General features: G+C 30.2%; 1 protein-coding gene across 1 annotated transcript; it reads right to left on the bottom strand.

Moving 5' to 3' along the window:
* Nucleotides 1-26290: 26290 nt before the first annotated feature.
* Nucleotides 26291-57179, bottom strand: LOC135963400 (acyl-CoA Delta-9 desaturase). The gene is made up of 5 exons (XM_065515231.1): nucleotides 57030-57179; nucleotides 56300-56731; nucleotides 32745-32875; nucleotides 27382-27773; nucleotides 26291-27316 (listed from the first exon to the last, which is right to left on the bottom strand). The coding sequence occupies exons 2-5, from the start codon at nucleotides 56670-56672 to the stop codon at nucleotides 26896-26898; spliced, it is 1317 nt and encodes a 438-aa protein (XP_065371303.1). The 5' UTR covers nucleotides 56673-56731; nucleotides 57030-57179; the 3' UTR covers nucleotides 26291-26895.
* Nucleotides 57180-72089: the final 14910 nt, after the last annotated feature.

Genomic DNA, 72089 nt, shown 5'->3' with positions numbered 1-72089 from the left:
AACGCGAATACCAATAACAAGATCATACAAAATTTTATAAACTCAAATAAGATCAGAATTATGAAGTCCATCAACAACGTTTGAATTGGGGCTGATATTTGTTTAAACATCTTCCAAATGCAGCGAAAAGTTGATGAAGACATTTTTAAGTGATCACTGATCATATAGTAAATAGTTCCAGAATTTAAGATCATGTATTTCCCAAAATGTATGCCAAAATAATATTTTGAAAACAAATTTCAGTGTTCTAAAACGTTCTTAATTTAATAGTAGATAATGCAGGTTTTCAAGCGGAGTTGCTTTGAAGATTCATAAGTACTGTTCTATACTCGAGATTCAAGCGAAGAAGCATGAACTTCTTCTTAGAGCACGTGTGATTTTTGAAGAATGAAAATAAATCAGAAATACTTATACATATACAAAATTTAGTTTTTATCTAATTTATAGTTTTTCTAAAAAATGCTAAAAGGTTATTTTTAAAGTCTATTTCATATAATCAATACAATCGAAATAGGCCGTATTTAACATTAATATAGCTAATTTAAGATCATCGATATTTTAACGAACGTTCTGATATTCAACACCTTTACTTTGTTAAATGTTTGATTGTTTATTAATAAGTGGTTGGTTGCTTGATCACATTGATATTCAAACTTCATTTAAATATTATAAGAAAGTTAAATAGTTTTATTTAATTAATTAATGTTTGACTTGGGCGAATTCTTTTTTTTTAACTGCCGTTTTTTGTAGTTATATGAAATGTTTGCATAAATTCATTTAAATATTTATTTATTCAAGGAATTCTTTTATTTAATGAGTAGAACACACTTATCTATGTATAAATATTTCTTAACTTAGTTAAATGGGATTATATAAAGATCTATGATTGAAGCTTAAATGAGACCATATAATGATCTACGATTAAAGCTTAAATGGGACTAAATAAATAAAGATCAACGATTAAAGCTTAAATGGGACTATATAAAGATCTACGATTGAAGCTTAAATGGGACTATATAAAGATCTATGATTGAACCTTATATATAAAGATCTACAGGTGAATGTTTGAGTAGCTGCTTGGAACTAGTATACGAGTTCAAGTAGATCTGCCATCTAAATGTAATGGGTAGCCCAACCATAATGCACGATGTTAATTGTGAGTCACACCTTAAAGTCAAGCTTTTTGCCCAACTTGACAAATTCAACCATGAAGAGGTACACAATTCAGATTGTTGAAACCTTTTACGAAAATGGGTTTTCAAATCAAAATGCATTTCTTGCACTTCGTGATTTTTATTTGGTCTGCATAATCGACCAAATGTGTCCACAATCGGAAGAATTGTTCTTAAATTTCAGCTAATGAGTATCCACGAGTGATTGTTCAATAATGAGGTGGGACAAGCAGTTAACGTGAATGGTGTTCGCTATCGTGAGATGATAACGGACTTCTTGTGGTCAGAAGTTGGGGATAGGGACCTGGACGATATGTGGTTTCAACAGGATGGTACCTCACAGCCAACGAAACAATGACTCTTTTGCGCGAGAAATTCAATGGTCTCACGTCGTGGCGATGTTAATTGGCCGTCATGATCATGTGATTTGTTACCGCCACAATCATGTGATTTCTTTTGAGATATTTAAAAGAAATAAGCCAAGAACAATTCAAGAGCTAAATGATTAGAATTCAGCACATTAACCTCTATTATGTCTCAGAGTCATTGAAAATATGGACTATCGGATAGAGGTATGCCACGGAAGCCGTGGCTAGCATTAGGCCGATATTTTGTTTCACACATGTGATCATTAAAATCAATCATATTTGCACGGCATTCAGCAAAGATTGTTACAAGAGATGAAGGTTATTCATGGCTTCCCAGCAATTTAGAAATTCGGCAATTAGAAATTCCGCAAATATTGTTATTTATAAAAATATGGAATATAGTAGGATGACTTAATTTTTAAGGTTGGATTCTGAATGAAACTTCTAAAATTGTTGGTCTAAATATTGGAAAATATTCTTTTAGAAAGAGATAACTTCTGCAATCTAATTTATGCACTACAAACTAAACACAACCATTAAAACTCATCAATGGGAATTGTCATAAAAAAATTTAAATAACGTCTAATTAATAAAATGAACAAAATGAAATCAGTTTAAAGATTTTTCTCTTTCGCCAAGTGACAGCTGAAACGCGCAAAGCATAAATTGGCAAAACAAGTTTTAAATGCGTTTAATTTCAGTTTCGAATCCAAATCTGGCTATTGATCAATGAAGTAAATTTATGCAATACTTTGTCTTCTTCATTTAAGAGTTTTTTGATTGTTTTTTTATTTTATGTACTCTCAGACAGATCACTTAAGGGTTTGTCTATTTATTTCGTTGTAATACAAGACATTAAAACAAATAAACTTTAAATGTAGACTTACATACATATTAACTTATATACATTTATGTGTATGAATGTATGTATGTATATTGGCATAATTTAATAGTAAATTAAGTTTATTAGTTATGCTAATTTCATGACAAAATTATGCAGATCAATATTTGACTATATATGGACAAAATGTTTGTTTGAAACTCTATTATAGCTAAATAAAGAAAAGTCAAGCTGAAGACAAAAAATTAAGATTGCGATAAAATATAATAGAATAATGTAAATCATAAATTATTGACCCCTAAACAAGTTATCGTCTATTTTTAGTCTCAACATAAAAATAGAACATATCCATTAGTAATAAAGAAATTTTTATTGGGCACATGGCAACCAAAATTTGTAAAAGAAATTTTCTTAAGTTCAGCCATTTAACACGTGATATTTTACAAGTTGAATATTATAATTTAAAAGGGTTTTACAATATGATAGAAAAGTGTTTGTAATGTTGAAATGTATGTATATTTTATTAGAGTTCTAGTTAAACTTATAATTAAGCTTAAAGTAAAATGTTATTAACACCCAAAATCATATATTTACAATAAACTTTATCTTATGAAGTAGCAAATACAATTATTGCAATTAACCAGGCGCGGTTTCAGGTCAACCATTTACGAATAAATTAAAATTTTCATATTTAAACTTTTCGGTTTTGGGGTGATTTCCTTTTTTCACCCCCTGGATGGAACCGCGCCTGCAATAAACGCTATATAAAGTCATACGATTGAAGCTTAAATTTGTGTTCACTATTTCATTCAGATACTCATTACATTCCATAGCAATCAATGACCTGTTCAGACCATCGGATTGCAGGTCGTACACTTTGATAGTTGTCCTTCATTGATCAGCATCCTTAACACATCATTATTTTCCGACCATTGGATTGATATTGATTGAAAACCTGATTCGGTTTCAGTTAAGCAACCTGCAGCATCCTTCATATATACGAAAAAGCATTTATTGATGACTTTTTCTGGAAGTTTATTTTTGATTGGATACATCAATTATTCCAAAGACACGGTAAGAAGCCTCCAGATTCATTAAATTTATTGACAGGGTCAAATTGAATATTATGTGATCTTCATTTCTCATGTTTGGTCTAGACAAATTTTAAATGTTGCGCATCCGAACCTCAACACCAATCTTCATATATAAACAAAAATAGAAAACAGTTTCTACTACACCTATTTTTGATCTTCTCGATCACGATCGTAACACAGGGTAGAGACAAATGCGTCCGCTATTGTATGAACTTGCAAGGAACACACGACTGGCAACTCTTCGTACATGGTTGCAAGGATCAAAGTACAAGCTCCTTGAAGAGCCAGAGCTATATAATTTCTGTCATTCATAGCTTAGGGCTGGTCTGAGATACTACTTGATCATGGGATCGCCGACCACAAACAGCCAAGTCGATATAAGTCAAGGTGTTGTACGTCACACACAAATTATCAAGAGTCAAACCCAAAACATCATACCATGAACACCGCACAATCCAATACATTTTCCAAACACCAAACTAATTGTCATCACTACTTTCAATGACTCTGTTGTTTCGGCAACATTACCTAGATATATTTGGTTGTACAAATATTAACAACAATCTCTTCCGGCTTTGGGTTTTAATCACAGCCATTATCTCTCCCCCAAAGGGACCTTTCCAATAACTGGGATCATTGATTACCCTTAGTTCCAGATAAGACTCTGACCAACTGCGAGTTTAAAAAGAGTTTTCGGCTTTAGGCTCCGCAATAAAACCAAGGTGTAGAAAGATCACCACATGCTTTTAAATGACAGTAAATATTTTTCCAATAAGTTCGAATCCAGTCTGCTGTTTACTATTTAATCATTGATGTCAAAAAGTAACAGAATTGAGCAATACGTCCATATAATAAAACTTTATTATCATAATTAGTGTAAACGTCATCATTATCATATTAATATTCATCTATTTTTGACGACGAAAATCTATGAGAGGGAATATTATATTGGTGAAATGTAAACGGCAAGCGATGTAGATCAATGGTAACCAATTAATTATGTCCCGTATTGAACGATAGGGACGACATTGTGATTTCAGTAGGGTAAGACTACCTGCCATAAAGCAAAACATGAGCTGATCTTCATAAAATTAGGTGCTTGTGTACAAGAGGATTATTGATGTTGAATTTAAAACTTATTATGATATTTATAAGAGATTTATGCATATTTAAGTTATTTTTGGAAGTGGACATAATATACAGGATATAATCAAATATAGATCGATATACACCAATTTCTATATATATGAGGATTATTTAACCCATTTCGTTCCGAGATAAAATTTTATTTATTTAAAAAAAAATTGCAAATATCTGGTCAAAAAAAATTTTCCGATTTTTCGTTTTTCCAGAAAATCCAGTTCAAAATTCCAGCATTTGCATGTAAATCATGGTTTTTATATTTTACTAGCTGAACTCGGTCCGCGTTGCTGGCCCTTAGAAAACATCTGTTTTATATTGCATCTTGATTTTAATATACAGTTTCGGACAAAGTCGGTGATCCAATGAATTCAAAAATTCATTAGGATAATCGACGGCTTGTTCTTCGTTCATTACTGTGTCAATCTATTTGTATTTTATTGTTTTGCCAGGCAGTTTCAATTGTATTTGCTTATTGATCTTGTTAACATCATTATTTGTTGGTGCCAAAAATGCATGTTCCCACAGACAATCCGAATTGTTGTAGTTCGTTATAAGACTTGGGAATACTTTGTCGACAACGTCTTGAGTATTCATTTGCATTTGGCAGAAGTCCGGAAATGAAATCTCATTTGTGGAGGGATCAATTGGAATTTTTCGTATCGTCATTGGGAAGCGTGAGCAATGATCCAAGTCTGTGGTACATTTGGCCTTTAACTTTAAAGGTGGACACGAAGCCGACGTCATTTGAAAGCATGTGTTGTACTTTTGGATATTTTGAAGGAAGTGTTTGGAAATAGGATTGGCGCCGGAAATGTAACTTAGTAGCAGCTCAGACGGCTCAATAACTGGTGGCAGAATAACTTTACCGTTCGAACAGCACATTCCCGGGGATTCCTTAGGGAACTTCAAAATGCTGCAATGTAAGTAATGTTTGTTCATTGCGCCAATTAGTACATCCTTGTGATTTCTGTATTCATCATACTTATTGTAATAAAATCCGGGCAACTTTAAATCGATTCTTTCTCTTGATCGAGCCATCAATGAAGATGCACTGCGACGTATTTGCTGAAGCCGTGATTCTCGTTCTCTTCCCGTTTCTGCGACTCTAGACGTAGATGCCCTTTCGAAAACAAATTTTATTTGAATAAAATCGTTATTTTTTATTAAAAGTGGAATGAGCTACTCAAAATATTATTTTTTTAATAGATTTCATATGGAAATTTTTTAATCATGCACCTAATTTGCAAGAGTAAACAAAATTGTTTATCATCGATTGATAATATAAAAGAACTTCTATAGTACCGGACATGTGTTGGAATGTATTCCTTTTTTCGCTTACACCAAATCATTAATTTTTAGAATGATGTTAAGCAACAAAATGAAAATTGTCATTGTTTGAACGTTGGAAATAAAAAAAGTATTTATGTATATGACTTTACAGTGTTAACCGCTATGCTTTTCTGAAGATTCCGTGAAAATTTTATCAAAATCGGTCCAGCCGTTTTTGAGTCCATATGGAACATACATACACACATCTGTTTTTTATATATAATGGCATTAACGGTATAATGTAAAAATTAGATTTTTACACACCTCTCCGCCCACAGACCGAATATTTTGAAGATTCCCTGAAAATTTCATCAAAATCGGTCCAGAAGTTTTTTATATATATAGATGGTATTAGCGGTATAATGTAAAAAATTGATAATGCCACGCCCCTCCGCCCACAGACCGAAAATCAAAAATCTGACTTTACAGTGTTACCCGCCAGGCTATTCTGAAGATTCACTGAAAATTTTTTTAATTTAATGTAATTGTAGAAATTTGCCCCTAGCAACGAGGGGGAGGGGGATGGTCACGTCGGGATATAGTTATTTATTAGCTAAAAGATGAGACTTAAATTTCATACCAACATTTTTCAGAAATTCCACCTTTTTCACATATAAACATTTTTTTGAAAAATTTTATTTTACTGTTCGAAAAATCGAACAGCGGAGCGAAATGGGTTAAGTCTAATTTTTTAGGATTGAGGCGTAATTAAGTGATATTTTAAAGTGGACCATATATGGGAGCTATGGTAAAATATGGACCGATCCAAAAAAAAAAATCATTTGTGATTTCTTTAGACATGGAGACAACAGATAACAGAGCATGTATTTTTATCAAAAGAACAAAGTGTGCAAAATTTCAAAATTTCAGAAAATGGCAAAACATTTTAAAAAAATACTCGACCGATTTTGAAAATTGAATCCCCCAAAGTCCATGTTACCCTATTGTGCCTTCAACATACAGACGGACAGACATTTCTAGATCGTCTTAGAATTGTATAAGGTCCCAGAATGTATATACTTTTACGTTCTACGACCAATATTTCGAAAATGAACACATTTTTTTATTATTTCCCGAGAATGAAAAAATTTCCAGTAACTACGAACCCTAATTTGGTGAAATTTCAGTAGAACAATATCACCAAGTTGGCAATAAATCGGAAATGTTATATGGTTTAGTATTTTGAATGTCTAAGAAAAAAGGTTATTAGTTTATCACAGATCACTTTTTGTGGAACCCGTTTAAAATCTTCAATGTTTAATAGTTTGTTCCCTTAAATGCACTTGTTGAGATCTAGTCTAACATATTTGGTTATTGGTCTTTGAAAAACTATGTATTTAACCTTGTAACTAAAAAGCCTGCTTTTAATTTAACTTAAAACTCCAAACTTAATATTATTGTTATAAGTTTCTGTATATGTTTATTTATCCCACGCATATTTAAATTATTGTATCAATAAGCCCCCATTTGTTTTATAAAAAATTTAGTTTAGTTAAAGCAAAAAACTAAAATAGCTTTGCAAAATTAAAATTTTCAAATTTGAAAAGTTAAAGTAGCTGAACAACTATATTTTATTTAGTTACTATTTAGTAATTATGTACAGGCCCTCTTTTATTTTTGCAGTTTTTCGCATAAGTATTTCTCTAAAACTCTCAATAATTATCGCCAATATTAACTGTTTGGCATTTTTTTTAAGACATTAACCTAAATTTATTAAAAATCTAAATATAAAACAATTTAATTGAAGTCATTGTTACGAAATTTGTGTTTTATTTTTAGCTTCAATATTTTGTTTTGATCTTCATTGAAACCTGCAAGCCAAAAAATTCAATTGAACTTCAAATTTCATTATTACAGGTTTGTCTCTGTTGTTGGGCTGTTTGTCGGGCCTATATAGTAGCGGCGGATGTTTAAATTGTTTATTTTATTTTTATTTTAGTGGCATAATCAAATGTTTGTTTGTACATTACCTGCAGTTCTTGGAGACTGTCCCGCGAACTAGTGATTTTACCTATAACTAGCTAAAGTAAGGAATTATTTTAACACGTGTATGTCCTAAGGAAAAAAAATAGTCAAAAATGGTCCACTGATCAACACAGTAACCACTGATCAAGTGGTTACTTGATCAGCTTCATAACTAGTTATTTTAACATATACGGCTATTAATTGACTTCAAATAGTCAGTTAAAAACATCTCATAGATGGCCCAAAAATAACTACTTGGGTAAAATAACTACTTTCTAAAGCGCAGTACAAAAAAACCAATTGACTTCTCTTTGCACTATTGACTTCTACTGAGCACATATTTGTCAAATGACCCAAAATATATATGAAATTGGAATCAGCCAAGGGATCAGACAATAAAATGCAGTGCACAGTTAACGTTTAAAGTGACTACACTCTAGATTACTTAGAGACCCATAAGTGACAATTGTCTTCTCCCTAGATTACATGGAAATTGTATGTAAATTGGAATCAGCCAAGTGATCAGACATTAATGACAATCACTGTCACAACAAGGGACACATTGACTACTTGCTTAACTGCTGGGTTATTTTATTGATTTTTTTGGGGTGCAGTTCAAAAAAAAAAACGATGAAACGTTTTGCTTTCAACATACGTTTGTCTGTTTATCTCTACAGATTGTCGAAATAATACAAAATAAATAAATTATGATGAAAGTCAACAAAATGTAGCTGTAAATACACAGTTTAATTAGAAACGTTGATAATGTGTTTAAATGAATATTAATAAATCTGCATAAAAATGCGTACATTAAGTAAATTTTCAATGTCAAGTGTTGTTAAGTAATTACTTGTTTTAATTTCGAATCTTTAATGATTTTTTAGAAATATATGTATAAAGAAATTTTTTAATGTGACGCTTTAATTATTTAATATTTTAATGATTTGTTTTTCACTTCACATAATTAAATGTTATGAGTATAGTGCTTTTTTAGGTCCGTTGAAAATATAACATTACTGAATCTTAGAGTTCGGACTAGGGATGCTAATCGGAAAAATTTTGCCCGGAATTCCCGGGTATATTTCCTGGGAAAATTATTTCTGTACAGATAATTTCCTGCTAATTAGGGTTCCTAAGGAATTTCGTTAATTTCTTCTGTGCAGATAAAACAGATTCGTAGTAATTTGTTGCCAATCGCATGATTCGACTAGATTTTGTTTTTAATTTTTCGATACTAGAAAGAAAATCAGTTGACCTTTTAATTAACCTAATTTTTATACCCCTCACCTTCGTGAGAAGGGTATATATAAGTTTGTCATTCCGTTTGTAATTTCCACAAAATAATTTTCCGACCCTATAAAGTATATATGTATACTCTGGATCATTATAGATATTGGAGTCGATTAAGCCATGTCCCTGTGTCTGTCTGTTGAAATCAACTTTCCGAAGCAAATAACTTACACACACGATTCATACATCAATATCTCCGGAATTCTTTCGGCTCGTTTGCTATTTAAAATCGAGAAAATCGGTCCACAAATTGCTGAGATACAAGGAAAAAACCAGGACAAACTCGTTTCTTCGGGATCCAAATCTTTAATAATTCTGTCGGACATGCTTTCGAGAAGTTTGCTATGTAAAATCAGCAAAATCGGTCCATAAATAACGGAGATATGAGCAAAAAACCGGGACAACCTCGATTTTTTACCTATTTTTGATCTATATCTGGATTACTAAGTCATTAATATAGACACTATGGATATCTAATGATAGATATTTCAAAGACCTTTGCAACGACGTATATAAGACCATAGTAAGTTGGACCTACAATTTTTTTTCGCTAAATATTAAAAAAAAAAAAATTTAAATTTAAAAAAAAATGTTTAAAATTTAAATTTTTTTTTTAAAATTTTAAAAGAAAAATAAAAATTAAAAGAAATAAAAAAGAGTTCCAATTTATTTATAACTAGCTGACCCGACATACGTTGTCCTGTCCAAGTTAAAAAATGCTTGCATTCAATTTGTGAGAAGCGAATCTTATATACCCTTCACCAAATTATACTTTAAAATTAATTTTTTTAAATATTTTTAGGTAAACAAAATTATTTTTTTAATTGTTTTTCAATTTTTTTTTTTTAATTTTTTTTTGTATGTATGACAAAAAAATTTTTTGATGAAAAAAAATTCGGGTTAAAAAATATTTTTCCCGATTTTGACCCATTGTAGGTCCAACTTACTATAGCCTTATCTACATCGTTGCAATGGACTTTGAAATATCTATCATTAGATATCCATATTGTCTATATTAATGACTTAGTAATCCAGATATAGATCAAAAATAGGTAAAAAATCGAGGTTGTCCCGGTTTTTTGCTCATATCTCCGTTATTTATGGACCGATTTTGCTGATTTTAAATAGCAAACTTCTCGAAAGCATGTCAGACAGAATTATTAAAGATTTGGATCCCGAAGATATCTGGGGTCTTCAGAAAATTGATTTCAACAGACAGACAGACAGACGGACATGGCTTAATCGACTCCGCTATCTATAAGGATCCAGAATATATATATTTTGTGGAAATTACAAACGGAATGACAAACTTATATATTACCTACTCACGAAGGTGAAGGGTATAAAAACGTATTATTGAATGATAATTGTTATTCATATAGGACATAGAATAAAAGAACCTAAGTTTGTTGTCAAAAACCTAAGTCTTGCAACAACAGAATACATGTAAATCAATGTACATTAGAGTGCTCCAAGATTGTATGGACGAAAAAAACTTTCTAGGTACAGGCCGTCCCCCCCTCTAGAATTGTTCTATGTATTGTAGAAACACGTTGTGTAAAATATTAGGATGATAGGATAACGCTAACTGGTGGCGCAACGACGCTGAAGTTTTGAGGTGCATTTACAAGGGGAAAATATGCAATTTTTTCAGTTTTTGTAAAAATTTTGTCATTAAATACTGACTTTTACAATTTAATTTAAAAGAATCGAAATGTGTACGTAATTGTCGTTATAATAAGATATAAAAAACAAAAATTGGTAAAAAAATGTTAAAGTTATTAAAAAATCGCCAAGCCATTAACGTGTCTCAGGCCACTAGAACAAGAAATTTATGAACAAAATTAACATATTTTGAGAAATATTAAAATAAAAGCTTATTTTTACTTAAAATATATCCATATTTACTTGTATATGAGTTTTTGTCCTCGTAGGATACCGTTAACCTATTCGCAGGTATGACCAAAAAAATTAAATTTTTTTAACGGCAGTTTCAAGACTCCAATTTCAAATTTTAAAAAATTTTGTTAAACAAATTTCAGAATTTTTTGATCATCACATGGGGATTTATTCACAACATAATAGGGAATAAAAATGTGAAAAAAGTATGTCAATACCTCCTATAGTTTTTCCGTACCTGCGATATAAATTTTGCGATTTTCGAGAAAAACTAATTTTTTGGCCATATTTTGGGGAATGACCAGAATTTCATTACTGTAATGATTTTTAAGTAAAAGCTATTCAGAATAATATAGTCCAGGTAATTTTAAATATAGTCTGAAAGTTTTACTGAAATCGGAAAACTTTAACCCTTAAATCGTGAAGATCAAAGGTCAATTTTTTCAATATTTGGAATTTCTCATGGAAAGATAGCGAAATATTATATGTTTTTGGGCCGATTTTGATGAAACTTAAGAAAAATATAAAATGAAGTCTAGTATTCACAATAACAGTACAAAAATGGAAATTAACCCTTAAGAGTACTTGGGGTCAAAATTAATGTGTTTTTCGTGATTTTAAAAGTTGAGGGTCATTTGGACCCCAAGTGATATTAAGGGTTAATTTCCATTTTTGTACTGTTATTGTGAATACTAGACTTCATTTTATATTTTTCTTAAGCTTCATCAAAATCGGCCCAAAAATGTATAATATTTCGCTATCTTTCCATTAGAAATTCCAAATATTGAAAAAATTGACCTTTGACCTTCACGATTTAAGGGTTAAAGTTTTCCGATTTTAGTAAAACTTTCAGACTATATTTAAAATTACCTGGATTATATTATTCTGAATAGCTTTTACTCAAAAATCATTACAGTAATGAAATTCTGGTCATTCCCCAAAATATGGCCAAAAAATTAGTTTTTCTCGAAAATCGCAAAATTTATATCGCAGGTACGGAAAAACTATAGGAGATATTGACATACTTTTTTCACATTTTTATTCCCCATTATGTTGTCAATAAATCCCCATGTGATGATCAAAAAATTCTGAAATTTGTTTAACAAAATTTTTAAAAATTTTAAATTGGAGTTTTGAAACTGCCGTTAAAAAAATTTAATTTTTTTGGTCATACCTGCGAATAGGTTAACGGTATCCTACGAGGACAAAAACTCATATACAAGTAAATATGGATATATTTTAAGTAAAAATAAGCTTTTATTTTAATATTTCTCAAAATATGTTAATTTTGTTCATAAATTTCTTGTTCTAGTGGCCTGAGACACGTTAATGGCCTGGCGATTTTTTAATAACTTTAACATTTTTTTACCAATTTTTGTCTTTTATATCTTATTATAACGACAATTACGTACACATTTCGATTCTTTTAAATTAAATTGTAAAAGTCATTATTTAATGACAAAATTTTTACAAAAACTGAAAAAATTGCATATTTTCCCCTTGTAAATGCACCTCAAAACTTCAGCGTCGTTGCGCCACCAGTTAACGTTATCCTATCATCCTAATATTTTACACAATGTGTTTCTACAATACATAGAACAATTCTAGAGGGGGGGACGGTCAAAATTCGCAATTTTATTTTTTTGGAGCACTCTAATGTACATATTTTGAGTTTTTATATAAGTAATCGAATTTTTGTCTGAAAAATGAGTGATCACAGATCGAGCTCCTTTTCTTGATTAAACTCTTATTGGCCACGTTAATAGCTATTTTAGAGATTGTGAGTTTTTATATAAACAAATCAATTTTTTTTCAGAAATATAAGTGATCACAGATCAGCTTCTTTTCTTGATAAGTCGCTTATTGGCCAAGTTATTAGCTATTTTAGATATTGTGAGTTTTTATATAAAAAATCGATTTTTTGTCAAAAATATAAGTGATCACAGATCTAGCTCCTTTTCTTGATTAAACGCTTATTGTCCAAGTTATTAGCGAATTTATATATTTTGAGTTTTTATGTAAAAAATCGATTTTTGTTAAGAAATATGAGTGATCACAGTCAGAAATATGAGTGATCACAGATCGAGCTCTTTTTCTTTATTAAACGCTTATTGGCCAAGTTTTTATCGATTTAAGCTATTGTGAGTTTTTATATAAGTAATGGAATTTTGGTCTGATATATTGATTGGTCACAGACCGATGTATTTTGCAGATGTATTTAATAAGTGGGCGTATTAGTGGACGTGGACAATTTTTATTTATATAAAAACCTTTGCCGACTATGTATGGCGAACATTAAAAAAAAATAGTTAAATCGGTCCACGTCCTGCGATTTTAGATTTATTAAAAAAAAATTGGCGTGGTCAATTTTTCTTTCAGTAAAAACTTAAATTGGATTACTATGATCATTTAAACAAAAAATTACCCAAATCGATGTAGCCGTTTTCCGATTTTAGATAAATCGAAAAAAAGTGGGCGTGGTCAATTTTTCATTCCGTAAAAACCTAAGTTGGGCTATGACGAATATTAAAAAAAAAATCGGTCCGGCCGTTCTCTACTGATGTAATTACCAACGAACGACATGTGATTTTTATTTATATAGAAGATAATAGTTATTAATCTGAAGAGTGTAGTTTTATATTCAATATTTACAAATTATCCCAGTGTTTAATAGCCAAAGAAATTTTGGTCATGGGAAAAATTCAACAAATTGGTGATTTAAATGAATTATTATATAAAACTAGTTGACCGGGGCGGCTTCGCCCGGTAGCATTTACTAATGTTAGTTCGTCAAGTTTCTCCAACCAATATACACCTGCCTGTTCTTATTTATTTGCAAACATAATATCTAAATTTGTACTGCATACTTTAGGGAGCTTTTTTATTACAGTTGACTGCACTCAAAAAAAAAAAATCCGAGTTTTACCCGGAATTTTTGAATTTTTTTCTTTACAAACCATCTCCTGAAAATTTCGAATCGAATCAAATTGGCATAGTATAGTCGAATAGAGCATTAAAAATTATGAAAAACCACGGTTTCAACGGTTGTTCACGCACCAAACGCAATAAAGTTTTTCATTACATATTTAAAATTTTTTTGAAATACAATACATTTTATTTTAATAATAACTGCGGACATACTTCAAAAGATAATATTTTAATAAGGGAAGTATCCCTCACACTTGGAAAAAAAAATATGAAATTATTTATATAATTTTTTAGAGAAAAAAAAAATGTGGTTTATTTTAGAAATTGGTGTTGGTGCGTGATGTTTTTGATTCCAAATAACCTAAAAAAATGATTTTCATTACTTATACAACATTGGCCATCACATGGTGGTATGCCTAAAGTTTCTCCAAAATTAGTTATATCCCTAATCTATGTACATATTTACTAGAAATTACGAACTGGGAAATGTAAAAAACTTTTGACAAGTTCATGATTATTTAGGTGTACTTGAAAAGTTCTACAAACAATTTATATGAATAATGTATGACAACAAAAAACGAAATCCCCATCATCATTGTTGGCGAAATCTTTACTAAAGAGTACGTCAAATGTGGCACGTAAGCTTGACCAGGAATTTATAACTTACACAAAGAACATGCAACAACAAAAATAAAGGTTCATAAACTCTCTCTTTGTCATAATGCAACAAGAACTTGTTCAAGGTTTTATTTGTTATTCCTCATCTCCGCTTCCTAGTCTTTGGCTTAAATTATACTTCAACTTGATAATAGTACAAGAAAGACAGCAAGGAAGAGTACGATGACGCGTTTCTAGTATTCTAAATAGAACAATAAATTGTTTGGCATACATGAATTTTGCACGTACACCAAAGTCAATAGACTTTATAGACAGCAATTCATTATTTGATTTTTTCTTACACTCTTCTTGGTTTTTGTTACCAATTAATAATTTAGATACAATATTATCCAGTTTACACTAGATTTTCATTGCATTTTTAGTAGGTTGACCTCTTTGTGCAATCAATTCCACAAAAAGATAATTATAACCTTCTATTACTTTGATTTGTTGGAATGGTGGTTGGAGATAGTTAAAAAAAACGTGGCTTGATGTCCAATTATTTACAAGATAACAAAACTTGTTATGCATTAGCCGGCATACCATGAGAGGGATTTCGAAAAAAGTACCAAAAAAGAACCACCTTTTTGAAGGCATATAACTCAAAACACATGTTATTGCACACAGGCATACAGTATGTTTAAAAAGTATTTTGACATAGAAAAACATTTTAAAGATATACGATAAGAAGTAGAAAATAACAAGAAGCTATGAATCAGAAGATACAAACTTTAACTTGTTCTTAAAGCCGTAAAGTAATAGAACACGATAGGTCCCGCAAATAGACGCCTTAAATTTGTGTGCATCAATGGGTAAACAATAAAATATCCGTAACGACATCAAGCAACTGATTGAAATATTTGTATTTTTACTCTCTATTGTTTACATTCGGGTTGTGTACATCTAAATTGACGAAAATCTTCGTATTCTGAACAATACTAGCGAGGAACTATGGTATAAACGGATCGACTTAGCTGAAAAACTACAAGTTCCACATCATATTAAAACATAATTTGATTAAGGAAGATCTTGCTAAAACGCCTTGACCTCATGTCTTACCGAATGCTTATGACTGTTCAATGAACAATATGGTAGTTTGGGCAATTCTTATAAAAATAAGGAAAAAAGTTAGTCTGTGAACCCATTAATCATACACAGCTAGTAACGATCTTATCCAATGAGGTTGTGGTGGTACTAAGAAGAAAATATCCAAAAATTGGCATAAAATGGCAGAAGATCCAATTGACATATCCTAAGACTGGACTAGATATGTATTAAACAAGAAAGAACTAGATAAAAGTCAAATATCTTGAGACTGATGGATTTTAAACAAATCAGCCTGTCGTCTTTTCTATAGAAAACACTAGAATGTCTGATAAATCTATATCAGGGTAGAAATATTGATACGCGCCTCATTAGAGACACTCAGCATGTCTACCTTAAGGAGTGTGCTCCACGAGGTTATATCGTTAGAGTTACTCGATATCCAAGATTTCCTGGTGAAGTTTTGAAGTATGAATTTCTATATGGTAAAACAATTGAGATATATGTAATTTAGTAAAGCAGTAAAATATTAAAAAATTAACGAAAATATGATTCAAAATTGTTTGAACTTCTGGCGCTTCTGTCGAGAAAACGAAATGTCCAATTGAAAAACCAATTTGTATTGGAGGAGCGCAGATTGTCAGCTTCAGAAAAAACTTCGTTTTTCCTAATTCTGAAGATACCGATTTTCATAATTTTGTCCACCTCGATTTTGATTTGGAACCACAGTGCACTTCATGAGTCTGCCGTTGCAGGAAGGTCTTACGATTTAGACTTCTTGACAAAAGTATCGTCTTGCAGGCAGAGATCTTCGCAGTCATGAAAACCTTGGAATTGATAATAGTGAACCTCAAGGTTCGCAATAGTTCTCTAAGGTAGTGGAGACCAAAAGAAACCTGTTCATATGTGTAGGAGATTGAGACTGTGAAACATCTCGGATTGAGTGGCTGGGCATATCTGAAGGATAACTTACTTTATATTAGGGGAATCTTGTTTCACACTCCTTACAGTCTTTTATTTATTCTTATCGTGTTTCCTTTCAGTATTTTATTTCTATCGAATGGAATCACAATAGAACTTATAGGTCTCCTAGTCAAAGTGAATGTGTATATCAAAAAGTACCGCTAAAACACATCAATTCCTCACCAAAGCAAATGGTGAATGTTTTCCATCGGTTTCAACATGCGTGATATGGTTTTTGCGGTTCAGAAGTGATGATTCTAACACGGAGGCCAGCCAAAGAAGTTTGAAGACCATGAATTGGTGGCATTACTTCTTGAAGATTGTTGCAAAACTCAGCAAGAGCTTGCAAAATCATTGGGATTTTGCAAAAAGCAGGGAAACTGGGTAGAATACGAATTGAAGCTGATAGACCTTGGAAGACGATTTTGCATGTCCGAAATGATGCCAGAACGCTATAAAAAAATCATGTTTGCACCGAATGATTACTTGCGATGCAAAATGGATCATTACGATAACCCGAAGCGTACGATCAAACCAGCCGAATCAACACCAAAGCCAAATATCCATGGCGCTAAGGTAATGCTCTGTATTTGGTGGGAGTAAAAGGGTCCTATCTATTATGAGCTGCTGAAATCTCACCAGACCATCAAAGGGATAGTGTACCGAATGCAACTGATTCGTTTGAAGCAAGCATTGGCCGAAAAACGACCAGAATAACGCTAGCCATTAAACTGTAATATTTCATTATGACAACGCTCGTCCACATGTTGCAATACCTGTTAAAAAGTATTTAGAGTGAAGTGGTTACGAAGTTTTGCCTCACTCGCTTTATAGTCCACAGCGTGCCTCGTCCGAATACTATTTATTTCGATCGATGCAGAACGCTCTCTCTGGGATACGCTTCACTTTGGAACAGAGTATCCGATATAGACTTGATTCATTCTTGGAATCCATATGATGCCTGCAAGAATTGAATAAATTTATATTGTACAATTGTTTCAAAATAAAAGCTAAAAATTTTAAAAATCCAGCATTTATAATTGCGCGTGCTGATCGATCCAATTCTAAAGAAAAACAAATACAAGATTTCTGTTTGTCAATAAACTTTCTTCATACACTGTACACATGTAGAAACAATTAATATCGATATTCAAATTGTATTTGATTTCACCAATCCAGCTTCCAATTTAGCATAAATTAACCATATTTGGAATTAAAATATTTGTTTTAATTCAATGCAAACATGTTAAATAAAGTTGTTATCGCTAACCATAGAGTCTAGCTGATGCATCCAAATTGTTCCAAATTATTCGTTAAACTTTAAAATCAAATAAAGTGCATCATCATGTTTTGCGACGAAACATGGGTGTGAGTTGTTTCTGGTCAGTCGTGTTTTCTTTATAGTTTTTATTTTTGTGGTCTTTGATCTTTGATAGTGTTATACACGTGATATTCAGCCATTGTTTTCATGGACCAACTAAAAATGTTAGCTGACCTAATTTTGAAATGATCAAATGTTGTTACTCACTCGTATTAAATAGAAATTAAAATTAGGTATTTATCAATAATTAAATTTTAATATCATTTAGCCACTGTTTATGACCGGATTCTCATTTTGTTTGTTTATCTGAATATGGCAACCAAATAGCCGGTAATGATTTCCAAGGTCATTGAAATATTATACATATTATATAATATGGTTGACAATTTTAGTTATGGCTTGAGAGATCGTTCCAGAAATGCAAATAGAGAATTTATGCATTTATTGATTGCGGCAACAGAACTTGTTTCTAATTAATGAATATGAAATCGAAAAATTATCTTATTCATTATTTCTTACTAAAGTACCTATGAATATGCATGACAAAACTTATTTTTGTTACTACCACCAAAAAATGTGGAAGCTCAGTTGAAATTGTTGCAATTTAGTGATGGGAAAATTTGTATGTCACTTTGCTTTGGATTTCTCTAGAACGAAATATAATTGGTTTTACGATATTAATTCTTTTAATGTTATACTCACAATATTTGTGGCCAAATCATGGTCAAATAGATGATCTATCAATGTCCCTAAACCAGTTTTATTTGTAAAATTCAATGTCAAATAAATATAGTATTTTATTTGAAATTAATTTATTTTAATAACGTATGACTATAATTTATTATTTGGCGGAGTTTTCTAGAACAAATCTGAAAAATAATTTGGTCTTTATGTATATCAGGGTACAAATATTGATACGCTCCTCATTAGAGACACTCAGCATGTCTACCTTAAGGAGTGTGCTCCACGAGGTTATATCGTTAGAGGTACGCGGTATCCAAGATTTCCTGGTGAATTGGATAGTCAATGGTAGAAAATCCTAAGGGTAATGGAGTTCAGTTAAACCCTCGAAGGCCTATTATCACACCTACTATTGTCACTAAATAAATATAGTATTTTATTTGAAATTAATTTATTTTAATAACGTATGACTATAATTTATTATTTGGTGGAGTTTTCTAGAACAAATCTGAAAAATAATTTGGTCTTTATGTTCCATTCAGAGGGTACTACATTTAAAAAAAAAATAATAAGTTCTTTCGAAACATTGTTGTCTAAAATATCGGGTGAAATAACCGTATATCGTACGTGACATAACGGAAATAATTTTGAGGTACATGTAGAAATATGCGAAAGTTTGCGATTCGTGAGAAGCATTATGTTTTCTTTTAATTTCTTAGTCATATTGTCAGAATATATTAGGACATTATGACAATATGACCAAATAGTAGACCGTGTGAATACCCCAAATATATATTCTGTAAATATATCGCACTGATTCCTCTAAAGAGCGTCAACTTAAAATTTTGAAATGTTCAGTAGAATCAAAAAACAATTTTTTTTTCAATACATTACAATGAAACAACTGTACGGATACAACTGTATTTTTTTGGCGAAAGAGAAGAGAAAATGATAGCAGATTTTTACAGTGGGTAGATATGACACTGCACAACGATTTCTTGAAAAAGTGAAACATTTTGAGTTGACGCTCTTTAGAGGAACCAGTGCGATATGTACATATGTATGTGTATTAAAACTAAAAAAATAGAAAATATATATTCGGTTTCAATAAACAATTTGATAGCTGCAAAAATATTGGGCTTTTTTCTTGATTTTCTCGAAAAAAGGGTCAAATTGACCCCTAAAGAGTGGAGATAAAGGGTTAAGATCTTCCACAAAAATTATCCTCATAAAATTCCACAATATAACTCTGACAATAAGAATTCTCTCAGACAGTAACTTTCAGTTAGTATAATGCACCCTTCGATCAAAAAATTTAAAACTTTGACCCACTGTAAAAGAAATTCAGACCAGCTGGACTATAAGTTTATTTTACAAAAATTATCTACTCAATATGCCCTTTCAGAATTATACGGTCGCTATTCTGTTTATACTATATTTTGGTAATTTTCTTACAATTTTGTGTAGATTCCGATTTTGCCTGTCACGTTTTTTCACGCCCGAACAAATTGACCCACCATGTCTAGAAAACTACTGAAGTTCAGCTTTTCCACAAAATCCGTTCAATTCTAATACGATCAGAACGAGTAAAATGCCAAATTGTAAAATTGTCTCTACTAATATCCAATAACACAACTGTACAAAACGTCTTTTTTATACAATACAAAAATATTTGTTTATGTTGAAATCAACTTTCCGTAGCCCCCAAATAACTTACATACATGATTCATACATCAATATACCGGGAATTCTTCCGGCTCGGTTGCCGATTTACAAAATCGGCCCACAATGAGATATAAGGAAAAAACCGAGACTACCTCATTGCCCTATTTTTAATCTATATCTGGATTACTAAGTCATTAATATATACAATATGGATATCTAATGATAGATATTTCAAAGTCTATTGCAACGATGTACATATATAAGGCTATAGTAAGTTGGAGCCAAATGAGCCAAAATCGGGGAAAATATTTTTTTACTCGAATTTTTATTTCAAAAAAAAAAAATTAAAATTAAAAAAAAAAAATTTTAAATAAAATTACAAAACAATTTTGAAAAAAAAAAAATTTAAAACACTTTAAAAAAATTCTAAAAAACAATTTCAAAAAAAAAAAAATTATTTTGTTTAAATAAAAATATTTATAAGTATAATTTGGTGAAGGGTAAATAAGATGGATTCCGAGGAAAAAGAACTGCTCATCTTTTGAAGCCAAGAACGAATCAAGCCAATATCGGATACTCTGTTCCAAAGTAAATCGCATCCCAGAGAAAGCATTCTGCATTGATCGAAATAAATAGTAGTCGGACGAGGCACTGTCTGGATTATAAAGCGAGTGAGCTTTATAAATAGTTTTTAACAGGTACTTATTACAACGGTTTCATGTCTGTCCGCATATTCTGGGCGATGTTCGGCCAATGCTTGCTTCAAAGGAATCAGTTGCATTCGGTACAGGTTCCCTGTAATGGTATGGCCAGATCATAATATATAGATATGACCCCTTTGCTCCCACCAAATACAGAGCATTGCCTTATCGCTATGGATATTTGGCTTTGGTGTCGATTCGGCTGGTTGGTCGGGCTTCATATACTATTCGGTGCAACAATTATTTTATTTTATATCATTCAAGTATAATTTCGGACATGCAAAATCGTCTTAAGGTCTCTCGGCTTCAATTCGTATGGTACCCAATTTCCCTGCTTTTGGATGAATCTTGATACTCACTAAAGTTTTGAAACTGCTAATTGAGTAGCATGCAATGTTTTTGCTAGCACTTGTTGAATTTGACATCCTTGGTCTTCAAACTGTTTTGGCTTTCCTGGGCCATCACCACTTCTGAACCGCACAAATCATCCCATTAGTATCGGGAATATTTTATTCAATTACGTGATGCATTCTTTGTGATGAATTAGTTTATTTTGGAATAAAATCACATTTAATGAATATTTGTGTGGCTAAGGTCACTTTTGCATTTATAGTACTATAAAAAAATTTGCAATGCTTTTTGTTCAGTTGTTCATTTTTATTCTGAGGTGTTTGGCTGAACTAAGTGGCGGAACGATTTTTATGTGAACCAGTGATCAAAACGGACAAGTGACTACTGCTTTTGGAAACAAATTTGTTCTATTATTAGCATGATTTTTTTAATAACGAAGAAAACATAAAGATAATGTAATAAAATTCAATAAACTAAAAAGTCATTTAAAAACGTTTTAAAAAAATCAAACATCTACAGCAATGTCAAACGAACAAGAAGAATAGAGTGAATAAAAAGCACAAAAAGACTGAACAACAATTACACACTGTTCATTTGACTGAAATGTTAAATTGAAGTTGTTGGTTCATGAACAAGCCAACTCTAATTTCATGAAACAGTAACCATTGCCTGTATAGCCACTAAACTTTTCAATTGTTTACCGAAACATGAAAAAATAGGTCTATTATGGCCACAGAAATTTTTTTGATTGGTTTAGCAGTTCACTTGGTTCCAATCTTGAGGTATACAAATATTTTTAAAAAATAATTTTGTTTTCCACTAGGCCAAAATCTACTAATGTCCACTTACTAGGAACTTATGATCAATTTTCTTTATAGTGAACTCAGGGTTGAAGACAATTTATTGACAGATAAGAGCCATCTTAATGTTACGATTTTGGCCACCACATTGGTCAGAGTACATAATTTCATCCCATGTAAACATATAAACATCATTAGTTTTTATATCATGAATAAATCTCTTAAATCTCCAAAATTTTTAAGAGATTTATGATCGTTAAAGTGATTTTTGGAAGCGGGCCTTATATGTGAGTTATAACTAATTATGGACCGATCATCATAAAACTAGGTGACATGACTTCCGTATATATACAAATTATTTGGAGCGAAATTTGTGTAAATACCTATGATTAAACATTTATGACATATAAAGTCCTGTTTCTTTATGACATTTGTATGGGGGCTTATTGAAATAATGAACCGATTTCAGAGTGTTCCAATATGCTTCGTCCCTAAGCCGAAAAAAACACATGTTCAAAATTTGGACGAAATATCTTCAAAATTGGACAGCCAGCCAGCCAGACGGACTATTGGACATCGTTTAATCCACTCGGAAAGTGATTCTGAGTCGATCGGTATACGCCAACTCTAGACATACTGTCTGGGTATTCATGATAGAAAAACTCCTAATATAATTTAACAAAAATAAGTTTCATGTAGAAATAAATCACACGGCCTAATCTCATGACGATCGGTCCATAATTGCTTAAAACTTCCATATAAGACCAACATCCACTCTTCTTTAAAAACTTTACTAAAAATAAACTTTGAAGTTGGGTTTGAATTATTTTCTTTATTAAGAGAATATAAAATATTCATATTTAAATTCGGTGGCAAATAATAAGGAATAGACTTGGCGAAATCTTTAATTTCTTGCCCCGGATGCACCCATCTATCCAGAAGAGGAGTTGATATGGAACAATTAGTGAAACAAAAGATTAAATAATTTGTCGTAGAGAAGTCAGATTATGAAAAATTGGGGAGTAGGCCACTTTTACGCAGGCCAGGATCGACAACAAAAATTTGGCATCATTATTAATTTTTCATATACCCTAGGTGTCCTACTTTGGGGCTGCCCTCCCACTTTTGGTATTTAAAGTCCAAATTCAAAACATAAAATCAAATAGGTTTTAACTGTGAATTAGGTTAGATTTAAAGGTAGCCGTCTAAAGCTTTTCGTCTTGTGTACATATCACGTGGGTCCTTTGATTACTCCCTTTGTGTTAATTAAGGAAGATAAAAATAATGAAGTGAAGACAGAGTGAGAGAGAAGTAAAAAAGAAGAGGGAAGACGATAAGCAGAGTGATAAGTTCAGTGAGAGTGGGGTTATTAAGTGAAATTTTAGATAGAAGCTAGAGAAGCTAGAGTAGAGACGAGATTCAGAGATCGCAGACCATCATGCGACAGATACGGGGTCACTATGAGGTGCCATTTTCATATCCGGTCTAATTAACTATCTGAGTTTACTAATAAAGGCATCGAATACACCTTAATTCCTTCCCAGTTAATTCGGAGAGGTGGCTAAAGGATCGTTTCCTTATAAGCCTGGCACAAATATCCGGGCAGTTACAAAAGAAGTGTATGATCTTCATTTTGACAACTCCTACAGAAGCCCAAATTTTGCAGCAATAGTACCGAAAATGCAATGCCTGGTATCATTGCCATGATATTTCTGAGTTGTATTCATTGTAAACCGAGTAGATACGACATACATTTACAGTCCAACGCAGGCCATATCTTCCTCGTAATAGCACAGGCGGATTCAATACCCCACCTCGTTTGAGCAAGTTCATAGTATGCTTTATTTATCCGTTGTTTACATGTCGACAGCGGAATGCCACATAGGAAGTCTATCTCATCTTCCGTCATCTACGCTCCTATCATCGACAAGTTATCAGCAATACAATTACCTTCTTTATCGCTGTGCCCACGTAACCAAGTGAGTTCAACTGTTGAATGTCTCGCCAGCTCATTGAAGGATGCCCGGCATTCCTATGACTATGCTCGATGTTGTATAAACACCTATCAGTGATTTGATTGCAGCTTTATTGTCAGTATATATACAAATAACCCTACCAGATATCCTGTAATATCTGAGCCATTTGGCCGCTCACCTCGGCCTGAAGAATACCACATTCATTTGGAAGTCTTATTCCAAATTCAGGAATGTATACACCTCCGCCCACTCTATCCCCTTTTTTGGATCCGCCTATATAAATGGATAGCCCCATTAAGCCAAAGGAGAGACCATAATCAGATTCCATAATGGATTGGATTGGAATTGCAGTAATCAATATGATCAGGAAGATTTTGAATACTTCCTATTATGCAAGCATGTCTATAGGATCTGTAATTCCATGCGTTGATCCCAAAAGGCTGTGTTCAGTGCCAACTTCTTTGCCATTAAATCTACTGGTAACCTGTTCAGTTGTGTGAAAAGCGACTTTATCGCTGTAGTTCGCAATGCCCCTGATATCAGGATTGTCATACTTCTGAATACCCTTTCAACGAGTATACGGTCAGAGGCTCTATCCATTGCCTCATAGAATATTATCGGTTTAGTTACTATGTCGACTAGCCAATTTACGTTCCATGGTCTAATACCCCATATCGTGCCTATGGCCCTTTTGCAGACATACATAGCCCTCATGGCCTTAGATCAGAGATGCCCATTTCATAGCACAATTGTGCAAGCTAACCACACACATATTCTTATTCTCTTTGATTTAGTAGTCACTGAGATAGCGACGAATGAACATGCTACATGCATACATACATATTTCGAACTTTCAAAAATTTGAAGTTTTGTCTATTTATAAGTTTATATAAGTTTGTCATTCCGTTTGTAATTTCTACATTTTTCATTTCCGACCCTATAAAGTATATATATTCTGGATCCTTATAGATAACGGAGTCGATTATAGATGTCCGTCTGTCTGTTGAAATCAATTTTCTGAAGACCCCAGATATCTTCGGGATCCAAATCTTCAATAATTCAGTCAGACATGCTTTCGAGAAGTTTGCTATTTAAAATCAGCAAAATCGGTCCATAAATAACGGAGATATGAGCAAAAAACCGGGACAACCTCGATTTTTGACCCATTTTTGATCTATATCTGGATTACTAAGTCATTAATATAGACAATATGGATATCTAATGATAGATAATTCAAAGTCCATTGCAACGATGTAGATAAGGCTATAGTAAGTTGGACCTACAATGGGTCAAAATCGGGAAAAATATTTTTTAACCCGAATTTTTTTTTCATCAAAAAATTTTTTTGTCATACATTTTTTTGCCAAAAAAAAAATAAAATTTTAAAACTAAAAAAAAAAATTTTAAAAAAACTTTTTTTTAAAAAAAATTAAAAAACAATTTCAAAAAAAAAAATTTTGAAAAACAATTAAAAAAAAAATTTAAGTATTGTTTACCTAAAAATATTTAAAAAAAAATTATTTTAAATTATAATTTGGTGAAGGGTATATAAGATTCGGCACAGCCGAATATAGCTCTCTTACTTGTTTCACCTCAATTTACTTCTGTGAACAATTTTTTTTTTCAGATTTGGAATGATTTTAATCAAAACAACGTAATAAAATAAGCAAAAAAAAAATAATTGAAATATTTGCAAATTTGCCGAATGTGATTAATATCGAACTCTCAATTAATAAGTTACTATAATATGTTACCGACAATTTGATTAAGATTGATTATTATTAACAAATAAATCCTTAAAATTATTGGCATCTTTCTTCACTAAACTTTTCTTTCAGTGGAGTTCTCTTTCGCTCAGCAACACAAATACAGTTTTAGCTTTGGACATCTCTGCCTTAGATGCTCTTGCCGCAATGTTGAGTTTCCAGGATAATTTCCTGTGGAGTATAATGCCGAAGTATTTTTCGGTGTAGCGTAAAATTACGGATTTTAGTCCTCATTGAGAACAGTACAAGTTCAGTTTTGCAGTTAATATTATTTATTCGGACCAACTATGGTCCCAATTGGCAATAAATTAAAAAAATACACAAAATGATTTATAATTTTTTTTTTTTAAATTTTATTTTTATTTCTTATATTTTTATTGTTGCAATACAGACATTTCAATCAAAATTATAATAAAAACGACAATCGGTGCATGTGTAAGTGCGTGCTTAAAGTACATGAAACAACATATTCCCGGTGATTTTGATTTGTATTTAAACTTACAAAAATATAAAAACAAAATGTTTTTATTATTTTTCTTTTATTTTTTAATTTTTATTTTTCAAAATCTAAAACTAAAAAACTTACAAAAACAAAACTATAAAAAAACGTAGTTGTGAATAAAAAAATTTAAACAAACGTACAGTTTTCCAAATTTTTTTCTTACTTTTTGTGATTTTCTTTTTTTTAATTTGAATAAAAAATAAAATAAACAAAAAATTTTAAATTGGCCTTAGGAACTACATTAAATTATTAATAATAAAGTATAAACCCCCTGATTTTTAAATAATAAATTTAAAAAAAATATGACTTTTGTATAAAAATTAAATGAACAACCTCCCATGAAAATTTGTTTTTAGTTTATTTGATTCTTGCTCTGTAGCACCACCAGCAATCAACAAATCACACAATGATTTTTGAGTCTAGTGAACTATTGACCTTCTTAAGTTAGCATAGATTTCTTTGACATATTTTCATTTTCATTTTCATCCAGTTTTGTGCTTTCGGTGGAGGATGATTCGGCTTCATCTTCATCGTGCAACGACTCGAGTTCAGGATCAGGAACTTCGGGAATGTGACAGTTCATGTGACCGTCATGTGACAAGTTCATATTTTGCACCGAGGGATGAGTACCATCACCGTATTTTTCCAATGTACGTTTCACCAACTCCTTGGAGGGTTGTTTCATGTCCCAGGCCCAACCGATTCTGGCAAAAGTATCAAGAACCATGGTGGTGAAATTGAATAGATATTTTCCCAATTCAGCTGCCTTGTAATCCCAGGGGAAGACATGGTGATAGTTGTGCCAACCTTCGCCCATGGCAATGATCGATACATAGACATTCTCGCTAGGGTTAATGCGCCTAATGATGAGAAGGAAAAATTTGTATTTTACCAAAAAAAAAATATTTAAGAAAAAGATACTTACTTATCGAAGGGACGGGTACCCCACATATGAGCAGCACTATTAACCGACCAGGTAAAATTCAACGAAGATATATAACGGAATACACACTGAGTCATGAAAGCAATTTGGAACTCTTCACCCCAAAAATACATGGGTATAGCCGTTGGCAACAGGAAACAAAAGATCATTTTCAATGGTATGAAATATTTCTCATGGAAACGTATGACTGGATCAGCCAAAATATCTCCCATGTCAATTTGACGACCACGACGCAATACCTCGGGATGTTTGTGCATCATTAGCCAGCCGACATGAGAGAAAAAGAAGCCGCGATTAGAGTTATGAGGATCAGCATCAGTTTCAGAATATTTGTGATGCACACGATGATCACGCACCCAGTCGTATAGGGAATTCTGAAAGTAAATAGACAAAAAGTCAATTAATAAATAAACAACTAATGGAAATTAAATAAATTTTAATGTTAAATGTTTATGGATATTTAAACAAATATGTTTTTACATTAATAAATTTCAAAAAAGTAAATAAATTTCTGTTAATATTTAAACAACATTTTAACAATTCATTGGCCAGTATAAAAAAACTGTGATGCAATTTTGTTTTTATATAAACAAAATGTCATGTAATAATTATACGATTCGTTGAAAAAAAAACACAAAAATGTCAACACGACAAATTATACAAAACAAACTACATTCATTAACCTTTTGCCAAACTCATTTTTACATTATCAAACATTTCTCCTTTATATTTTGGTTTTTTTTCAATTTATTTAACAGAATTAATGAAGTTTTTTTTTTATTACATACATAAATTAATTTAATCAACAAGTTGTTTGTATAACACCAATCATTTTTAAACCAACGAATATTCGTTAAAAAGGGAATAACCCAAGTTTTTGTTTACTTTTTTTTTGCAATATTTTGCCTTAAAGCATAATTACCCGTTATATTGGATTGTGGAAAAAGTAATTTCGTTGTTTTGCTTTAAGCTTAAAAGAAGGCTTATGTAAAGAATTTGAATTTTTGGAGAAAATTTCGAATTAGATTTCAAAATGTAGACATTTTCATGCATGTTTTTGCTGAAACCAAGGCTATAGTCTAGACTATACAGTCCTTAGACGAGACGGTACACAGAGAAAACAGATTCGTGATATCAACCGAATTTGTTGCCAATCGAATGATTCTACCTTAGTGACCGAATTTTAAAGTTGTGGCTACAAAACTTTAGAAGGGGTAACAAAAGGTTGGCTGCTTCAACCGAAATGATTTCGTCATTTGATTGGCAACAAATTCGGTTGCTATTACGAATATGTTTTCTCTGTGTAGACGATTCCATATAAAATACTATAGGTATGACTATTGACGAGCCATACACAAAACAATTGACGAGATTATAGAAGAGTCTATAGGTGAGTCTGTGGACGATTCTATAAACAAGACAATATAAGAGTCTGTGCATGATTCTTTAGACGAGACTATAAAAGAGTCTGTGGACGACAGTACAGAAGACTCTGTGGTCGATATTATAGGCGAATGGCAGAGCCTGTGTACGATTCTTTAGACAAGAATATAAAAGAGTGTGTGCACGATTCTATAGAAGAGTCTGTGGACGATTCTATAGAAGAGTCTGTGGACAATTCTATAGAAGAGTCTGTGGACGATTCTATAGAAGAGTCTGTGGACGATTCTATAGAAGAGTCTGTGGACGATTCTATAGAAGAGTCTGTGGACGATTCTATAGAAGAGTCTGTGGACGATTCTATAGAAGAGTCTGTGGACGATTCTATAGAAGAGTCTGTGGACGATTCTATAGAAGAGTCTGTGGACGATTCTATAGAAGAGTCTGTGGACGATTCCATAGATGAGTCTGTGGACGATTCTATAGATGAGTCTGTGGACGATTCTATAGAAGAGTCTGTGGACGATTCTATAGAAGAGTCTGTGGACGATTCTATAGAAGAGTCTGTGGACGATTCTATAGAAGAGTCTGTGGACGATTCTATAGAAGAGTCTGTGGACGATTCTATAGAAGAGTCTGTGGACGATTCTATAGAAGAGTCTGTGGACGATTCTATAGAAGAGTCTGTGGACGATTCTATAGAAGAGTCTGTGGACTATTCTATAGAAGAGTCTGTGGACTATTCTATAGAAGAGTCTGTGGACTATTCTATAGAAGAGTCTGTGGACTATTCTATAGAAGAGTCTGTGGACTATTCTATAGAAGAGTCTGTGGACTATTCTATAGAAGAGTCTGTGGACTATTCTATAGAAGAGTCTGTGGACTATTCTATAGAAGAGTCTGTGGACTATTCTATAGAAGAGTCTGTGGACTATTCTATAGAAGAGTCTGTGGACTATTCTATAGAAGAGTCTGTGGACTATTCTATAGAAGAGTCTGTGGACTATTCTATAGAAGAGTCTGTGGACTATTCTATAGAAGAGTCTGTGGACTATTCTATAGAAAAGTCTGTGGACTATTCTATAGAAGAGTCTGTTGAAGATTCTATAGAACAGTCTGTGGACGATTCTATAGAACAGTCTGTGGACGATTCTATAGAACAGTCTGTGGACGATTCTATAGAACAGTCTATGGACAATTCTATAGAAGAGTCTATGGACAATTCTATAGAAGAGTCTGTGGACGATTCTATAGAAGAGTCTGTGGACGATTCTATAGAAGAGTCTCTGGACGATTCTATAGAAGAGTCTCTGGACGATTCTATAGAAGAGTCTCTGGACGATTCTATAGAAGTCTCTGGACTATTCTATAGAAGAGTCTCTGGACTATTCTATAGACGAGTCTCTGGACTATTCTATAGAAGAGTCTCTGGACTATTCTATAGAAGAGTCTCTGGACTATTCTATAGAAGAGTCTCTGGACTATTCTATAGAAGAGTCTCTGGACTATTCTATAGAAGAGTCTCTGGACTATTCTATAGAAGAGTCTCTGGACTATTCTATAGAAGAGTCTCTGGACTATTCTATAGAAGAGTCTCTGGACTATTCTATAGAAGAGTCTCTGGACTATTCTATAGAAGAGTCTGTGGACTATTCTATAGAAGAGTCTGTGGACGATTCTATAGAAGAGTCTCAGGACTATTCTATAGAAGAGTCTCAGGACTATTCTATAGAAGAGTCTGTGGACTATTCTATAGAAGAGTCTGTGGACTATTCTATAGAAGAGTCTGTGGACTATTCTATAGAAGAGTCTGTGGACTATTCTATAGAAGAGTCTGTGGACTATTCTATAGAAGAGTCTGTGGACTATTCTATAGAAGAGTCTGTGGACTATTCTATAGAAGAGTCTGTGGACTATTCTATAGAAGAGTCTGTGGACTATTCTATAGAAGAGTCTGTGGACTATTCTATAGAAGAGTCTGTGGACTATTCTATAGAAGAGTCTGTGGACTATTCTATAGAAGAGTCTGTGGACTATTCTATAGAAGAGTCTGTGGACTATTCTATAGAAGAGTCTGTGGACTATTCTATAGAAGAGTCTGTGGACTATTCTATAGAAGAGTCTGTGGACTATTCTATAGAAGAGTCTGTGGACTATTCTATAGAAGAGTCTGTGGACTATTCTATAGAAGAGTCTGTGGACGATTCTATAGAAGAGTCTGTGGACTATTCTATAGAAGAGTCTGTGGACTATTCTATAGAAGAGTCTGTGGACTATTCTATAGAAGAGTCTGTGGACTATTCTATAGAAGAGTCTGTGGACTATTCTATAGAAGAGTCTGTGGACTATTCTATAGAAGAGTCTGTGGACTATTCTATAGAAGAGTCTGTGGACTATTCTATAGAAGAGTCTGTGGACTATTCTATAGAAGAGTCTGTGGACTATTCTATAGAAGAGTCTGTGGACTATTCTATAGAAGAGTCTGTGGACTATTCTATAGAAGAGTCTGTGGACTATTCTATAGAAGAGTCTGTGGACTATTCTATAGAAGAGTCTGTGGACTATTTTATAGAAGAGTCTGTGGACTATTCTATAGAAGAGTCTGTGGACTATTCTATAGAAGAGTCTGTGGACTATTCTATAGAAGAGTCTGTGGACTATTCTATAGAAGAGTCTGTGGACTATTCTATAGAAGAGTCTGTGGACTATTCTATAGAAGAGTCTGTGGACTATTCTATAGAAGAGTCTGTGGACTATTCTATAGAAGAGTCTGTGGACTATTCTATAGAAGAGTCTGTGGACAATTCTATAGAAGAGTCTGTGGACAATTCTATAGAAGAGTATCTGGACGATTCTATAGACGAGACTATAGAAGAGTCTGGAAACGATTCTATAGATGAAACTGTAGAAGAGTCCATAGGTCAATACTATGGATTTCTGTAGTCGAGAATCTATTGAAGAAACTACGGACGATTGAGTAATAAGATAGATGTAACTGTGGATAATTTAATTGACCTGAGTACATATATAGAAAACCTACGGACGATTCCATGGACCAGTTCATATATGAAACTATGGACTGTTCAATAAAATATTGATTTCGTGGATCAGACTATAGACAAAACTATTGAAGATTTATTGTAAACTTTTTCTTAGACGAGACTATAGTCGATGTTATAGGCTAGAGTGAACAGATGAAATAATCGACTATTCATATAGAAGCACTACAAAGGAGGCTATTGTTGACATTATAGAAGGGACTATAAATGATTCTATAGATGAGATTATAGTTGAAACTAGGAACGATCAGTTCAGAGACTATGCGAGACTATAAACGATACCATAGATAAAACTATCGACGAATCCATATATGAGACTATAGACAAGAATACAACGGATAACGTAGATGAAACAATTATGAAATGAATTGATATAAGACGAGACTTTTGTTGAAACTATGGACTCTTAGACAAGACTATAGAAGAAACTATGAACGATTTTATAGTCAAGTCTATGGTAATACTATAGGCGAAAGTCCATAGATGATAGGAAATTATGGACGATTAAAAAACAGAGAAGATTCTATACACAGATTATAGATGATTCCATAGCCATTACTCTAGACAAAACAATGAACGAATCCATATAAGAACCTACTACTCTAAAGGGCTCCAAAGATAAGACTATAGATGAATCTATTGACAGGAGTCTCTAGTCGAATTTGTATACGATTTCATATAAAACAATACAGGCGAGTCTGTAAACGATTCATGGTGAAGGGTTTAGGAAACGGTAGATTTTAGATATTTTTTTCTTCAAATATTGATCTTATCAACATTTTTCTTTAGTTACTTTTTAAGTTATTTAAAATCATTTGATTTTAATACTTGAAGTTGTTTCTTAGTTCCATTAAATCATATGTTTTTTTAACTGTAGTTTATTTATAAAAAAAATTGAAAACTAACCTGACCAGCTGCTGAGAAGCAGATCATTAATATACTACGTAAAGGTACATTGGCTTTGAATGATCGATGAGTCCAGAAACGATGAGCACCGCCCGTAACACCAAAACCAGCCACGCCTCCCATAAAGAAAGCTAAAATAAAAAAGTAAAGAAAATTAAATTAATAAAGTGTGCATTATACAGCTATAATTAAAAATTATAAATAATGTTTAATTAAACAAAGAAATACATATAAACAAAAGTTTAATCCAGCAAATGTAAGCATTTAACAGAGAATTAAACTAGGTTTAAATACTTAATGGGTGTTTAATTCAATAAAAATATATTTAAGATCATTATTATTATTGGTTTTAAAACTTCAAATTCGTTTAAAAGTCACTTGCCGAATAGTTTTACAATCAACCCATTAATTTAGTATTTCTATTGACGTTATTGGTTAATAATATTCACTAGTTTAAACATACTTTAAACCTCAAAAACCCAAGATGATCTTGTAAAGACTAATTAAACTTTATTCAATGATATTATAATAATAAAGAAAGAATCTAAACAATTTAACTAAAATTACTTTTAAATATTATTCAAATGAATTTATGTATATGAACAAAGTTATTTCTGCATAAATCATTTGAATGAATGAAAAAAGCTTTCAGACATTTTAATTGGCATTTTTAAACTACTTAACAAATTAACTAATTTGCTTTAACTTATGCTAAGTAGTGATCTTAAATCATGTGTCTTGTAAATAATTTAATAAATTACATAACATAATCTGCATTAATTAATTAGTATTTACTAAAAAAATAAAGTTCAAACAAATTAACATTAAAAACCAAATTTACACTCATCTAGGTTGTAGTACCTTTATATATTTCAACATGATCACGATCTCATCGTGACTTTTCACAATTATTTCGTGTTTTTACCGGAAACTTTCAGTTGAAAATAAAACCTTGAAATCATTAAGCGAAAAAAAATCTCTTCAAATTCCATTTAATTTTTAGTTGAATACGAAAACAAACAAAAAAAAAAACTTAAATTATTTTAAAAACAAACAATAATTTCTTATTTGGTTATTCATGGTTAAGAGCAGAAATACCCATATGAGCGTGTTCGCTCATATGATTCATCACCCTGCTTAATAGCGTCAAAACATGATCACCAGATCATCATCATCATCGGCATATGTACCTACCTATCTATGTATATATATAAATTAATTTGAATTTTATATTTATAATTATTTTATAATTTAAATATGAAGTGACAACAGTTCATTTCATGTTTAAATGTGTGGAAATATTTTTTTATTTTTAAATTAAAGTTTGTAAACAAAGTTTAATGGAAAAATTTATATTTAGTAAAATCAGCTTTTTTCATTACTGGAGGTTAAATGGCGCAATTTTATTAAAGAAAAACAAAATAAACCTTCAAAATCAATTTTAATAAATAATTAAAAACGAAAATAAACAAAAATATTTAAAATTTTATGCAAGATCAGAGGTCAAATAAGGGAATTTAGTAGAAATAATGAACGCATAATTTTATGGATCTGTATGAACTGACTACAAAAAATTCGGGGACTATAATCAATTTGGTTTTAAACTTTTTGTTAATTTAAAGCCAGTTTAAACTGAAGTTCTATAAATCTATTGTTTTCTTTGCGAGAAAATTCTAATCTATCTATTATTTATATATTTGGTTCCAAATTAAAGCTATTTAAAGAAGGACCCTTCAAATGTACATATTGGGTGCATGACTTAAAAATGTGGGATTTACAATAGATTTTTGTTTTTAATAACTTATATGTCATTTTGAAGGGAACATATCTGTAATTTTTTCTAACTTAGTTCTTGAACAGTACTAAGAGAAAAATCTGTCACGTACGGTACGTCACGTACGATATTAAATTTTATTTATTATAAAATCATCCAAAGATTGTTTTTATTTAAATATGATGGATTGTAAAGGAAAAATATTTCGTTTAGTGTAAGAAATTAAAAGAAAACATAACGCCTCTGATTCGAACATTTTCGCATATTTCTACATGTACCTCAAAATGACTTCCGTTTTATGTCACGTACGATATACCCTTATTTCGCTCAATATTTTGGACAACAATATTTCGAAAGATCTTTTTATTATTTTAAAATATAGTACTCTCTGAATGGAACATAAAGACCAAATTATTTTTCAGATACTCTTATTTTTGCAAAATCTATTCCACTCTATAGGCGTACAAATGTCACGTACGATGATATGGAATTGCCCATATTAGAGAAGTTTTGCATTACTTTTTTAATTTGAAAAAAAAAATGCCGCTAAGAACACCAATTGCTTACCAAAGCTTATGGTGAATGTGTTTCATCGGCTTCAACGTGCGAAAGATCGCCCAGACCAGCCATAATAATATATATGGAGGATTTCATGTCAAGTGAACCAACTTTTGAAATCGATGTCTTCCGATCGGATTGAAATTTGCACAAAGGTTAGTTCTATTGGATAGTAATTGAGACACAATGCTTGCCTGAAAACTCAGAGAGTTCTCCATCGATCTTGTTGCCTGGCTTAGTATCCAATATAACTAACTAAGACTAAGACATCGATTTCAAAAGTTGGTTCACTTGACATGAAATCCCCCATATACCCAAAATTATTAACTGAATTTCGTTAAATATTACCGATTGGTTGAGTAATGTTAACGACATTTCTTTGAGGGAATTATTCGTCATCTATTTAGTGGCCGATATATTCCCAAATATCTCCATTGAACTTTTCAGTTTAATTATTATGACTTAAACCTTTTTGAAGACAACACTTAAACCTTTTTGAAGACAAGGTTCGAGGTTATCTCACCTCGACAAAAATTTCAATCACAAACGGCTGAAATAATTTATTTTCAAATCGTATTTTGGTCTTAAGTGTGATTTTAACAGATAAACAATCATGACTTTCATATAGAAGCGGAATATTTACTAAATTAAATCTTGGATAAATGTTTCTAGCTGCTTCTGTCGGTACATTAAAAATGTATATTAAGCGCTTCCTATCTTTAAAATGAAAAAAAAAAAAATAAATGAAATGCCTATCGAAGCCATTATCTGGCTGGTTCGCTGGCATTCGAAATGTACAAATTTTCCTTGACTCTGGGGCATAAAACAGTCTGAATTTGAGCGATGGCATAGGTTATGTTGGCTTTGAGGCCCGATGTGGTTTGCGGCTTATTCGCATAGACCTGCGACTTAAGAAAACCCAACACGAAAATGTCTAAATGTCGCATGATCTCGGTGACAAGTTCACGTCACCTCCATATGAGATGACCATGCCCTCAAATTGCTCGTGCAGAATGTCAAATGTGGGCATGAGCTGTGTGGCACGTAGCGCCGTTCTGTTGAAACCACATGTCATTGGTGTCTAGATCATCCAATCCAAGCAATAATAAGTTGGTTATCATAGACCTATAGCGCTCGCCATTTAAGGTGATGGCCTGACCAACATTTTTCTCAAAATCCTCACCAAACAGTGACTTTTTCGGAATGCATTGGACCCTATTGTATCTCATGTGGATTGGTATCATCTTAAATTTTGAAAATTTTGTTTGTTGACGTATCCCATTCATCCAGAAATCTTAGGTCGATTATGGCGACCGTAAAATGGGCGAAGCGTGCCGAACGTTGACGGAACAGAACTCTATGTCCGTCCATGACGATTTGGTAAAACATATCTACTGATTAAATGACTGCCAATTCGACAGATGTAGCTTCAACAGCCAGTAGCCGCTAGCAACTGTCAAAGTTCGAAATTCCCTAATAGAAGACCTTTTACATACGCTCATTCAACTCAGTCTCTCACTGATTCTATCATCTAGTTTCTGGAATATTCTTATATTCAAATTATTAAAATGATGAGGGTATATTGATTTTGTTATTTCGTTTGTAACACTTCGAAATATTAGTCGTATACCCACATTAGTTTGAATATTCTGCGGCTTTATAAAATTCTAAGACGATCTAGGTATTCCCGCACGTCTGTCCTAGAAGGAAGGAATTAGGGTCATACTATTTCTTCAAATATTCTCTTTAATTCAGAAATATTTGGTATTGAAAATGAGAAAAATCAATTTAACTGTAAAATTGTTTAGATCAAAATTGTGGAATTCTATACATACTATCTAGTACAAATTTACCATTGATATTTTTTAGTAATCAAATAAATATGTTTATACAAAATGCACAAAAATCGGTTCACGTATTATGTTCTTGGTGGGTATATAAGATTCGACACAGCCGAATATAACATTTTTAATTGTTTTTTATAAGATTTTTTATTTTACTTCTGCTAAAAGTTGATCAGACAAAACACAACTTATTTGGAGAAAAGAAACTTGAAACTTGACTAACACAAATATTTCATAAATTTTTAATCATTTTTCATACACCCACTTGAAAGAAAACAACTACATAACAAATTTAAGTAATAATTTGTTATCACAAAGTTACTAAATATGTTTTTGAAACTAGTTTGATTGAGATGACCTTTAAAAAATAAGTATTTTGGCAAAACAAAAATTTCTTATCTAAATAAACAAACTTTATTATTAATAATTTAATAGAAGATAATAATTTAGAAGGTTAAATAAATCATTAAATATTTTCATTATAAGCTAAGTACTTATGTTCAGTGAAAGGACATTGAACATTGAACACCCTGCATTTCAAAACAAAGCAACTCTGTGTTTTATTTGTTAGTGCTGGTTCACACACGTCAAGTTTACTTACGCAAGTCTTTTGTTTGTTGATGAGAGAGAAGAGGATATTGGAAATATGTTTCTCTTTTCCTTCATCTCTCTTCTATAAACTCAAGACTTGATCAAGTACACGTGACTTGTGTGAACCTGTACTTACTTTTAAAGAGAGTTTAATTCATGGCCAAATTCTTGAGAATTCAAATTTCATTTCACAGAAAAACTTTCTAATGACTGCTATTCCTATCAATGACATCTCCATACCATTCAGATTACTAGGAAGTAGTTAAGCAATGTTTGTATTCTAATCTTCTTCTATATATATAAAAATTAAATGGTCCATGTATGTAATGCCATCAAGTGAGAACGGCTGGAGCTGATTTTTTTTTATTCGATTCGAAATTTTCAGGAGATGGTTTGTAAAGAAAAAAAATTCAAAAATTCCGGGTAAAACTCGGAAATTTTTTTTTTGAGTCCAGTCAACTGTAATAAAAAAAGCTCCCTAAAGTATGCAGTACAAATTTCGATATTTTGTTTGCAAATAAATAAAAACAGGAAGGTGTATGTGGGTTGGAGAAATTTGAAGAACTAACATTAGTAAATGCTATCGGGCGAAGCCGGGCGGGTCAACTAGTTTGAAATAAATAAAAGCTTTTGCTGGTATTTAATTTAAGTTGCATTAAATGAATTTAAAAATTTCATATCAAGTATTTTTATGTGGTTTTCAACTTTATTTTAATGTTGAAAATAAAATGATGGTAAATATTTTACGAAAACACATACGTATGATGAAATAATTTTTCGTAATTCATATATAATTTAATTAAATATAAACCTTACATTGTATTATGTGAATATTGAATGTTAAATAAACTTAAGTACAGACAGACACGCCCTTTGTCCATAAAGATTTAACAATGAAATCACTACCTTATCCATTAAAAATGATGGCCGCTCCCCTTGTAACTAAGTGGTGGACAATTTTTAAGTAAATAATATTTAGCATGAAATAGTTTTACGATCCAACACAAACATTATTTCCTTATTTATTATTAATTTAACATTAAAAAAGTTGACTTTAAATCTAAAATCATACACCTTGAAATTCATTAAGTAAATAATTCACACAATTTAAATAAAAATTGTTGTGAAAAAAAATGATTTTTATCTTCAAAAAAAAAGTCAAAACAATAAAAACAATTAAACTGTCTTTGACTCTAATATGATAATAGCCCAAATAGCAAATACATCAAACAGAAGATCAATATCTCAAACTAGCTGCTGCTTTGCACGTTTTCAATTCATTTAACACTTCTTTTCTATTTCATATTAATGCTCTCTTTGGCTGGTTTAAATATAAATAAATATTTATTAGCACTTCTTTTAAGACAAAAAATAACTTTAAATTGAAACAACAAATTTCAAATACAATAAAATATGATAAATAAGCTGTAAGATTTGATTTTATTTAAATATTTGCATTTGTTAAATTCAAAATATACAAAAGAAAAGAATATTTAATAGAAAAAGCCGGGTTGCTAAACTGAATTAATCAATACATTGGATTTTCGAAAATGTTTAACAAATTAAACCAGATTTTAATTTCACCACAAAATTTAAATAAATAACGGTTTCACTTTGAAAATGTTTTAAATTTATGCTCAAATATTTGTATAATTTAAAGGGGGTTTTTCTGATACTTAATAACAAAAGTTGTACAACTTGTTGTGTATTTGAAATTTATATTAATTTAAATTGTAATTACCCAGGCACATCATTTAGAACTACTTCAAGAACCCATTCTGAAGAACAATAATGTGATTTTTAAGAAAATTTTATAGAGTTTAGTAAGTTATTTAGCGCTAGTTACACATTGATTCTAGACTAGTTCTATACAACACAAACTAGTTCCATAAGAACTTCATGGAACCATTAAAAAATAATTTGAATTTTGTTTTGACAAAAATTAATGATGGGGTTGGACGGATCTCTTAAAATAATTACTTAGTTACGTTTAAAACAACTGAAATATAGTGTTCATTAAAAAAAATTTACAACGATTCTTTTTCAAAATATTTTTAAAGAGAATTAATCATTTCAAATAATAAACCACTTTTTCGAGCATTGTTGGCGCTATGCCACGAATAACACGAAAAATGTTGTCCTCCAAGGCGTCAATTCTTGCATAAACCAGTGACTTAACGTGGCCCCACAGAAATTAATCAAGAGATGTCAAATCGCACGACCTTAAAGACCAGTTGACAGGTGAATTTTTGGAAATCAAGTTATCGCCAAATATTGTTCATCCATATTATCAAACAAAAAATCATTGATCATGGTAATCATCTACATTGACGCGAGTTTCGGCTTCATTTTTCAATACTGAGTAATATAAAAAATGTTGTAAAGCCATATTTTCTATAGAAAATTGTCTATATACTAGTTGTTTCTATAGAAAACTTTCTGTATAACAGTATTTTTCAATAGAAAATTTTCTGTATAACAGTATTTTATAAAGAAAATATTCGATATAGCAGCAGAAAAAAATGTCTATGGACAATTCTCTATATAACACTTTTTTTCTATAGAACATTATCAGTATAACATTATTTTCTATAGAAATTTTTATGTATAACAGTTTTTTTATAGAAAATTTTCAGTATAACAGTTTTTTCTGTAGAAAGTTTCCAGTATAACAGTTTTTTCTATAGAAAATGTTTTGTATAACAGAATTTTCTATAGAAAATTATCTTTATAAAAATTTTTCTACAAAAAAAGATACGTATAACAGTTTTTCTATAGAATATGCTCTGTTATAACAGTTTTTCTATGGAAAATTATCAGTATAACACTTCTTTCTATAGAACACATGTTATACATAATATTTTCTATAGAACTTTTTATGTATAACAGTTTTTTTTATAAAAAATTTCCAGTATAACAGATTTTTCTATAGAAAATTTCCAGTGTAACAATTTTTTCTATAGAAAATGTTTTGTATAACTGAAATGTCTATAGAAAATTGTCGTTATAACAGTTTTTCTACAAAAAATTATCCGTATAACAGTTTTTTCTATAGAATATGCTCCGTTATAACAGTTTTTCTATGGATAATTCTCAGTATAACACTTTTTTCTATAGAACATTTTCAGTATAACAGTATTTTCTATAGAAATTTTTCTGTATAACAGTTTTTTTTATAGAAAATTTCCGGTATAACAATTTTTTCTATAACCAATGTTTTGTATAGCTGAAATATCTATAGAAAATTGTCTTTATAACAGATTTTCTACAAAAAATTATCTATAAAACTGTTTTTTCTATAGCATATGCTCCGTTATAACAGTTTTTCTATGGATAATTCTCAGTATAACACTTTTTTCCATAGAAAATTTTCAGTATTTTCTATAGAAATTTTTCTGTATAACAGTTTTTTTATAGAAAATTTCCGGTATAACAATTTTTTCTATAGAAATGTTTTGTATAGCTGAAATTTCTATAGAAAATTGTCTTTATAACAGATTTTCTACAAAAAAATTATCTGTAAAACAGTTTTTTCTATAGAATATACTCTGTTATAACAGTTTTTCTATGGACAATTCCAGTATAACACTTTTTTCTATAGAACATTTTCTGAATTATTTTCTATAGAAATTTTTCTGTATAACAATTTTTTATGGAAAATGTTATGTATAAAAGTTTTTTCTACAAAAAATTTCCAGTATAATAGTTTTTTCTATAGAAAATGTTTTGTATAACAGAATTTTTTACAGAAAATTGTCTTTACTACAGTTTTTCTACAAAAAAATGTTCTGTATAACATTTTTTCTATAGATTATGGTCCATATAACAGTTTTTTCTATAGGATATGCTCTGTATAACAGTTATTCTAAAGAAAATTTTCTGTAGAAATATTTGTGTTTAACTCTATTTTTTTATAGAGGACAGAAAATAATTGGTATAAATTAGATTGGGAGGACTTAGACAGGTGAATTTGCGAACCAACAAAGTATATTCTGGATCGTTATAGATAGTGGATAGGATATAGCCATGTGCGTCTGTATGTTGAAATCAACTTTCCATAGCCCCCAAATAATTTACATACATAATTCATAAATCAATATATCCGCTATAGACCCGACTCGGTTGCTATTTAATATCGAGAAAATCGGCCCAAAAATGGCTGAGATTTTTTACCTATTATTTATCCATATCCGGATGACATTAATATAGACAATATGGATATCTAATTATAGATATTTGAAAGACCTTTGTAATTCGGACCTACAAGGGGTCAAAATAGGGAAAATATTTAATAACAAGAATTTTTTTCACTAATAATTTTAAAAAAGAAATTTTAAAAAAATATTTCTCTACTAAATTATAAAAAAAAAAATATTTAAAATTTTTCTATTCACCTAAAAATATATTAAAGTATAACAGTGTTTTTTGCTTTGTATTTCCCTAAGTTTCATTAGAAATATTAAAAAAATTTTTAAAATTTTAAATGATTATGGAATGATTTTACTCAACCAATAATTTTAAAAATTATTATAGTTAATTGGAGTGTGTTTTTTTTTGTATGATGAAATTTAAACATATCAAAATTAAAATTGTTAATTTAACAACAATAAATTTCATTTAAAAATTAAGTGCATTAAATTTTTAAGTTTAGTTAAATTCTATTTTTATTAGAATTAATTAAAAAAACTGGATTTTAATCAAAGACACGCGCTAGCGAAAACTTAATTTGGTTTAAACAAGAAATTAAATGCTTAAATTAATTCTAAAATTCAGAAATTTCAAAGGGAAATAATAACCACTTAAATAATGAATTAAATTATTTTTTTGTATAAATTTTCAAACCAAAATGTTTGAATAAGAAAGACTTTCAAAAATATTTCTTTCATTTGAAATCTAAGATTTCAAATTAGTTTGCAATTAAATCTTCAAATAAGCATTAGAAAGCAGCAAATTGTAGATAAAACAAGTTTATTTGAGTTATTGGCCACGAGTGGATTATTTTGAGTGACCTTCAAAATACCTGAACAATCTCATATTTATTAAATAAACGTATTGAAATCTCTTTAGCGATAAAATGCTGATGGTAAACACATTATATAATAACAATAGACAAACATACATACATATTTTTCAAAAAATTTGTTTGCTGCTTTTATGATTGCCACATCTCTTTCTGGTTTTTTAAATGCATTTTAATGAAAATCATTAATTTTCATTTCAAATATTTGTAACACACATTTCTCTTTTAGTTAACAAAAACATGGGAAAAAAAACCTTAGACAAATTAACAAAATTTAAACAATAACAAACTGGTTTCAAACTTTATTTTTTTGTTGTTTAACATACAAAAGATGTATAGAAAACAAATATGAAAAATGAACTAAAACCTTATAATAATATTTCAAAGCTATTGAAAATCTGTTTTGAAGGCTACTACATCATAATAATGTAAAATTGTATTATGAAAAAATATTGAACACAAAATACATATAAAAAGTAATGCAAAATTAATAACAGTTTTTAAAATCCCAGCACACTGTTATTTTCTATTTCAAAACATGAGGCGTAGTGTTTCTAATATAACAAATTAAATTGTCTGATTTTTGAAATTTACACAGAAATTTATTTAGCATTACTTTCAAATAATTTTTGTATATTTATTTCACTTTTCAATGACTAATTTATGCCATATGCATTACTTAGAAGTAGTTTGGTAATGGCTGACATTGAATCTGATGTGTAAGTGTGCTTGATTACGAAATTCATTATTATTTCATATAACTACCCAGAAAACACTTGCAAATACTGAACAACTTACTTTTCAATGACTAATTTATGTCATTTACATTACTTAGAAGTAGTTAGGTAATGGCTGACATTTAACCTGATATGTAAGTGACTTTTTACGAAATTTAGTATTAGTTCATAATAAAATTCATTCAACTTTTGAATGATTCAATTTTGATTAATTTTGTATCTAATTATATTTTTATTTTCTTTCTTTTTCAGTTAAATTCTCAACATTACTGGTAAGTAGCTAATTTCTTAAAATTTTTAATTAAAATCTTTTTTTAAATTCATAACATACCTAGTCTCCCTTATACTTAAGCTAAATAGTAAAGTTATTTTAAGAACAATTTATTATAATAATAACACTTAACACTATTAAAACAATTTAACATGCCCAACCTCTATAATTTATTACAAAAAAAAAAAACTTTAAATTAAAACCAGCAATTTGTCTTTAAAATTCCTTGATTTTACAACATAAATAATAAATTCCTAAAAAAAATTACAAAAAAACCATGCAATTTGTCTGACAATAAGGACATGTAATAAATATTTATGACCAATTTTCGTACAATGTAATTTTTATTTTTTATGATTTAAATGAAATATTTTAAACATTATTTTCTTTAACAATTGTTGAAGTTTTATGCTTTAAAAAAAGTAACTAAAAATATGTACATATGTATATATTGAGAATTACATATTTATCTGTTATAAATCAATATCGTATTCACATGATCTATAGCTCTAGACATCTGCATCATGATCATTATCATTAGTGATGCAATTTGGAGGTTGAGACCACGGCTTTGCCACTGACTGTTTGGTATAGCAGAGCAATTTCTGACATTAATAAACCAGCTCATGTAATGGTAATTGTATTTAGAGCAGTTTAGAGCTTTAAAAGTTGGTACTTTATTTGGTACTTTTTGGGGTATTACTATATATTATATTGGATTGCTAGTATTACTTTACAATTTTTAAAATTTGTTTTTTTTTTAAATGATTGTAGCTCCCTTTTTTGACTATTTTTTTAAACTTGCTTAAAGAATGTTTTAAATTTATGAAATTTTACATGAATTCCATTTTTAGCCAAAAGCGATTAAATACTAAATAATAAAAAAATGGTACTTTTAAAACTGTGTACTAAGGAAAAAGGTACTTTTCAAAGCTAATATGTATTTTCTTACATATTACCCAGTTTTTTGGATTTTTCTTTTTAATTACTTAAATAGTACTAAATTAATATATATAGTTGGTACTTTTTTAAGTTAGTTTACTAAAAATTAGCAATAGAAAATGCTACTTTAAATCGTATGTTCAAATTTAAAAAAAATAGTACTTTTTGGTATCAATTTGTTTATACAAATCCCTTTTAAGTACGAAATGATCAAAAGGTACTACATTTACAATCAAATACTGTTATTATTATTCAGTTGTTTCCTATTTTTGCCTTTAATTTCAAATGATCAAAAGAAAATGATACGATCAATTTGATGTACTAAAAAATTGGTACTTTTTGTTTAAAACTCAGGTTTTCTATAAATAATATTAACATTCAATGCATATATGTATTTTTGAAATTTACTTTAAAATAGTACTAAATTCATATATTGTACTTTTCTAGATAGGAGTCAGTAGGATAAAATTTGAAGTTTTAAAGCTGACTTCAATAAAAAACTATTATTGGTATTAAGTTAAATTAAACTGAATCCGTTAAATAGAAAAATTCTCAAAAATACGTAAATTTATTCAAATATTGTACAAATTCCTTAAACATTCAAATATTGTCAAATTACTCGGTATTTATATATTTATCCGCTTTTTTCGGAAATCCTCCCATTAAAGATTTTATTGTTTCTTCTTCGGTTACCGTTTTAAGCATAAAATCGGACATGTCCTGGGATGCCTTACCTGTGTTCTTTAATTCTTTTTTTTACAAGAGCCCTTTAAACAGGCCGAACTTCTGGACAGTTGGGTTGATTTGCCACCCTCGAACAAAATTGACATTATTGTTTGAATACTACTCAAGGGCCTTTTTTCAAATGATGCCAAATCGGTCCAGAAATCTTAAGGCACTCTGTGCTGTTTTAAGAAAGGTAAAAACCGTTTTTGTATACACTTCGTAATATATATTTCTATGTTTATCATGCCTGTGTGTCACAAATGATGGCTTGTCACACTAGAAACTTCTTGGGGAATTTCTTTAGTTTCTTTGTCCGGTATTGTTCTTGAACATAACCTCACCAGCCACATACAAATCTTGACCTGGATGTTGTGAAAAGTCTGTCAGAACATATGTTTCATCATCCATCACACAACAATTTAATGTATAAAATTGTACCTACATTTTTCGCTCGGTCATTTTCTTCTATTTTCTTTACAGTCTTGCCATCTGGAACTGTCTGAACCTTATACGACTTCAACCTAGCATTAACTTTGGCTCTGCGCACAATAGAATCAGAGCATTTAACTTTACGAGCTGCTTTTCTGATAGAAGTGTTCGGTGCTCTTCGAAAGAGTTGTTCGACTTCTTTTGCCCTACCAATATCTGTTAAGAATTGTTTTCTTCCAGATCTAGGTTTTCTTTCAATGTTCAAGTCTTGTTTAATGGTTTTGAAACAGTGAGACGATATTGGTTTTTTTCGGTGACCATTTTAACAGATTTTTAAAAGCTAATAGTGTGTATAAGTTTTTTTTTATTCAGATATTGTAAAATTCTTCGGATGGGGGCCTATTATTGATTTCTAAAGTAACTGTATTTTGTTTATCTTTAACGGGTAAATTTGTTTATTCCAAATTATTTTTCTGAATAAAGTCCTTGCAAAACTCATTCATGAATTGTCAACATTTCAAAATTTTTAATACAAATTTTCACTGACTCAAATTCCAATTCCTAGGACAACGCTATATATCATAACTTGTTTAAAATATTATATTTTACAAACATTTGCAAAAGTTCTTTTTGGTACATTTTTATAGAAACTTTGGAAAGAGGTAACTGAATCTGGATTTATTTTAGATAAAGTTAAACCATTTGTTTAATTACTTTTTCCGTAACGTTTTTTAGTTCTATTATTAATTTGCTTGTTAATTAATTATCTTAAATTTCAAATCTTAATAAAAAAGTACTTTATTTAGTACTTTTTCTGAAAACTTTCAATTCAATTTGCGATACATATTTGATAAAAAAAAACTAAAGAAATGCCAAAAAATAGTCTTAAAAAATAATTACGTAAGTTTTTTTAATTTAATACTTAAATTTTAGATAAATTTTTAAATACAGTTTTGAAATAAACCTTTTTAAATTATAATTTTTTTTTATAAATATTTAAAACAATTTGCCCCAAATCCTTTCTACACTTAATGCCGCCTTTCAGACTCAAGTTGTGTTCAAAACTTAAACCAAAACTCAAGTACTTTTTGCCACAAACATTAAGTACCAAATGACTCAACTTTAATTCATGTCTATTGAATAATTCATTTAGTGCTATGCTAAAATTAAACCAGAAAACATCTTTAAACTTCTTTTTTTTTAACGAATCTGTTTTTTTTCTCGCTAACGTCGTCAATGAAGCCGACGACATAAAGTCTACAACTCAATGCCAGGTTTGCAGTGCTCTGTAGAATCTGGCGGACGATGGATAGATGGTTGTATGAATGATCGTATGATCTGACGCAATTCGTTTTTTTATCTTCATTTTGATTGTTTTAGTTTTGCTGCTTGCTACTCACATTGATTTCACTGTTTGTTTGTTACTCTCCGCTCATGTTTAAACTTCAGAAAAACAATAAATTAAAATATTGATCATGATTTTTTGTTAAATGTATTTGGTGGCTTCTTTTCCTTTTGGGGTTTTTCTGAGTTTTTTTTTTTTGTTAAATTTTTATTATTATTGCTGTTAAACAAGCAGCCTTTTAGTTATGTGCAAATTTCTAGGAAAAAAGACATTTACAAAGAGTTACGACTAAAAAGTCCCCATTTTTTCAGGGTGATTATAAGGCGCAGTTTATATTGTCTTATTATATTTTATTACAATTTTAGGCGATTTCTTTTTTTATGCTGCACTTATGGTGAGCACTTGGTTTTAATTAAGAAATAAATATTAAAAGATTGCTCAGATTTGGAACTGACCTTAAGGGTAGTAATTAATAAATATTTATAGATTTGTATATCATGCCTTATGGAACAGAATTATTCCTATTTTCTCGTATTTTCCGATACGAACCGGTTCAGGCGTTGACATAGAAAATGTTTTGTTAACACCAGTTATAAGTATACGACAATAATTGGCCTGGCTTAGATCGAATTTTAAAGAACTATTTCTGTCCGTCTGTATGTTGGAATCAACTTTCCGTAGCCCCCAAATAATATTCAAAAATTCCGGGCAAAACTCGGATTTTTTTTTTGAGTCCAGTCAACTGTAATAAAAAAGCTCCCTAAAGTATGCAGTACAAATTTAGATATTTTATTTGCAAATAAATAAGAACAGGCAGGTGTATGTGGGTTGGAGAAACTTAAAGAACTAACATTAGTAAATGCTACCGGGCGAAGCCGGGGCGGTCAACTAGTTTTTATTATAAAGGGTCTTCCAATAGCGGCCATATTGTTAAAGCTACAGCTGTCGAATTGGCTATCATTGATGCCCATTTCTTGATGAATAACTACGTCACCAAACAAAGTTGTCAAATTTGGGACGATTGACATACAAGAGCGTCTAATGCATTGTGTGGATTTTGGGCTGTCGGCGTCATCAGTCCATATTTCTTTGAGAACAACGTTGTTGACGGCAAAGCTCTATAGTTTGATGATTACCAACTTCTTTTGTCCGAATTGGATGACATGGACCTGTGGTTTCAACAGGACTGCGCTACGTGCCACACAGCTCATGCCACAGTGGACATTCTGCACTAACGATTTGAGGGCATGGTCATCTCACGTGCAGGTGATCGTGCGACATGATCTCGTTAGACTTTTTCTTGTGAGATTTGCTTAAGTCACAGGTCTAAGCGAATAAGATAGAAACAACAGCGGTCATCAAAGCCAACATAACCCATACCATCGCTCAAATTCAGCTCGATTTAAGCGCCAGAGTCATTGAAAATTTGATATTTCGGATGCCTGCCACCCAACGAAACCGTCAGACACAATTCTATATGTCATAGGCCTTTCAAATGAATTCGAAATTTGGATGATATCTCTCTCTCACTTTGTTTTATTTAATGGATCATTAAGATTTGAGATCCAAAGGACCAGTACGTTTTGAGAAGCTCACGATCATTAAAGAAAGTAATTAAAAATTAAATTTTCTAAGAAACTGATAAGCAAATGATTTAGGAAATACCAGTGTTATATTAATTCTATTAACATAAGTATTTGAAACATACTAATATCTGAATATAAATACTTTAATTACTAAAAGTAAGCAAGCTATTTTTAAATCTTGTTGCTGAAATAAAAAAATCAAATCCGGTTTCAAAACTTTGTGATGGAATATCCATTATAATTAAACATTTAATGAAATCATATTAATTTCTCCTCTGGTCTAGAGTCCAAATAATATTTCGACATATAAACTGGTAAGGAATTTCTTCTTTCTTTCACGTACATATCGTCACGTAAAATGCAAAAGGGCGTAACAACCAAAACATTCAAAATTGAGTTTTTTCACAAATTTTTAGCTTTCTATTTTTAAAAATAACGACTTTATTTAAGAAAGAAAATCATATTTGTAACCACAGTACTTTAAATTGTATTATGTTTTTTGTCTCTTTTATAAAATTTAAAAAAGTGTTGATAGGCCCTTTTGCATTTTAGGTGACGATATATAATATGAAATGAAACTGAAAATACGAAACGATATGAAAAAAAACACCCAAAATATACAAGATATTGCATAATAATTATATATAAGTTGTATGTTGTTAAAATAAATAAGACAACAACGGCAACAGAGAAATAAACTAAACTAAAATTGAAAAGTAAAATTAAGTAAAATAGAGAAATAAAAGAAACCTCAATATTTCAACTGTCATGCAAATATTAATGAATAACAGAAATGTTAAAAAAAAAAAACGAAAACGACTTAAATGAATCAACACAGTTATTATGTTTTTTACGTTTTTTTCTTCTCGAACAAAAAGCTTTTGTAATAATTTTTACACCTTTATGACCCACAATTTTCTGTTGTCATTGTTTAGTACCCAGTACTTAAATATTTATTTAACAGAAAATAAATATTTCAAAAAAAAAACCCAGACAGGCTTTAGTTTTATTTATTTTTCTACGCTTTGTAGAGATGTCAATAATGTGAAAAAAGTAATTTTTTTTACAATAACAATTGTTTAAGCTTGAAAAATCTTTAAACTAAATTGACATACATTTATTACAATACTAAATTATAAATAGGTAAAGACGTACATATGGATTGCTAAATTATTAAGTGTTAAAATCATTAAAATTATTATGTTAATGTTTAGTATTATTACACCTTTAATGTCTTCTTTTTGCCATTAAAGCATAAAGTATTTCCTATTTTTAATGGAAGTTTTTGAAAACAATTGTTTGGCGATTGAAAATATTCACAGCCATTACAGGAAAATTAAGTAATTTTTTCATTTAATTAAGCGGTAATTTTCAAATTATAATAAACTTTTATTATTATTCGTTAAGCAAATTGATGTTGTCACTACTTTTAGATTGCAAAATATGCACTAAAGAAATACTACTTTACATACAGTAATTTAAGCAATTTGTTTTCATTTCACATATAAATTTAAAAAACTCTTGAGAGACTCTTTTTTAAAAATAAGTATTTCATTATTAAGAAATACAGATTTATTACTATTACTTTATATAAATAAAGAGTTGTTCTTTTAATTATACAACTCTTAACCAACTTTATATAAAAATCATGACTGTTTTTGAAAAAACCAATCTTTATTTAAATCTAAAATAAAAAATTGTTTTGTTCTATTCTTAAATTATATCACCACGTAATAATATTATAATTTATTTATACAAATTTGTTAAAGCTCAAGAATAGTATCGCCTTAATAAAGTCAGTAAACTTTATTCTATACATTACTAGCTATTAGAATATAAATACATATTTAAATTGAAAAACTCGTGATGACCATCAATTTTCTAGCCAATAGAATCTTGAAAAATCTTCAAATTAAATTGACATACAAACATTATTTCTTGATATAAATGTTAAAAGTGTATATAACGAAGGTTTTTGCAGGCATAAATGTTGCACCTTTTTCTGCCCCTTTGCCCTTGTTAGTATGTATTCTTTCTTAATAAAAATGCAAAACTGTAAATTTTTTTTCCAAAAATATCACTCTAGAAACAATAATATTTGTTAAATATTTTGCACTTATTTATATTATTCAAAACCCCGGCTTCTCCCGGTAGCATTTACTAATGTTAGTTCGCCTGTTCTTATTTATTTGTAAATAAAATATCTAAATTTGTACTGCATACTTTAGGGAGCTTTTTTTATTACAGTTGACTGCACGCAAAAAAGGCGGTTTTAGCCAGAATTTTTGAATTTTTGAATCGAATAAAAAAAAATCGTTCTCACGTGATGCCATTACATACATTGACCATTTCATTTTTATACCTTTCACCTTCGTGAGAATGGTATACATATATAAGTTTGTCATTCCGTTTGTAATTTCTACATTTTTCATTTCCGACCCTATAAAGTATATATATTCTGGATCATTATAGATAGCGGAGTCGATTAAGCCATGTCTGTCTGTCTGTTGAAATCAATTTTCTGAAGACCCCAGATATCTTCGGGATCCAAATCTTCAATAATTCTGTCAGACATGATTTTGCTATTTAAAATCAGCAATATCGGTCCACAAATGGCAGGACAACCTAGATTGTTTACCTATTTTTGACCTATTTGTGGATTACTAAGTCATTAATATAGACAATATGGATATATAATGATAGATATTTCAAAGACCTTTGCAACGACGTATATAAGACCATAGTAAGTTGGACCTACAATGGATCAAAAAATATTTTTTAACACGAATTTTTTTTTTCACCAAACAAATTTTAAAATTTTTTTTAAAATTTAAAAAACAAAAAAAAATTAAATTTAAAAAAAAATTAAATTTAAAAAAAAAATTAAATTTTTAACAATAAATTAAAAAAACAACTTTGGGAAAAAAAATTTTGTTCACCTAAAAATATTTAAAATTTGTATTTTTAATTTGGTAAAGGGTATATAAGATTCGGCACAGCCGAATATAGCTCTCTAACTTGTTATATATAAGATGTTGCCTCTTTATATACCTATATACCTGGTGGATCATCAATGTATGGAAAAATTGAAAACTCATCTGTTCCAAAAACGAAGGGCAGTTTGTGTGAGGTTAGGATAAAAAAAAATTGACAAAAGTTTGAACTCTATCGGTTAAAAATTGGCTTGTCGCATGAGGGTTAAAGTTCGTGACATTCGTTCGTGACAACATTTTTTTTTTTATTTATTTTCAACAACCTAGGCTATTGGCCATAACCGGTTATAAATTTCTACTTAGAAAAGGGTTTGTAAAAATGTTGCCATTAAATAATTACTTTTGCAATTTAATATAAAATAATCGAAATAAAATACAAAAAATGGTTAAAAAAGTTATTAAAAATTCCCCAGACCAATAACGTGTCTCAGGCCACTAGAACAAGAAATGTAGGAACAAAATTAACATATTTTGAGAAATATTAAAATAAAAGCTAATTTATACTTAAAATATATCCATAGGATAACGTTAACCTATTCGCAGGTACGACCAAACAAATTACATTTTTTTTAACGGCAGTTTCAAAATTCCATTTTTTTAAAAATTTTGTTAAACAAATTTTAGAATTTTTTGATCATCACATGGCGATTTATTGACAACATATTTGGGAATAAAAATGTGTAAAAAGATGTCAATACCTCCTAGAGTTTTTCCGTACCTGCGATTTAAGTTATGCGATTTTCGAGAAAAAATAATTTATTGGCCATATTTTGGCGAATGAGCTCAATTTCCTTATTGTTATGAATTTTAAATATTCATTACAGTAAGATAAATCTAAATATGCTTTGAAAGTTTTACTAAAATTGGAAAAACGTTAAACCTTAAATCGTGAAGGTCAAAGGTAAAATTTTGCAATATTTGGAATTTTATATGATTTTCTTTGGGATTTATTAGCCTAATTTCTAATCTGACTGGGAAGTGTAGTCATTTGAAGGCAAATCGTTATTATCTTGGATTTCTTTACTGAACTAACTGTTATATAAACAATTAAAGAAAGTTGTATAACTTGAGAATGATTTGTTCGATTTGGTTAAAACAAATCATTCAAACAAAAAGGTCCAATTCAATAACCTCTAAATTATTATTATATCCACCACCAAAATGATGGATTTTGTAAAACATCGAAATATTGAAGGTAGACCCACAAAAGTGTGTGTGATCTGGATCCTTATAAAATTATATGACGATATATCTATGTCCGTCTGTCTGTCTATCTGTTAAAGACACGATATTACCTAAGGGGATACAATTTTCCCCAAAATATTCTCTATTGATCAGAAATGTTTGCTAAAAAAAAAAAACAATTTTTAGAACAAAATGTCCGCTGCGATTTTCATAAAAATGTATGCTTGTAGTCAGTATCCTAAAATCAATTTTGACACATTACTATTCGAAATAAGATGATTTGCAGCAAAATATCATCGAATTGATGTTGCATATTTTTGCATATTTTTTTGATAATTGCATATTTTGCTTTTATGCGCATATAATTTGCATATTTTAATATTTGTATTGCATATTTTCATTATTTCTAGTACATGAAAATCTCATCCTAGGTAATAAATAACTTATTTGTACAATAATGAAGAAAATAGGTTAAATCGGTAAAAAATTTTGAATCAAAATATATGAAAAACTTTGTTCGGACTTATGAAATTTACAACTGATATTTTATGGTAAAATAAAATATAAAATTAACCAAATGTTTTCATACACATTCGACACAGCCGAATATAATACTCTTATTTGTTTAATCTGTAGTTTTGGAGATATTCAGAATGATTTTGATTTACACCAGTTCCAGTTCACTCTCATGTTGTTTTAATTTAGAAAGATTAAAAGCTTAAATATGGGGTCTTGACATCCAATAAGAATCTCACATAATATTGCTTACAAATGCTTATCTTTGAGAGGCTAAGCACAACTTAATAAAATTATAATAACAGATGTAACAGGGCAATAAAAGAGATAAATGAGTGACAAAGTCAAAGGTCTATGATAATTTAAATTCACTATATGTATTTCATATTTCATTCATAAATCATTTAAATTAAAATATCTAATAGTTCAAAATATGACAACTTATAAAATTCTAACTTCAGAAAATAGAGTATTATTAGAATATAATTCGATTTGATGTATTGCAATGGATACTGTGCATAAGTTTCTTAAAATATAAAATTTTGTTCAAATATTATTAAGAAAACAAATTCTTGGAATATTCTCGAACAAAATGGGCTCGCTCTGAGTTGAAAAACTGTTTACAGTGTTTCTTCTAATCAACTGATTGAGAAAAGCTTCAAATATATGAAATTGGACACTCAGATAATTTCAGTCCGATTTTTGTTAAATTCAAAACTTTAAATAACTCATTGTTAGAAAAAGAATAATCTTAAAGCAGACTCTTATTTTGAATTATCGAGAATTCAGTTAAGTCTCACTATTTCAGTTTATACGATCATACTGATCGTAAAATGTTAGCAATTCTTAGTGTTTTTTCTTTATTCAAATAAAAATGCATTATTGATTTAATAAAAATTATAGAAAGACATGTTAACCGTTTGACTTTCAAAATATATTTGCGCTCTTCTATTTAAAAATAAAACAATTTTCATATAATTTCAAACATCATTAATTTCCGGATAAAATTTGTATCTCATTTATGATGATTATTTGAAAAATTTTTATTTTACAGAATCAAAACATAACGATTAATCTGTCACTGTTAATAATTAACATTTCAAATTAGCTGTAAACCATAAATGGAAATTTCTCATGGTGTTTCAAATTTAAAAGCACTGAATTTGGATTTTTCGCAAAACTTGTTTAAATATTTAATTTTTGCATTGAATTTTTTGGCAATGGCGGAAATCTTTAAGATCAAAACTGGGACATGCCATTATCTTATGGTAATTTGTATGGTTTCAAATAAATTTTAGAGGTGATTGAAAATGTATGGAGTAAACTCATGAAATTGTTTTTATTAACGAATAGACATTGAAAAATATTTAATTTATTTGTATACCTACATATATTTATGCAGTATTTTAGAAAAAGTAAATTCATTTCAGAAAAATAAAACCTATTTATATTTATATATGTCAAATAATGCATCTCATTGCTAACATTAGCATTTTATTGACTCCTTAAGTTATATTTGCAATTCTGAACTTGGATCTAACAAAATACGATGAAAAAATAGATTATTGAAAGGCAAAGTTTTGACAACTCAAGAATTCAACTGTATAAATTGTGTTGCCTTTAGCAAAAATTTTAAGAAACTAAATTTCTCAATAGATAAACAGTTTGAGAGAATTTTAATAAAAAATTTAGCTTTTTCTTCTTTTTGAAAATAAATTATATGCTGAGTGCAATAACTTATAAGCCACAAAATCACAATATTAAATAATTCGACTTCTATTTTCTAAAGTATAACATTACTTTGTCCAATTTTTGTGTCTTTTCATGTTTTATTTATATTTTGAAAATAATTTTTGGCAAATACATGTCATAATAAGATACAAAATCAAAATATTGAAAAAAATCCATTTGTGTGACTTATCATATTATTGCAATAAACCTTTCAAATTACAAAATTTCTAAAATTTTACATCAAAATATTTAACACATACTTAAAATAGGATGAACAAATATATAATTTTAAGCCAAAGTTTTGACAACCAAAATATTCAACTGTATAAATTGAGTTTTTGGTTAAAGCGTCAGAAACTTGGTTACCTTTAGCTAAAATTTGAATAAGAAACTAAATTCCTCAATAGACAAACAATTTGAAAGAATTTTAATAAAAAATTTAGGTTTTTCTTATTTTTGAAAATAAATATTAAAAAATTCTACTTTTATCTTAAAACACATACATTTTATGAAATAATATTTTATTTTAACAATTTGTGTGACTTATCATGTTTTATTTATATTTTGAAAATCAATTATGGCTAAATACATGTCATAATAAGACACAAAATCAAAATATTGAAAGAAATCCATTTGTGTGACTTATCATCTTATTGCAATAAACCTTTCAAATTACAAAATTTCTAAAATTTTACATCAAAATATTCAACACATACTTAAAATAGGGTGAACAAATATATTATAGCAAGTCAAAGTTTTGACAACCAAAATATTCAACTGTATAAATTGAGTTTTTGATTAAAGCGCGAGAAACTTGGTTGCCTTTAGCTAAAAATTTTAATATTCCGTTTAAGAAATTAAATTCCTGAATAGATAAACAGTTTGAGAGAATTTTAATAAAAAATTTAGCTTTTTCTTCTTTTTGAAAATAAATTATATGCTGAGTGCAATAACTTAATAAGCCACAAAATCTTAATATTGAAAAATTCGACTTCTATTTTCTAAAGTGTTAAAAACACATACATTTTATGAAATAATATTTTATTTTAACAATTTGTGTGACTTATCATGTTTTATTTAAAAACATATAAATAAAATTTAGCTCTTTCTTCATTTTGAAAATAAATTATGGCTAAGTACATGTCATAGTAAGTCACAAAATCAAAATTTAAAAAAAAATAATTTGTGTGACTTATCATGTTATTGCAATAAACCTTTCAAATTACAAAATTTCTAAAGTTTTGCAACAAAATTTTCCACACATACTTAAATTTATATTAATGAGTAAAAAAAGTTCCTTCACTTACCCCATAACAAAGTTTGTATCCTCAATTTCTCCAGCGGAAACATGGCCAGACACACCACAAAGAATATATGGGCCGCAAAAATCAATATGACATTGTGCCATTTAAGCGGTGCTTTAAACTGAATACCCAACACATTGTCGCCCTTAAATTTGCGTGTATATTCCTCCAAATTGACATTATATTTATTTTGTATAACTTTCACTTCTCCGTCGGCGGCCGAGACCAAGGGCTGGCCATTGGCGGTGGGAAAACCATTTGTGGCGGCCTGTTTGCCATTTGTCAAACGCTGTTTTAAGGCTGTGTTTGTGGTGGTCTGTGTGGTTTCGGCACAACTGGTTGTACTGACACGTTCCGATGTTGATAAATGACCCATAATGATGGTTGTATTTAAAATACTTTGATTACTTTAGAGATTTGTAACACTCAGCAATTCTGAGGGGGAACAAAAATTTGCCAGAAAAAAAAATTAACACAAAATAATTAAGATTTCTTTTATTTTTCTTTTCTTTCATTAAATAAAAAAATATTTTAATTTCTTTTCTTTAATATTATAAATTTAAAAAAGGGGAGGATTAATTAATAATACAAAGTTACAAAATGCAAATCCACTAGAAAAAAACATTTGTATTTAGGAATTAAATTAAATGGATGGGGGGAAATTTTTACAAACAAAAAAAAAGGAATTATAGAATTATATTTTTATTTTTAAATAAAATTTTGTGAAATTTACATGTATTAAGGTTTTCATTTGATTTGTTGAAATTTTAATTGATTTTTTTCATTTAATTTTGAACGGATGCACTGTTTTTATATCTTTTATTTCTTTCAAACTATTTAACACTTTTCAATTTGCTTTATTTTTATTTGTATATATTTTTTTTTTGTATTATATTTTAAATATTATGTGATTTTCTATTTTAAGTAGGTATATTTTTTTCCGTTTGTTTTTATCTAATGGCCGTTACTGTTTGACGTTTCGCTAAGAAATGATCGTAGTTTAAAACTTAAATTTCATTTCTATCTCAGTTTTAACGCTTAAAGATGTATCTGGTTGACTGCATGACTGAGACTCTGCCTCTACATAGTTTGCTTTACGGTACGGTACGTCTGTCTGTCTGTTTGGCTGTCTTCAGACTCTACGCTAGTATTCTTTTGTATCGCAACTTTAACAACGAGTATGTTTGTATGTGGCTGCTGGCTGTATTTGTATACTTATTGCTGTTGACTGAATTTTATATTGTTTATTTTGCTTTTTGTTGTTGCTGTTGCTGTTTAACTTGAAAATCGTAAACCAAAAACATAAACTTACTTTAAGGCCAAGATTGAGCCACCTCTCGCTGTTACTTCAAAACCGCAGATACATTTACACACGCGCACACTCACGCGCTCCATAACATTGGCGCACACTCTTGGGCGGCTCGGCTCACACATTTACAACAAATTGTACCACCACCACCTGAGTGTAACAGGAAAACCTTTAAAGAATCATTTCATTATGTAATGTAAGCAATTCCTTTGAATTCGATTACAGCATCAAAAACTATAAAATTATTCAAAAATCTATAAAACTACTACCATTTTAAGTAGTTGTCCTAAAAATAATTCCAAATATTTGATAACAATTCTTAAAATAGCGCAATTCCTTCATAACACGCGTCACTTCTTTATATAGCAGTGATCTTAAAACAACAGAAATTCTCAAAATACTCAGCATTACTCATTTAAATACGTCAGAACTCAAAAGTAAACATTGGAACAGTAGACGTCAATTCTATATTTAGAAATGATTTCAATAATAGACAGGATGTTTAACCCGTTTAACCTGTTTTTTGATTTCAATTAAGAATTTTATATTTTCGTATATGCCGACATTTCGAAGTTTTGCTTTCGCATTGGAAGGTAATTTCATAATAAAATAAAATTTTTTAGGAGCTACCAACATTTTAATTGCTGGTCAAAATAATAGATTTTTCGAACTATTAAAGGTTGTTTTTTAAGCCCTATAGAACTTGAAATTGTATAAAAATAACAAAAAAAAAGTAAATTTTAATAAAACAATTTTGTTTTGTTCATGAAGCGCTTTCTGGACGTCCAATTTTGGGCCACATTTTCCAGCATGACTGGCCGTATGTCACGAAAGTTGGCCTCCAAGGTGTCAATTGTTGCTGGTTTATCAACATAAACCAGTGACTTTAAGTGACCTTGGAGGCCGATTGACAGGTCTATTTCTCGAAATCAAGTTATCGCTTAAACTTGATTTCAATAAATCGATGCCTGCGGTCGCCGTATGGCACATAGTTAGCGCCTTCCTATTGAAACCACAACTCCAATGTTTTCAAACAAAACATCATTGATCATGGTGAATTTTTCTGGATGTAATCGAGTTTGTATGATCTGTTGTGGATTGGTCTCACTCCTTATGCGGCAATTTTGTTTACTAACAAACCCGATAAGCCAAAAACTACCCTCATCGCTTAAATAACAGTCGTTAAATTTGGATAATTTGGTAGAGTTTCCGGATCCAATACCGATCTCAATTGATTACAGCATAAACTTTTCTTTTGAGACAACGACATTTGAAAATTCTTTTTACACATTTTTCTGATCTGAATTTGATGTAGTTTTTGTACCTTGCAAACAGTTTAATTAAAAAAACATGTAAAAGAGCTAGATTTAGTTTTTTTTTCTAAAAAAAAGTTTATGCTAAAAAGCTGGGGTTAATTTGGTCCGAATTAATATGGCGTCTTTGAAATGCCTATCATATCCATATTGTATATATTCACGATAGTAATCCAGATATAGATAAAAAAATAAGCAAAAATTAATGGTGTTTTTTATGTCTCCCTTCCAAAAAATAAGATTTGTTTGTTATAACCGTAACAAATCAATGTGTGTGAAGATAAATTCGTATTTAACTAGCACAGACAAAAACCACATTTTTTAACATTGCTCATTTTACAGTCAACAGAGCACTGTTAATCACTTAACAGTCTTGATAATTGAATTATAATACAAAAATACGTCTGAAATAGGTATCAGAAATAATTTCAGAAACAATTTCAGAAATATAAAAAATTAAAAAAAATATTTCAGATGTTTTTTTTATAATAATATTAAAAAAAAAACATTTTGAAAAAAGTCACTTTTATGATGAAGTTCAGGCGACGAATTTGGAAAAATATGGAGTTGCACACGTAACCTACTATATACGAATGGTAGTCCAATGGGTCCTAAATGCGACTGCATAAGTCGAATTTCTGAAATAATTTTGGAATTTGAGAAAAACAGTTTTTAAAAAAAGTCTATTTTGAAAAAAGTCACTTTTATGATGAACTTCAGGCGACGAATTTGGAAAAATATGGATTTGCACACGTAACCCACTATATACGAATGGTAGTCCAATGGGTCCTAAATGCGACTGCATAAGTCGAATTTCTGAAATAATTTTGGAATTTGAGAAAAACAGTTTTTAAAAAAAGTCTATTTTGAAAAAAGTCACTTTTATGATGAAGTTCAGGCGACGAATTTGGAAAAATATGGAGTTGCACACGTAACCTACTATATACGAATGGTAGTCCAATGGGTCCTAAATGCGACTGCATAAGTCGAATTTCTGAAATAATTTTGGAATTTGAGAAAAACAGTTTTTAAAAAAAGTCTATTTTGAAAAAAGTCACTTTTATGATGAAGTTCAGGCGACGAATTTGGAAAAATATGGAGTTGCACACGTAACCCACAAATTTCAAATAAAAAATTTCTTATTTCAAATTTATTTCTTATTTCAAAATTATTTCAGAAATTCGACTTATGCAGTCGCATTTAGGACCCATTGGACTACCATTCGTATATAGTGGGTTACGTGTGCAACTCCATATTTTTCCAAATTCGTCGCCTGAAGTTCATCATAAAAGTGACTTTTTTCAAAATAGACTTTTTTTAAAAACTGTTTTTCTCAAATTCCAAAATTATTTCAGAAATTCGACTTATGCAGTCGCATTTAGGACCCATTGGACTACCATTCGTATATAGTGGGTTACGTGTGCAACTCCATATTTTTCCAAATTCGTCGCCTGAAGTTCATCATAAAAGTGACTTTTTTCAAAATAGACTTTTTTTAAAAACTGTTTTTCTCAAATTCCAAAATTATTTCAGAAATTCGACTTATGCAGTCGCATTTAGGACCCATTGGACTACCATTCGTATATAGTGGGTTACGTGTGCAACTCCATATTTTTCCAAATTCGTCGCCTGAAGTTCATCATAAAAGTGACTTTTTTCAAAATAGACTTTTTTTAAAAACTGTTTTTCTCAAATTCCAAAATTATTTCAGAAATTCGACTTATGCAGTCGCATTTAGGACCCATTGGACTACCATTCGTATATAGTGGGTTACGTGTGCAAATCCATATTTTTCCAAATTCGTCGCCTGAAGTTCATCATAAAAGTGACTTTTTTCAAAATAGACTTTTTTTAAAAACTGTTTTTCTCAAATTCCAAAATTATTTCAGAAATTCGACTTATGCAGTCGCATTTAGGACCCATTGGACTACCATTCGTATATAGTGGGTTACGTGTGCAACTCCATATTTTTCCAAATTCGTCGCCTGAACTTCATCATAAAAGTGACTTTTTTCAAAATGTTTTTTTTTAAATATTATTATAAAAAAAACATCTGAAATATTTTTTTTAATTTTTTATATTTCTGAAATTGTTTCTGAAATTATTTCTGATACCTATTTCAGACGTATTTTTGTATTATAATTCAATTATCAAGACTGTTAAGTGATTAACAGTGCTCTGTTGACTGTAAAATGAGCAATGTTAAAAAATGTGGTTTTTGTCTGTGCTAGTTAAATACGAATTTATCTTCACACACATAACAAATCAATTTTTTATTTTTTTTGGATTATTGTTTTTTATTTTCTTTCATCGTTGGAGTCAAATCTCTTTACGTTGAGCCATTTCTTCCGGTTAGGAAACAAGAAATAGTCACTCGATGCTAAATCCGAAGAATAGTGCGGATAAGGCAGTAATTCATAGCACAATTCTGATTTTTTTCCATGGAAACTGCACATCTGTGCACCCTTTCATTGTCCTGGTGAAAAAGAAATTTTTTTCATGGACAAATGTGGACGGTTTTTCAAATCCTCATTCATTGACCCAATAAGTTGGCATAATATTCGACTTTGATTGTTTTACCCTTCTGAAGTTATTGGCGGACAAACCCATCTTGGCCTTCTTTGATGCCGACTCACCCCAAGAAACCCACTCTTTTGACTGCTGTTTGGTCTCTGTATGTGGTGTGGTGGATGCATGCTCCGTTTAGAAACTTTTTTTGTTGGATATAATTCAGTATCTTGGAAACTATTGGAGATATTATTACAAAATTTCACTTGAATTGAGCTGAGGTGTTTTCGAGTTGATTTACGTTTGTTCAGCTTTCTAGCGCTAATGGGGGTCAGTGCGTAGCCCCTCAAAGTTGGTCACCTCGGGTCTCAAATTTTTTAAAAAAATCGCCAAAAATCCATTTATGATCCGAATCAGCTGAAATTTTAAATATAAATAGACCTTGGGAAGATCTACAAAAAAGTGTAGGTTCTCTATTCTCTACAAGTGTAGGTTCTCTATTCTCTATAGGTTATCTATTCTTCATTAGTTGAAGACATATTAAGGTTTGTTGATTTATTTTTTTTTTAATTTTGCTCGATTTTTTCATGTTTTTTTTAGATATGGTGGGCCTACGGAGGGTCGAAATTTATTTTCAAAATATCAGCTATATTGGCGATAAAATTCTAAATAAAATAAAAAACTTGCTAATAGGTATCTCTTCCCTGCAAAAAGTTATACGCATCCAAAGTTGGAACTTGTAAAATTGGCCGTATTTTTTACGTTTTTTCCTACAAAAGTCCATATATTTATTCTTTTGTATATGATCCGGGAAGATAACTTAATGCAAAAGCGTGCATAGAAAAATTTGGCTCACTTAAGCGGACATATCACCCCTCAGACCTATCCAAACTTGGCCAATTTAAAAAAAATGTCGGTGTGAGTAAAAAATTATAAAAAGGCAAAGCACCGATCCACGAAAAAGCTCCATATTTGTATAACTCCATATGTTTCTTAAACACTCACTAAGTGTTTTTACTACCACACGGTAAATAACGTCACAGTGGGCACTTTTCAAAAAAAAACTTTTTCAGCAACTTCTACCTTAAAGTAGACCAATTTTGATTGCATCTCTGATACTAAGCTCTGTAAAAAGACAACATATATACTATATATCAAATGAAAGGAGGGGCCGATTATTAACATTATATTATTAGCATAGCTGTGAAACATACAAATTGATTACTGTAGAAATAGAACTTTCTTGAAGCTACTGGAAGGAATATGGCGCTGTGTATAAATAGTGGCAGCGGTTGCACTCGGTAGTTAGTTTATCATAGGCGCTGTTAGAATAAACATCAACTGCATCCCCAGTGTATTATTGTAAATTACCAGTGTGTTTTTAAAGTGTGTAATATAAGTGTGTGTATTAAATTGTTGTGTAAATTTTAATAAATAAAGAGTTTTTGTAATTTTTAAAATATGTACTAAACTGCTTTTGTTTTCAATCAAAAGAATAAGGATTATTTAAAGGAAATAAACCGCCGTTATTAAAATGTAAAAAATGTAAATTTTCAGGATATATAAAAATTTTCATTACATTCAAATAAAAATATTTGCAGAGATTATTTTAATATTTATAAGAAACGTGTAAAAATTTCAGCCTCTGAACAAATGTGAACTTAATAGCCAACAATTTTAAATTTTTGGGAATGCACTCTTTTCTATAGTGTTCATAAAATGTATATATGTATATATCTGCATTTTCAAGTATTCACTTATACACATTAACAAATAAAACGATCGGCAGTGGCAAAAAATTCATCATATACTCTATACATTACTCATACGAAGTACTTATATGATCTACAAATAGTTACTCGTGTGTATACGAATACACACCTGTAACATACATAAGAGTGTATTAGACAAAACCATTCAATGAGGATCAATAGTTTTACTAACACAAGTAAATAAATTCAAATGATCATATGAATTGTGTATTAGTCAGTTAGTTTAGATCTACAGAAGTATGAGTATGTTACCCACTACAACCCACATTTATACATACATATGTATATTTATATGATAGTTTGGATGTTTTAGATTTTGTTTGAATATTGTAACAACATTCGATCTCCGTGATTTTAGTCATGCAAAATTTGTCTCATCCCAAATATTTATTTTCATCATCTTGTTTAGCTTTGGCAAAAACTTGCGTATTCTATAAATTAGATACATATTATAATAATTTATTTATTCTTATGCTTTTCTTAATTCCTAGAATTTCATTATTTATGCAAATTTTAAACAGCATGTGCTCTCTCCCAGTTTGGTAAAAACTTCTCTTAAAGATCTTTTGTTTTCGTTAAATAGAAAGATGAAAAAATTTCAGCAAATTAGTTAATAATGGGAAACAACTATCTTTAGTCTTGACTAAATGATGCACAGTGGTAACAGGAGAAATAAAAAGGGACATTTTAAAGTGATATTGTAGATTAGTAAGGTAGATCAATTTATTTAATTCGATGATGGTAATGCTTGTTAGTTCTATTTTTTGGACAATATTTATTTATGCTTAAGAACACACAAATAAACCATTGAAACCACTGTTTGTACTTAAAGTTAGAAAACAAATTAAAGCTCACAAAACTCTCACACATGAACGCGGTCTTTTAGCTGTTTATACCCTACACCACCATAGTGGGGAGGGTATTATGCGTTTGTGCAGATGTTTGTAACGCCCAAAAATATTAGTCTAACACCCACCTTAAAGTATACCGATCGACTTAGAATCACTTTCTGAGTCGATTAAACGATGTCCGTCCGTCCGTCTGGTCGGCTGGCTGGCTGTCCATGTAAACTTTGTGCGCAGAGTACAGGTCGCAATTTGGAAGATATTTCGATGAAATTTGATACATATTATTTTTTCGGCTCAAGGACCAAGCCTATTGAAACTGGCTGAAATCGGTCCATTATTTCACCTAGCCCCCATACAAATGTCCTCCCGAAATTGGACTTTATCGGTCATAAATGTTTAATTTATATATGTATCTCCATCAATTCCGCTCCAAATAAGTTTTATATATACAAAATTCATGTCACCAAATTTTGTCACGATCGGTGCATAATTAGTCATAGCTCCCATATAGACTCGCTTCCGAAAATCACTTTAACGTGCATAAATCGCTTAAAAATTTTGTTATACTCACAAAATTTAACATAGTAAACTTTCATATACACATAAATCACACGACCTAATTTCATGGTGATCGGTCCATAATTGGTCATAGCCCCCATATAAGGCCCACTTCCGAAAATCACCCAAAAATATAAATTATTGAAATTTTAAAAGAATTTTTTTTTGCTCTTTTACTTGGTGTAGGGTATTATATGATCGGGCTTGACCGGCCATACTTTCTTACTTGTTTTTTTTTTTTTTGGTTATTTTACGTCGTGAAGTCTGTAAAAAGCACCTTAAATTGTGTAGTATTTTTTGTAGACGATCTTACACATGTTTAAGCTAAACACATATATCTATGAATGTACCTGCAAAACTATAAACACACAATCTCATTCATATAGATATGTGTGTAGATATCTATATACAGTTCATATTTTATTATATATTTATAAAAATTTGTAACTACCCAGCAATACTGGGAACTATTAGGGATTAAATGATATGAAAAATGGAATGTATAAAAGCTATAAAGTAATTTGATCAAAAACATAAAAGATATTTAAAAAAAAATCGACCACTGGTCCAGGCTCTTAACATTAGAAAAACCTAAAAAATTCATCGAAAATTTAAAAAAAATTCAATACAAATATGGGGGATTTCATGTCAAGTGAACCAACTTTTGAAATCGATGTCTTCCGATCGGGTTAAAATTTGCACCAAGGTTCTAGGTTCAAGGTTCTATTGCATAGTAAATCAGACACAATTTTTCAACAAGATCTGTCGAGATCTCTCTGAGTTAGAGGGGGTCAAAATTCGACATTTTGGCCAAGCAGGTGTTTTTTCTCGTCCATGTAGCTTAGTAGGTAACTATTGTTCTTAGAAAAATGTGTACCAAATACTTTGTTTTGAAAATGAGAAAAATTAACTAAAACATTTCACCATTAAATTATTTCAGTAATTTTCATTACATTGATAAAGTTTCGATTAAATTCGATTGATCCACCAACAACATTTCCTTATTATACCCTGCACCTTCGTGAGAAGGGTATATATAAGTTTATCATTCCGTTAGTAATTTCCACAATATAATTTTCCGACCCTATAAAATATATATATATTCTGGATCTTTATAGATAGCGGAGTCGATTAAGCCATGTCCGTCGGTCTGTCTGTTGAAATCAACTTTCCGAAGACCCCAAATAACTTACATACACGATTCATACATCAATATCTCCGTAATTCTTATGGCTAGGTTGCTATTTATAAATCGAGAAAATCGGTCCACAAATGGCTGAGATATAAGGAAAAAACCAGGACAACCTCGATTTTTTACTTATTTTTGTCCTATATCTGGATTACTAAGTCATTAATATAGACAATATGGATATCTGATGATAGATATTTGAAAGACCTTTAGTTAGTAAGTAAGTTGGACCTACAATGGGTCAAAATCGGTAAATATTAAAAAAAAATTCAAAAAACGAAAAAAAACATTTCTAAAAATTTTTGTTTCCAAAAAATTAAAAAAAAATTTAAAAAAAAAATAAATTTTGTTTACCCAAAAATATTTAAAATGTTTATTTTGAAGTATAATTTGGTGAAGAGTATATAAGATTCGGCACAGCCGAATATAGCTCTCTTACTTGTTCTCAATTCAATTCATTTAAGGATTCAATGAAACATCCCAGGTAGAAAATTACCCTCAGACAGGTACTGTTGATGATAGCATAGTATGGAAGCCTCCAAGTAGAATCAACCATGATTTTAATCTCGTAATAAATGGATGTGAAGTGTGGCAACTGTGAACAAAATCTCAACGAAATCAAAAAAATCAGGACACCATAGCTCAATTAATTCTGTGTTAAATTCATTTCGTACTTTGTAAATTATTTCTACTTCTTTGGAAGTTGTCTTGTCTGCTATAAAACACCAAAGAAAATACCGTTCTTAACGCTCTAATCCACAAACTTTAAAAAGCTAAAAAAAGAAATGTCTAATATTTTTTAGGGTAATAAACTCAGAACAGCCATCAGAAACTAATTTGCAAATTATGTTTAGGAACCAGGTGCAAAAATGTGAAGAGTGCCTCAGGGCATTGTTGCCGGTTTAGGTGTAAAAAACAATAATTATGAATTATGATGATTTTATTGAAAAACTATTGAAAAAGAATATTTCGAATAGATCGTACTAAAATTATGACATCACTCACAAAACAAGCTGACAGAACAAAAACTAAAAGTCAGAATGCATTTCGACCTTCGAGGAAAATGTTAACAAATATGTAACTAAAGTCACCGTTAAATTTTAAAATAAAAAATTATAATTACTTTTTGAGATAATTGGTGTTTTGTAATGCATGCCTTGAGGCACTTTTGTGGGTTAGAGGGTTAAACTAGATAACTCACACATGGGCAATTCCACGAAAATGACTACCACGACCGAAAACCCAAAAACACTTGAAACTTTTTTTCAAGATGATTTGAATAGGAGAAAACACTAAAATATTACTATGTGTAAGTATTTAAAGCTTATTACAACATTTTATTGGCATAATAATAATTTAAACTGACTATATTTAATTTAATTGGCATGTTTTAGGCTAAAATTGCGGTGAATTTGATTTGTTTTTTGCTATTATAAAATTGTTTATTGAAACCGAATAGATATTTTCCATTAATTTTTTTTTAGGTTTTCTATACATATATTTACAGAATATACTATATTGTTTTATTATAAGAGAAAAATCTGTCACGTACGATATTAAATTTTATTTATTATAAAATCATCTAAAGATTGTGTTTATTTAAATATAATGGATTGTAAAGGACAAATATTTCGTTTAGTGTATGAAATTAAAAGAAACCATAACACCTCCATGATTCGAAAATTTTCGTATATTTCTACATGTACCTTAAAATTACTTCCGTTATATGTCACGTACGATATACCCTTATATCGCTTGATATTTTGGACAACAATGTTTCCAAAGAACTTTTTATTATCTGAATGGAACATAACGACCAAATTATTTTTCAGATATTCTTATTTTTGCAAAATCTATTCCACTCCATATCACGTACGATGATATGGAATTGGCCACATGTAAGCGTATTTTCATTTACTATATAAATAGAAAAATTTACTTAACATTGTGCAGGACCGAGTTGAGCAAATTTTAGGTGCCCCCATTCCAACTACGAGACCATGTAAAGACACATCAGAAACACCACAGCAATGAATATGTGAAATTTAATTAATCGTTCACGAGTTTCCAAAATAAAAAGATTCTAAACCACTGTTCTGCAATGAAGAGAAAATGTGTAACAAAGCAACTCCTAAAATCAGAGTAATATCCTCATCGTTTCAACAAGTGCAGTTTTAGTCCCCTGTCATTCTCATATTGGAGAGAGTAGAACTATGAAAGAGAAACAATTTAAACAAACCACATTTCAGATTACAAAAAGGCTCTCTCTGTAGTCAGCCAAATGATCGGACATACGTGAGAATTTCTAACTATTAGGGATGCATTGGCTATATGTAAAACTGCTGGGTATATATGTACATATGTATATAAATAAATACATACCTTCATATTTATGTACCTATATATACCCGTATTTATGAATGTACGAATTTCTTAAAATGATCATAACAAAGTTCAATGATGATTTCTCTTTACGTAACTTTACGGTGGGACGGATGATCGTTGGATGTGTAAATGTGTTTGTCTGTTTCTATAACAAAACAAATGAAATGAAATTCACCTAAAAATCCACAAAAAAAAAGCATAAAAAAACTTTATGTATAAACCGACATAACGCCATACATTCATATGTATGTTTGTAAATATCTATGACTGAGTCTTTCTATCTGTCTGTATGTCTGCTTAAAGCCATTTACGACTTTGAAAGGTCTTTTATTTTATTTTTTCTCTTTCATCACAGTAACAGCAGCAGCAGCGGCTTTGAAAAAAAAATAGTTTGTTTTAATTGAATGTCATTATAATAAAAGTGGCCCAAATACAAATACAATTTAATTTGTTTTCTAACGTTGTTTGTTGTTGATATTTGACAGTGACACTGACGCCAATGTATTTAGTCATCGACCAAAAACATGAAATTATTTAATACAAGTACTAGCAGTAGTGTGTACTTGCACTATATTATTACACATTTGTTTCATCTTTTTTTTTCAACTCATTAAATTATTATCATTATTTTAAGGTCGCAAGTGAATATTTGAAATGTTTGCTTCTTCTTTTGCTAATGTTTATTTATGTAAAAGTGTAGTTTAAAGTTTTTTTTATCACATAAATCTTGTTAGTTACTTAACGATCCAGAAATTTTGTTTTTTAACTGATTAAAAATGGAACAATCATGTAGTGGAACCGCTTTATTTGGTTGGGGTCGAATGTCACATACATTCAAAATTTATTCATAACTAGCGGATACTCGTCGTGTGCTACTACGCTAAAAATTCTTTATTAATGGGGGGATTTATAATAAAAATTTTGTTTTACCATATTAATGTACATAAAATACATTTTTGTAAAAAAAAGTACCAAAAAGAGGGATCAATTTGTCTCATTATAAGTTAAAATTTCAAAAAAGTACCAAAATCCATTTAAATTTTTTTAGAGGGACTACAATTCCATTTAAATTATGTTTCTGGGATATAAAAAACTCGATTTATGCCCTTAAAAGTACCAAAACCAAAAAGTACCACACACTTGTCCACTATTTTTTTTGCACAAATTCAGATTAATATGGATTTTTGGTGCTAGCTTTATTAGATCCGGAGATGCAAAGATACCAATTTTATCCGTTTTAACCCAGTAATACCACATTCGAATTTGAAAAATCCCACTCTACATCGGGAGTGGTTCCTACATACAAAATTTCAAGACATAAAGTGTATGTCAAAATGTTCTAAATTGGGAAAAATGTTTGAATGGGAAAATTCGACAATATGCTTCACGAGTGGACCAAATGGACTTAATGCAATGTTTTAGGTGTCTAGAACCATCTTCACAAAATTGCCTTTCTAATGAAGCCGGTTTGGAGCTAATTGGTTGGATGGTTTCAGACTCATTTTAAATGAAATCTCTAAATTATTGCATAATTAATTAATTATAGATTTTTATTCGAAAATAGGCTTCACGAATGGACCAAATGCACCTACTGCAGAGTTTTAGGTGTCTAAAACCATCATCACAAAATTGCCTTTGTAATGAAACCGGGTTGGAGCTATTCGGTTGGATAGTTTCAGACTTGTTCTAAATTAAATCTCTGAATCATTGCTTAATTCAAAAAAAATTCTACTAGTTTATTGTAGCAGAATATTTGCAAAAGAAAAAACAAAATCTAATCAGCTGTTTTCTTGATTGTTAATTGAAACACCAACTTGAAAGAGAAACTGAAAGTTCATTTCAATTTTTAAAAGTGTGAGTGCATTATTAAAAAACTGTGAGTGTATTAAAACTTGAACGCGTAACCCCCAATTTTTGCTGACATTTTTTAAATTTAATTTTTTTGAATTATACTCAACAAATATTAATTAATTCAAAGCTCGAAACAACAAAAAAATTATTGTTTTCAAATATCCAAAATATTTGTATACATAACTTAATTATTATTTGAACTATATTTAGAACAACAGGTTACTACTATATTTAGTAAATCATTTTATACTAAAGAATTGATGCACGCGTGTTGGTTATTGCTAAATGAAAGTCTCCATATATGTCTTAGAGAGCAACGGTTCTCAAATGGCAGTCCACGGCCCTGTAGGTTTCCGTATAAACATTCCAGAATAGCAATTTAATATTGCGAAAAACTCAATTAAAATTCTTATTAGTTATATTGTTATAAGCTGAACTCGTTTTTCCATAACTCCCATACACCCAGCACCAATCTCGAAAATTTCATTAATGTGCCTAACTCTCTGAAATATGTATGTTAGTATCAAACAAGTAAGAGAGCTATATTCGACTGTGCCGAATCTTATATACCCTTCACCAAATTATACTTCAAAACTCGGGCAAAGGAAATATCTATCCATATTGTCTATATTGATGACTTAGTAATCCAGACATAGGTCAAAAATCAAGGTTGTCCTGGTTTTTTCCTCATATCTCAGCCATTTGTGGAACGATTTAGCTGATTTTAAATAGGTAACTTCTCGATGGCATGTCTGGCAGAATTATTGAAGATTTGGAACCCGATGATATCTGGGGTCTTCCTAAAATTGATTTCAACAGACAGACGGACATGGCTTAATCGACTCCGCTATTATAAGGATCCAAAATATATATACTTTATAGGGTCGGAAGATTATATTGTGGAAATTACAAACGGAATGACAAACTTACATATATATTCTATATATATAAAAGAGTAACGTTACTGACTGAATGACTGACTGATTCAACATCGCACAGCCCAAACGACTAAAGCTATAATCATGAAATTTTAACTGTGGGTTCCTCCCTCCCTCCACTAAGAAGGGATTTTTGGAAATTCGAACGTTTAGGGGGTAAAAAAGGGTAAATTCGGTAACCTTATATCTTCAAAACTAAGAAAGATTAAAAAAAACTTAAAATTGCATGTTACTCCATTTAAAAAATAAGCAGAAATTCGAACCTTTTTTGGCACCCCATTTATCTTTTAAACCAATAAACATAGAAACAAAATTTCAATCGTATTCTTTACTTATCAAAAAATAAAAAAATATAAGTTTGGTACTTTTTGGAAATTCGAAATCTTAAGGGATAAAACTTGTGTTTATTTTTGGTACTTTTTCATAAAATATTTTTTTTTATAATATGACATAGCCATACGAATATTTTACTATGAGCTCCTATCACGATACAGACATTTATTTGAATAAAATTTTAGCACCGCAATGGGGATAAAAAAGTTACCTAAAAGGGGATAAAATCGGGAAAATACATTTTATTGCAAATTATTAAGACAATTTTGATAATTTTATAACATTGGTTCCTCGATTCATAGAAAAATTAACTAACAGGTTGTTATTTGGAACTCGAGTGCCAAAGTGTATATTTGGCCAAGTAAACAATTTGATACTTTTTTTTAAACATATTTATTCTTGGGCACATTTACACAGATTTTAATCGTTTGAGACATGTCTGTAGCATTAAAAATTTTTGCAAAATGGAATATTTTTAAATTTCAAATTTGAGGGGTGTTCAAGGAAGAAAAGGGAAATTGGTACTTTTCTCCTAATGGTACTTTTTAACATTTTAAATTATTTCAGTTATCGACATTAAAGTTAGCTGATAGGTATCTGAGTGAAGTTAGTGTTAGGAATAGGGTATAATATTTGGGTACCAAAATGTGAGAACTGAACTATAGGTACTTTTTTATTCTTGAATTTATTATAACAACGGACTTAGAAACATGAAATTAAGCATATATGGTCCTAAGTGAGTGAGAATTATAGGGGGAGACTTTTTGGTACTTTTTTTTGTTCGAATGG

This window comes from Calliphora vicina, chromosome 1 (assembly GCF_958450345.1).
Source record: "Calliphora vicina chromosome 1, idCalVici1.1, whole genome shotgun sequence".
In the NCBI taxonomy this organism is placed as follows: Eukaryota; Metazoa; Arthropoda; class Insecta; order Diptera; family Calliphoridae; genus Calliphora; species Calliphora vicina.
The sequence above is the reverse complement of the archived record's forward strand: the minus strand, read 5'-3'. Positions and strand labels throughout refer to the sequence as shown.

Coding starts and splice junctions, on each gene's coding strand:
- LOC135963400 (XM_065515231.1), bottom strand. CDS start 56,672: ATGGGTCATTTATCAACATCGGAACGTGTCAGTACAACCAGTTGTGCC. Junction 32,876..56,299: donor GATACAAACTTTGTTATGGG/GTAAGTGAAGGA, acceptor TTTTTATTTTAG/CTTTCTTTATGGGAGGCGTG. Junction 27,774..32,744: donor GCTTCTCAGCAGCTGGTCAG/GTTAGTTTTCAA, acceptor ATTTACTTTCAG/AATTCCCTATACGACTGGGT.